This window comes from Dermacentor variabilis, chromosome 2 (genome assembly GCF_050947875.1).
Source record: "Dermacentor variabilis isolate Ectoservices chromosome 2, ASM5094787v1, whole genome shotgun sequence".
Taxonomy (NCBI): domain Eukaryota; kingdom Metazoa; phylum Arthropoda; class Arachnida; order Ixodida; family Ixodidae; genus Dermacentor; species Dermacentor variabilis.
In genome coordinates, this window is record NC_134569.1 from 125424664 (window position 1) to 125496752 (window position 72089).

Consider the following 72089-nt stretch of genomic DNA (forward strand, 5'->3'; position numbering starts at 1 on the left):
TAGCGGCCATGCACGTCTGGAAGAGGGCCGAGCGAGACAAGCTAAATGCCATGATAAGGAGGGGGATCAAGAGCGCACTCTGACTACCAAACTACACACGCTCCGACCGACTCCTGCAGTTGGGTATTCATAATACCCTCGAAGAAATTGCAGAAGCACAAGAAAGGGCACAGATTCTCAGGCTTTCCGGCACCAGGGCAGACAGACGACCCCTAACAGAGATGGGCGTTCCCCCGGCCACTGTCGAAGACGCCTATCAGGGCCTTCCAAAAGAGCAGAAAGATAGAATCATCATATCGCCCGCCCCACGCAATATGCATCCCCAGCGCAACGTAGAAAGAAGGAAGGCCAGGGTGGTGGCGCTCCTACGCCGCGCGACAGAACTCCCTGGCGGCAGCTGCTTCGTTGACGCGGCCCAGTATGGCAACAGCAACAATTTCACGGTAGTGTCGATCAACCACAGGGGTTCGACCGTTAATGCCGCTTCGGTACGAAGCACGTCCTCGCGTGCGGCCGAGCAAGTGGCCATTGCCTTGGCCCTCCTGGACGACAAACATCCCAATATCTTCAGCGACTCCAGGGCAGCCATCCGCTCCTTCAGCGTTGGCGCTGTGTGTAAGGAAGTCTGTCGCATCCTCGACGGCAAAATCATCGCCACCCACACTCTCACGTGGTTCCCCGCTCACATGGGATCCATCATAGGAGGCCCCACAAACCTCAACGAGCTGACCCACTCCAAGGCGCGAGGTCTCGCTTTCCGCGACCACGGAGAACTCCAACGCCGGCCCGCAGTGGGGGAGAACAGAGATCAACCGACCACATACAATGAAATTGCGCAGCACTTCTATCTCGGCAGGAGAGACTTTCCCCTTCCACACAAGAAGTTAAATAGAGCGCAGGCATTGACCCTCAGATTATTGCAAACAGGCTCGTATCCCAGCCCGGCTTTATTCCACAAGATTTATCCCGACACCTATGCCACTAGTTCTTGCAGGCACTGCAATGACATCGCTAGCCTAGACCACATGCTCTGGCTTTGCCCCTCGTTACGAGGCACAGAACAAATCAATGAAGACAAGTGGCTCTCCGCTATCAAGAGCCCCGATGCCGGGGCGCAACTATGGGCTGTCCAGAGGGCCCACGATGCGGCGGTCGGGCATGGCCTGACTGTCCCAACGTGGGAGCGGCCCACAGCGCGCTGAGTCGCGTACCTCAGGACCTTTATTAAAGTTTTGCATCCATCCATCCTAATTCAATTTGATTCTTAGCCATTCCCCTGTTCTGGGTGTGCAGAATCAATGAAGGGAAAATGAAACCAAGCATCTGTGTGCCTGTCCACTGCAACACGTCACAACATGTCAAAATTCGACGAAAGCGTGCATGACGGCAATAAGACAGAGGCCCGGAAGAATTGTTGAGCAGGGAAAGAACATCTTCGCTTCCCCACCAAGCGTGACTCTTCACTAGGTGGCGAGGCCTATGCTGATTCCTAAACGCGAAGCAGAAAAGCCATTTTCGGTGGCAATGAGAAGCGACTACCGTGCTGAACATTACGCTGAAAAACTAAAAGTGAAACGACGTCGCGTGCTTGCCTTGAACCATGAAGAACGCGATGAGTACCGAAATCACAAGCGCCAAACAAAACAGCAACGTTTGGCAGCCATGCGCCGCAAAGGTGTCTAACGACCATCGCTTATCCCTACTACCTTTTGCTTGTCATCTCTACCTATTTATGACGTCGCGCTTAACGATCGCGCCAGCTAACCGTCAAATTTCACCTTACAGAGCTTCAGACGTCACGATATACTGTTCGTGAACCGAAAATATAGGTTCTTCAGTCATAAGGTATTGTTGGGCTAGCTGGTTCAATGGCAGCAGCGGTACCAGTCACCAGGGACAAGCACAAAAAAAAAGGAAACAAGGCGATCAAAGGATGCCTTGTGATCGTCTCAATCTTCCTGTTTGTCCATCGTGTTCTCTGGCGCCGTTTGCTGTCCTGCTCCTCAGAATGCATGTGCCTTCAAGTACATGCAGTGTGCTAGACCATTGGGCAACATGAGAGCTTCAATCAAATTGGTATTGTTAAAATCTTTATGGGAATGCACAGACGGCGATAAATCTTGCCTCTGGCCTCGCAGGAGCCCAACTAAGAAAGTTGAGCATCCAAGCTTGTCTTCCATTGAACGGAGTCTTCATTCATTAACGTTGTCCTCCGCTATCATAGCAGCCGCTTTGCTGCCAATCATCATGGCGGCTGCGTTAGTATTGCCGGTTAGAATTTCGGGCATCACGGAGACGTCAGCCACTCGCAGACCGGTCACGTTTCCTCGGACCCTGAATGCAATGAAATAGCAAATTTATAAATATGCAAAGGAAAATATTGTGCAAGTAGATGAAAAAGTTCACTGCACTAACAAAGAACGAACCTAATCATTCGTTTTTTTTTCTTTGCTTTCCGCCATTCAGTGCTTCACGCTGCAAAAATCACGCCAAGAGCTTATAACTAACTGGGCTAAATGGCTATTCTTATACAATGCAGGTCTAATATGTGTTGCCTAATGAGAGCAGCTTCTTTTCTTTCTTTTTTTTTGTAAGTCAGCCTTACCGAATTACTCTGTCGCTATGCGGTAAAGCTTACAAACACCGCGAATGCAGTTTTGGTATCTTGTCCGATTCCACCACGCAGGCAACTTTCGGCACAATTTCCTGTTTAAAAAAAGACGTGTGTTACAATTGAGTAAGTAACGTAATCAGACATTGTGAACTACGGTTAATTCCTTTAAAATCTTCCTACGGCAGACCTAATTGACGTGTGCTCAATGCATTCGCTGTTCCCTAAGCTCTGCCGAGATGATGATGATAAAAAACTTTATTTATCCCTCTTTAAAGGGAAGGGGGCAATGGAATAGAGGGTGGGGGGAGGAAGTACTTGAAGTAGGCCTCCTGTATCCTCTCAGCCCACTCCAGGATAGCCTCCTGAAGATCGGGCCTCGAGCTGCGCAAGGCAGCCTCCCACTGCTCCTCACCAGATATTAATTGCTTGAGGAAAGGAGGAAGGGGGTGCTTAGGGCACCCCCTTCCTCCTTTCCTACATGACGTGGTTTAAGTCTGCTTTGGGAGAGACACAGGATTTACAAGAGGGAGAAAGGTAACTGGTGGGATGAATGCCGTGGAGGAGGTAAGGGGACGGAAAGGTGCGAATCTGCAGCTATCGCCACAGAATTTCACACCTACGCGGGGATTTGCCCATCAGTGGCGGAAAGGTTAAACGGTCTAATCGGTAGTGTGTGCAGTTGTCGTGGTAGGTAATAAGTTGATCCCGACAGATGCTGCCACTAAAGCGGTTGCTATTGAGATCACCATAGGGGTGAGGCGAGTGGGTGCTAACTGGTCAAGACCAAATTATGTGACGAAGGCCAATTTTAGGATCGAAATAACGAAAGTTGGGCCCATAGAAATGAATGGACGCCGGCCGAGACATCCAACTCGGATCGAATTTACCGAAATATCGAAGTAACTGCCGTGAAATGAACGGAGGTCCACTGTAGTAGGTTCGGTACACTATATTAGTGCCTATGTGCACACGATAAGCCATTTCACTGTTCTCGACAACGGTTTGAAGTCTTATCGTGCTGCTTGCCTCAGAAGTGACTTATGATGTTCTTTGATAACGCAGCTTCGGTACCTTTTAAATACTACGAAGTGTACTGCGCGCTACCAGAAGCTGAACATATATTTCATTAAATGCACTCTAAACGTTACGTACAGTAACTACTTTCTCATTATTGACTACACTAGAAACACGGTTTTGGCCTAATTTAATATACACGCACAAAAGCGCGTGATCATGCGTGCAAAAAAATTGAGCCATGATGGCAGCTTTATAACACTGATGAAAATTCCTTGTACACGCCGTTGGTTTCCTAGTAGCTATAGTGGTAATGTTAGTGGCTATAGTGGTATAGTAGCACGAGGTCGGGGGATTGAATCCAGGCCACGGCGGCCGCATTTCGATGGGGGCGAAATGTGAAATCACCAATGTACATTGCTTTAGGTGCACGTTAACGACCCTTAGGCGGTCAAATTTATTCCGGAGCCCCGCAGTATGGCGTGCCTCATAATCAAACCTTGGTTTTGGCAATTAAAAACCCCTTAATTTATTTTTAATCGTTTAAACATTCCTTTTAATTCAATCTTTTTCTTTTCTTGTCTGATGGGATAATTTCTATACTTGAGTATAGTGAAGAGTGACATACGGGACAAAGTAGGGCGAGACAGGCGATGAAAACCACTATTGACAACTGTGAACGTTTTTCTTTCTTTTTTTGAAAATTTCGCTGCAGCAGGACAATGCGTGCATATGTCCAAGACAACCGCAAACCGGCAACAAAAAGCGCAGGAGCAAACAAAAAAGGAAGAACAAATACATAAGCCAAAATTACATACAGGGCACGCAAAATCTCTTCATGGAACGTGATAATTGGGAAGCATGTGTACGCAATCAACTGCGCTCAACTGACACAAAAGGCATAAAAAACAAAAGAGAACTTAATGAACTAACTTAGCTGTCATCATCATCTTCTTCTTATTCATCATCATCATCATCATCATCATCCTAGTTACGCCCACTGCAGGGCAAAGGCCTCTCCCATACTTCTCCAACTACCCCAGTCATGTACTAATTGTGGCCATGTTGTCCCTGCAAACGTCTTAATGTCATCCGCCCACCTAACTTTCTGCCGCCCCCTGCTACGCTTCCCTTCTCTTGGAATCCAGTCCGTAACCCTTAATGACCATCGGTTATCTTCCCTCCTCATTACATGTCCGGCCCATGCCCATTGCTTTTTCTTGATTTCAACTAAGATGTCATTTACCCGCGTTTGTTCCCTCACCCAGTCTGCTCTTTTCTTATCCCTTAACGTTACACCCATCATTCTTCTTTCCATAGCTCGTTGCGTCGTCCTCAATTTCAGCAGAACCCTTTTCGTAAGCCTCCAGGTTTATGCCCCATATGTGAGTACTGGTAACACACAGCTGTCATAAACTTTCCTTTTGAGGGATAGTGGCAACCTGCTGTTCATGATTTGAGAATGCCTGCCAAACGCACCCCAGCCCACCTTTAATCTTCTGATTATTTCAGTCTCATGATCCGGATCCGTGGTCACTACCTGCCCTAAGTAGATGTATTCCCTTACCACTTCCAGTGCCTCGCTACCTATCGTAAACTGCTGTTCTCTTCCGAGACTGTTCAACATTACTTTAGTTTTCTGCAGATTAATTTTCAGACCCACCCTTCTGCTTTGCCTCTCCAGGTCAGTGAGCATGCATTGCAATTGGTCTCCTGAGTTACGAACCAAGGTAATATCATCAGCGAATCGCAAGTTCGTAAGGTATTCTCCATCAACTTTTATCCCCAATTCTTCCCACTCCAGGTCTCTGAATACCTCCTGTAAACATGCTGTGAATAGCATTGGAGAGATCGTATCTCCCTGCCTGACACCTTCCTTTATTGGGATTTTGTTGCTTTCTTTGTGGAGGACTACGGTGGCTGTGGAGCCGCTATACATATCTTCCAGTATTTTTACATATGGCTCATCTACACCCTGATTCCGTAATGCCTCCATGACTGCTGAGGTTTCGACTGAATCAAGCGCTTTCTCGTAATCAATGAAAGCTATATATAAGGGTTGGTTATATTCTGCACATTTCTCTATTACTTGATTGATAGTGTGAATATGGTCTATTGTTGAGTAGCCTTTACGGAATCCTGCCTGGCCCTTTGGTAGACAGAAGTCTAAGGTGTTCCTAATTCTATTTGCGATTACCTTAGTAAATACTTTGTCGGCAACGGACAGTGGGCTGATCGGTCTATAATTTTTCAAGTCTTTGGCGTCCCCTTTCTTATAGACTAGGATTATGTTAGCGTTCTTCGAAGATTCCGGTACGTTCGAGGTCATGAGGCATTATGTATATAGGGCGGCCAATCTTTCTAGGACAGTGTTCCCACCATCCTTCAACAAATCTGCTGTTACCTGATCCTCCCCAGCTGCCTTCCCCCATTGCATAGCTCCTAAGGCTTTCGTTACTTCTTCTGGCGTTACCTGTGGGATTTCGAATTCCTCTAGGCTATTCTCGCTTCCACTATCGCGGAAGATAGAATTAGAAAACCACTTTCTAATTATGAGGCACGCCGTAGTGGAGGACTCCGGAAATTTCGACCACCTGGGGTTCTTTACCGTGCACCTAATTCTAAGTACACGGGTGTTTTCGCATTTCGCCCCCATCGAAATGCGGCCGCCGTGGCCGGGATCCGATCCCGCGACCTCGTGCTCAGCAGTCTAACACCATAGCCACTGAGCAACCACGGCGGGTCCCGCAGGAGTTGTATACGCCTCTTTTAACCTACAGTGGTGCCTTATTTGATCAGTCAAGGTGGACCAATCTGAGCTCGATTATACCGCACGGATGGCACTCGGCTAGAGAACCTGGTATATATGACCTGCACATGTGTGGCCATACATAATTGAGGATATATATATAATTTCTTTAGGAGGGTTCCCGTACAGTGATAAAATAAAAGAAAAGACATTAAAAAAAGAAAAAAGGGGGAAAAAAGGAAGAGAACAGGTGATTTCAACTCGTGACCCTTCGATGTTGCCCGGAAAGATAGCTCAGTCGGTTGGTTCGTCAGGCCCTAGGTTACTTTGAAGCGCCATACCTCCTGCTCCGAGCCTCATATTTACGTGGAAAGGGACTGATGTTGTCCGCGATAGTCTATTTTTGCTGATTGGTTGGAATTTGGATTGGTTTGATTGTTGGAAGGCATACTTTCTTATAAAAATGGCCGTCCGTGGAGAAGAGCGAACTCGAGCGGCTTTAGAGACTACGAAAAGCTTGATCACGTGCTCGGCGTGGATGCCCATAAATCGGGGTTCTTTTTTTAAAAAGTGGCACCGAATCCACACTAACGCATATATATCAGGTCCATAATTTTCGATTCGCACCGCTTCCAAACGCTCACGCTCTAACTTCGTTTTTCCACGGTCTTGAACTTCCGCATTCTTACCCGCCGTGGTTGCTCAGTGGCTATGGTGTTGGGCTGCTGAGCACGAGGTCGCGGGATCGAATCCCGGCCACGGCGGCCGCATTTCGATGGGGGCGAAATGCGAAAACACCCGTGTGCTTAGATTTAGCTGCACGTTAAAGAACCCCAGGTGGTCAAAATTTCCGGAGTCCTCCACTACGGCGTGCCTCATAATCAGAAAGTAGTTTTGGCACGTAAAACCCCAAATATTATTATTATTATTATTAACTTCCGCATTCTTCAACCGCGGATAGCAACCGCATGGAGCTGCCGCAGTGTAAAGCAAGATTCGACTCTTCTGCTGAATACCAACTCCTCAAGTGCTGTCGCAGCGTGTCGTTCAGGCACTGGCCAGCCTTTCCCAAGTAAACACGACGGCAGCCTACTGAAGGGAATTATGCACACGACATAAGTGTAGCGCGTGTGACATGCTGATATTCGTGTTTCCTAGTGCAGTATTGGCTTACTGGACATTTCGTGACGCATCTGAACCGCTGTGGCAGCTTGCGTGGCGCAATAAATAAAACACAAGATCCACCCTATGCTCCCTTAGACTTTTCTTAAGTTGTGCGTAAGCTTGTGCACGTATGGCACAACCTCAAACAGACGCCTCTTCTGCGGGGTACCTACAACGTCTACCACAGGTTCCTTGCGTGGCCGATTAAGCCGAATTTCCGAGACAACTTGAAGGAGCAGACGCGGGAAGCCAGACTGCGGCAACTTCGCTACTTGGTGACCGAAGCTTTCCGTTATCCTGTGCGGGCAGAACTCGAAAAGAGCCGATCTGAAACATCGTATTGCGATTCCCCTTTTAATCAGTTCCGAATATGAGGAATCCAAAGGTAGAACGGCTTTCTTGGGTCTTGGCATGTAAGCCCACCAGATGTGGTCACTTTCATTAATAGGTATGCGAAGGTCTCAAATCTGAATCGGATGGACTTGCCGGAGCTCAAACATAAACGTCAACAAGGAGGAACACCAGCTAAAAGCTTCTACGACCAATGTGGGTTCGGAAAAGCTTAATAAGGCCCCCAACTTCTCTTATTACTGTTAAGTAAGGGACCACATTTGACTGTTTATTAGGTGACAAACTGCGCAGACACGAAGCTCACTGTATAAATACCGAGGAATTCCGCCTGGGATCATTTGAGGCAAGCCGCAATTACACACACAAGCACAAAGACCTCTTACTTAAATAGGATCCCAAACTACATTAACAAAATCACAGGGGGCAAGGAAACCGACCTATGTAGGCTCTGTTCACAGACAGGGACAGTCACAGACATAATGTGGGAATGCACCTCGCTCCCGTTTTCTCATCCCCCGGTCAGCTGCGAGACTGACTGGACCGCCTGGCTCAGGGCCGGGGTCGTCGACCGACAGCTTGTACTGGTGGACTGGGCGGAGAAGGACAAGCAGGCCCAGGGCCTTACTTGAGGCCAATCCCTCCGCCCCCCTTTCCCCCTCCCCCTTTCAATTAAGTTGATCACCACCACTACAGGATCACGGCCTTTGACACGATAAACTTACTCAGAGCTTTTTGCTAATCTAGTTAGCTTATGTTCAACAAAGCCAGCAGCGCAGACGACGGTACAATTGAACGAACAGTGCGTTTGCTCTGTTCGCACCACTTACTGTAGGCTGCGCCGTTCGCGATGCTATCACGCATTTGTGCGCGCATTAGTCCGCTTGTATTTTCGCTGCTGTGTTCACTCACCTAAGGCGCTCGTCCACGACAGCCGAGTCATGTGAACCCATGGGCACTGAGCAACACACGTGCATTCCGGGGTTCGCCATGTGGTGAAACAGGCATTCGATGTACTCCAGGCTCCACCGCGGTCCCGCATCCGCGCAAGGCGGGAAGGTCACATCCCAGGGCTTTGCACCGATGCTCTTCATGGCATTCGTGGTCAGTATGCGATCGATGAAATTCTTGGTGCCTGCGAGCAGGGGACCAGAGAGCCTTGGCCTTCAGCCTTCTGCTCACCAGCGGTGTATGTATGCACGTGATGGTGCAGCCATGTTTTATATACTTATATGCCAGCTCTTATACCAAACCTTAGTGATGTGGTATAAGAGCGAAATTCCTTCGCCCAATAAAAGAGTTATGCATCTCATAATGGTGACCCAAACAGTAGTGCTAGTGAGCGCACCTGTGCTTCGTGTAATCAAACAATTTATCACATTATAAAATCTGGACAGATAATGTTAGTTCACAAGTACATCTAAAGCACGCGGACTTCTTAGTGGAATAGCGCGGGTTGTTCAATGGCTTCACCGATTTCTTACTTTTTTTAAAAATATTTAGTCTGCATACCCTATTCTTGGGTAACAGGGAATGGGCCAATTATTGACCAATACGCCATGTAAGAGTTGGGGTCGTGCATGCCAAAGGGGGTAGCTGGCCCATGCCATCGTCCGACTCATCCACGCCAAGGACGTTGTTGAGGGAGGAATTTCTTCTCACCGAGAAGAGCAGACCTGCGTTTATTTGCAATATCAACATGAAGAGTGGAGAACGTTACATTTCATCAGTCTGGCATGACTGAAACGAAGCACACCGAGGAGCCGAAAATAGCTGCTTAAAACCGCCGTTGTCCTGCCTAAATCCCTAGGCATGACAAACTGCCGTCCAACCTTCGTCCAGGCGGAGCGTCCAAAGTTGTCGAAAGACCCGCGTTGAGAGCGAGGGTTCACACACTCACTCCCGCACCTTTCTTTCACCGAACACGCAGAAAGGAGGGCTTCGTAGACAGCGGTTGTCACGCTTGACTCAAGTTGGCACGCCTTGATTCCTGGGATGACCCAAAGAGCTGGGGGTGCTTTTCAAACGACCGTGGCGGTTACCGGAGTCCGTGAGGGAACGCCGTAGATCACCCTTTTCCAGGAATTTTCTTGCTCCCATAGGTCCATGAAGGCGACAGTGAACCAGCTAACAATATTGGGTCCGCCAAACGTGTCTCGCCTTACCGGTGCCGCAGGTCTGTCCGAGTGTGACGCATTGTTAGCTTCACAAAGCAATTCGACGCAGTGGGCTAGGAGAGGCTAGAAGAGGCTAGAAGGTCACTAACCCTGCCGGCTGGTCGTAACAGCCATAATGGGTATATGTGACTATGATACAAAGAGTATGAAAGCGTTAAATGTGCTTTAATGAAGAAACACGCCAGGGCGGAAGCTGCAGCATTGCGAACAGCATGGAGTGCCGCAGAGGCTTGAGCTTAGAGACTGTGTTCAGTAAACCGCTCTACCCGTCATCAGCCCTACGTCTAATAAAACATCCGTCATACTTCGCTGGGCATACACTTTTCATCAACATTCCTCGCTCAACGAACGTCGTAGATCATCTCCGTCATCATGACACAGAGACCTTATAGTTACCGGCGACGAGGCTGTACTCGTGTCCTCCGATAATGTTGCTTCCTTGCTCAATCAAATAAGCTCCGCCGCGTTCATGTTCCAACATTGTATTCGGTCTGCTTGCTTTTTGTGTTTAATTTCCAGAAGCTTGCAAATATTCAGTCCCGTTATCGTCAGTGCCCCGATGGTCTGGAAAACGCAGCATCCGGTACAGAAAGCCATGTGAGCTCGCCTCGCGCAGATACGCGCTCGTGTCACTTCTCGCGCGTTCGTCGTCGCCTTCTTCCACATCTGGCTCCGATGCCGCTCATCATGCCAGCGTTCCCATACTGCCCCTCGCGTTCGCGCTATTGCTCTCGCGTTCGTTGTCTTTTTCCACAGCTGGCTCCGATGCCGCTCATCCTGCCAAAAAAAGGCAAAGTTTATAGAGCTCATTCAGGCACTCAAACCCACAACCTTCGGTGGGAGTCGAACCCTCGAGCTTATGTGGAAGTCGAATCCACGACGCTGGATGTTAAGGTGAAGTTAATTAAGACACTGTAATTAAGGCACCCGAACTCACGACCAATGACGTTAATTAGAGAGAAGGTAATTAAGGCACAGTTAAGGTAGTATAAGTTAGGACACTCGAACCCACGACCTTTGGTGGGAGAAACGAAGTAAGAAGTAAGAACGCATTTGAATGAGAATGTCCAGTCTCTTGAGCGCGAAGGCTTTCGTCTTCACCCTCTTTGCCGTATGCTAACGAGACTGTCAATTTATTTCCCGTTGAAAGCACTGCCAACTTCTTACTTTCTGCGGCACCACTATGTACCAACTGCGTGCTCCCAAGCTGCTATTGCAAATTACAAACGCTTGCAGTCTCGCATCGCTTACCAAACTGTGTGTGTGTGTGTGTTTTCTTTTAGTATACCATACGCACTCGCATTCCTACCTGCTATATAACGTGTTGCGCAACACAAGACGAACGCACTACCAGTTTAAGGTAATTTCGTTGGCCGTCTTCGGGATTGGGATAATGAATGCGAAGGCATTAAAGAGTAACAGCCAAGAGTCGAGAATGCTGCCGATCTGGTGCGACGAGGGCTTCCCAACAGCGCCTTCCTCTGTGCGCGTACTTGTGCTCGCCCGATGCAAGACTGACTGAAGTGCACGTTCACGCAGTCTTTTTGCAAGGGCAGTGCAAGAAGATGCATCCTGGTCATAATTCCAATGCATTTAGTTGTTCAGAAACGATGACCGACGTGTATATAATATGTTTGTTTAATTGCATTTTTACATAAAATAAACATATACAGGGTACAAGAGAAAAAGGTTGCAGTGACTTTTCTCTTCTTTGCGCTCCAGCGTGTGGACGCCGCGAACATGCACAGCGAGCACCACGGCGTCGAAGCACAAACGGAAAGGGTGCGAACGCGGCGATTCTCTTCTCCACCTCCAGGTGCCTTCCTTCTCCGGCGTTCGCTTCCCTCATCTCTCCGATTTCACAGGCTGGCCATCTACGCGTATGCGTAAAAAGTGGTCATATTCCTTCTTCCCAGGATCCCTGCTCCCTCTAAGGAAGTCACAACTGGTACAGCCACAGGTTGACAAAATAGGCGGCATCAATCACAGAATACATTTTTTTGGCTAGGGCTCACTCTGGGTGTCAGACTCACAAAAATTATATTCGACCAGGCTCACTCGGACTCAGACTCACCAAAATTCTACTCAATCAGGCTCAGTCAGAGTCAGACTCACGGGTCTGTCCGATTCTGAGTGAGCCTGAGTGAGTTGACTCATCTGTTGGTTGACCAACCCAATGGTACAGCGCGTGAAAATAAATGAAAATTTAAAAAAGGACATAGAAAACAGAAAGAGCAATGCAGTGACTATATCGGACGGCGAGACACCTTTGTTGTCAGCTTTCATGAAATACAGACCTGAATGTGTGCGTCTGCGTCGAACACTGCATTCCGGCGCACAGGTCTTGCTTCACAACCGCTACTTCTTTCAGATAGGTCAAGCCAGACGCCAAGTGCTGTCAAAACGGCCATGTCGGAAATAATGGCATCGCCGGTGAGGAGGCTCACCTGAAGGAAACTCCTGTATCTCTATCATATTTGCGTAGGATCAACGAAAAACTCCCATTTTGCAGAATGCTGGCAATATATTTACTTAATGGCTGTTTCCTTTAAAATATTATTTCGCCTTACCAGGTCTTTTTTTACTTGTTCTAGCCTTCTCGTGCCCGCCCCAAATTAATTGATCACATATGTCATGTTTGTGCGAGTTATTTTAACGTGCGTAGGGAAGTAAAGCCATAAAGTGTGTTTCGGTAATATAGTAAAGTTCGCAGTATATAACTAATACTGCTATAAACATTGTAGGCGCCCGGCAAATGCGTGATCATGATCATTCGCGGACATGTCACTCCGGAAGTCACTGGAGGTCGTACTTTTAAGCGTGTTTGTATTCGCAAAGAATCCCGAGAAGCAGGAGAGAAGGCGCATCCAGTGAACGTTTGCACGTCTATGGTGAGTACACGTAATCTGGCTATACTACTCGCAATGAGACCAGCGACATCGACATGAAATGAACATGGAAAGACTCGAAAAAAGCTTCTTGATATTGACGCAGATGCTGGTTCCCTGGCCTTGCCCATCAAAACAGCGCAAAGCCTTGGACTTCCTGTTTTTGTGTATTGAGTCGATTGGTTCGCTGTCTAAACTACGACTCACGCACGTCGTCTCCTCAAAACTGGAATTTTGTTTTCTTTTGCATTTACCGTTTGCCTTCATCGCATCAGATACTTACTGTACTGCTGATGACATCACAGGACCTTAATTTTTTTTCTTTCTTTTCTTGCGCCAACCTTTTTCTAGGGCCTTTCTTCTCCTTCGTCACATTCCTTGGGAAGTAGTATGTAGGCAAAAATACTCTGTCTAAAGCTCTGCATTTTAACCAAAAAGCTTTCTCTCCCTCTATTCGAAATCAAATTTAAATTGTCGTTTATAACCTATCCGGAGGCAGAGCTTGCTGCCCTGCGTGGTGGTATGCAACATGTCCTACAAGACCGACCACGCAAATGGATCATATTCTACGACTCAAAGGCAGCCCTTCAGAGATTGCAGATTGCCTCACGCCACAGCACTCGCGCGAGCATTTGCTACAGAAGATAACAAATGATCACCATCAAGCTTGTGAGAAAGGACACGACGTAACATTTCTGTGGCTGCCATGACATACCGGTATTGCTGGTAATGACTTCGCCGACGAGGCGGCCCAGTCCACCCATGTAGGAATCCGAGTGATTCGGATTCCACTAACAAGAGTCGACGTGACGGCAAGTAAATTTTATGTCCTAGTACAGACGGGTACACAAACTTATTGGTCGTTTCCTAGTTTCCCGAGATGTCAACTACATAAACTTCGTCCTTCTTTGAATCTGTGATTGCCATCACGAATTCCCCGCGCCATTACAACATTGTTAAGCCACCTCTTGAGCGGGGTTGCATTCATCAAAGCATACTCGTTCCAGATTGGAGTGGTCGACACACCTTCATGCGGCCCCTGCGGGAGGGAAGAAACTACTGGACTCGTCCTGTGTTTTTGTTCTATTTGTGACCCTAAGTGTCGTCCACTATGGACTGCATTAAAACGGCTGGACTCCTGACTGTTTTCAGAAGCCAAGGCCCTTGGACGTACGCGTCGCTGGCGCAGAAGGCAACGAAGGCGTTACTGCAGTAGTTGAAGTCGACAGGTCTCTGCAGACGTTTGCAGACTACAAATGTGGGCGCGACCAGTGTTCTCTATCTTCCCTTCTTTGTGGCTTTTCACCCCTTCCCCCAGCTCAAGGTATCAAATCGGACTGGTCTCTGGGTAACCTTTCTTTCTTTCCTTGCTTCTCTCTTTTTCTCCCTTTAGAGATTGTTTGGCAAAACCCTGAGCCTTACTATTACATATTCTGCAGAGTTACAAGCGCCCTTCGTGGAACGCGTGAGCACTGCGGCTTCTTCATCTCTTTCTTTCTTTCTTTCTTTCTTTTTTGTTCCGTCAGTATAGGCATGTTATGGGAAATTTGGCAACTTAAAGGACGCTGCGACAGCCAGCCAGTGTATTCAAATTTTTTCACGTTCTTTATGCAAAAATCTGCACAATTCAGTGGTCTCTGTGAAAATTCCAGAATCAGAAAATGATTACGTTTGCAAATAGCTGTGGACATTCGTCGTTTCGCTTTCAGTTGACACTGCAATTCATGTATGCTTATCGAAAGCTCCCCTATATCGGCTAAGAGTTTATTTTTATGCCGTAGTCACGATGCTACCGTTAATTACGGTTTAGCAGTTGGAGTGAACGGAGCTTTCAGTTCGTTCCAAGCTAGCTGTTCTTGGTGACTACCGAATAGTCCTCAGAGAGCTTCCCATGTACTTAGATTCAGATGCAGGTTAAAGAACTGTAGGTGTTCAAAATTAATTAGGAGACCCTCACTACGGCATGCCTCATCATCAGATCGTGCGTTTGGCACGTAATATCCCAAAATTTAATTAGTTTTAATCCTATACCCTGCACAACAGTTTATTTTCAAATGTAATGAATGCATCCGACATTCTGCCAGCCTCGTGCATGAGCAGCATACCTTCAGCGGCCGCTTTGGCGTCATCTGGGTGTTCCAGCATGTGAAGGTCGATCTCGGGATAGTCAGTGGGGTCAGAGGAATGCAGCGTGATGCGACCACGTGACTTCGGTCGGTTGTGCATAACTGCTACCCTGAAGCCAGGCACATTGTCCTTCGGCCCCAAATAGTTGTCGTAAGCCTGCATTCAGTAAATGCATGGCGCAAAAGCAGTTATTGGGGAGATGTGTTTACTTGTAGCTTCACTAGTGTGCATGCGACTGCTGCCAGTTGGTGGTACTTGGTGCTGTATAGCATTGTTAAATTCAGGCGCAAATGCAATCGACGAGGACGATACGTAGGACGACGAGTTGTCCTTTTTCAACCCTCAAGAAAATATAAGACAGTGTTCAGCATGTGCGACGATGTTGTTCGCGTAATTCTACGTATTTTATACAGACACCCTGTGAACTTCTCACCTGACATTTCTTGTTGATGAATAACTTTCTGCAGACCAAGCAACCAGTCCGAAAGCGTGAGGTGACATATAGACAGATAGAGCTAAGTGGACTCCTTAAGCACCTCTGTGGAAAGAGTATCGAAAGACGTAAAAGGCAAATAGAAGGGAGTCTACGGGGTGTGTAGACATTCTAATGAACTACCAAGTAATTTTATTGCGATAGCAGTTATATGGGCACTCCAGGAGCATTTCTGCCGTCGGCGTCACCATGAGGTTTCGCAGAAAGTCCAGGGGCGATAAAATTGTCGCCGCGCGCAGTATGCTGCATGTGCGAGTGAAAGCGTGCTGGGGAAAGCCGTCGAACGTGGATCAATCTCGCATGCGCGAGCGAAGAAAGGGGGGGGGGGCGGAAACGCGCCCTCTACTGTTGCGCATGCGGCACCGGGTGGCGTATATACAATTGCTAGTAGGTACAGCGGGGCGTGGCACTTGCGGAGACGACGGACGTTTGCGCGCATGCGCGAGTAAGCGAGTGCGAGAGAGGAAATGTGGGGACTTCTGCTCCTTGAATATACGACTCTGCCTATGCTCGCGGAAAACTTTTCTTGGCTATCAAGCGAAGGCTATGGAAACTAAGCGTGCCTCTGTCACCGCTGCTGGATGCAGCCCCGCAATTTTGCTCCCGTTTTCTTACGGGGGAAATAGGAAACAATACTTTTTTTGTTTTTTACAGCATCCAATTTGAAACAATACGTGACATTCACCAGTCAAATATCGGTATTTTTTGTACATTTAGTTTGCTCTTTCGAGTTTTCGCACACCCGAGACCATCGCACGTTTTGCACATTCACCAAACGCAAAATGACGCCCGTATCTTCTGGAGGGTGTTCGTCGCTTGCTGTCCCACCAATCAACTCTCCTCAGAGGCTGTTGACTAACTTTAGCAACTAGACTGTTGAAGCACATAAAAAAAGTTTTTCCAGTGTCTGCGCGGAAACTAAGCGAGCCCCTCTGGAAATCACAACTATCAGCACGTGCAAACAAGTCAGCGAGCTGACTGCTGCGCCGGCTGTACCGACGGCAACGTCGGTGGCGCGTCGTCATACGGCTGCTGCGGAGCTCCGACACAGGGTGCGATGCTGGCTGTTAAGTACTTGGTACATATCGTATGTGAATAAACATTGATTCACGCCGAGTTATTGTATCTGCCTTGACTAGAGAGGTTGTGCGAGGTTGGCGAAACCGGAACCGGTGCCGAGCGCGCCCGGACTACATTGCGTACGGATACAGTCATGTGCAAAAGCTCCACCCCCGTAGCTTTCGCTTCATAGCCAAAAAAAGCTATTAGCGGCTATAGGCACTACGGAGGAGTTAGCGTGCGTTGTATGCGTTTGTCCCTAGGCGTGCCGGCAGAAGTCGCGGGGCGCGGTAGTGATGAATTAGCATCGCAAGTTGGCGGCTGGACGTAATTATATTTATTCAATCGTGCTTTCTACTAATTTTTACTAATTTTTACTCATTATTTCGCGTTATTGGCAGCGCCTCCAGGACACCAAAGCGGCAACGGTAACATCAAAGCTAGAACCCGGACTGGTCCATGGGTTGGGGCTCGCCGAGGCCTGCGCGTGCCAGGAGAGTATAAGATTGGCTGCCCGCGGAAAGCCAATTTTTTATGCAAATCCCCCTTGGCACGCTTCATCCTCCGCGGCCCCAACCCAGGGGCCGTTTTGCTTCCAGCTTTGATACCCCCCTCAAACTTGGATGCCCTGGAGATCCTGCGCCGCCTGCTTTAATATAACCTCAGGTGCTCTCCTGAGGCCTCCGTTTGCTGGTTACATGTGCCCTCCTGGAGCAGTGCTTGTAAATAATGCAATCTATCATCGCGACTAAAAAAATCGACCCGCCACTTAAACAACACCAGTCATAACCTTGCCCCTTCAGACACAGCAATCACCAAATGGGGGCGTCCGTGCCCACTGCCTCACCGCGCGGGCAGCTGGCGGCGGAGCGTAAACAAACTGGACCGCACTCCGCAACGCCGGCATGTCTAGGGGACAAACGCATACAACAGGCGTTAAGAAACATCCTTCGTTGTGCCTAGGCATAATCACATATTGAAGGAGCAAAGGCCCCAGATTTTCCCTCTCACACCCGTTCTTACTCGCGCATGCGCAGAATCGTCGCGAGCCGTGAGAAGCGCCACGCCCCGCTGTACTTACTAGCAATTGTAAGAACGCCACCGGGTGAGGTGAGGGGGTGATCTCCTCTGCGGCGGCTGGTGCTTACAACCTGGCCGTGTGGGCGCCCTATCTCCAAAGTAGAGTGTACTACAATGAGGTCCGTATTATAGTACACTAAAGACGATCTGCGACGTGGCACATGTGCACGCCCGCGCGGGGCTCATCTTCAAAAAAACTATCTGCGATGTTCGCAGAGTGCGCGTAATGGCGGTAGCTTCGTATGCGCTGTGCTTTCGTTTCGTTTGCGTTGAAGCGAGAGATACACGAAGGTTAATTCGCTCGCTGCTGCTGCCGCGATTCCTCCCTCCAGCGTTCTGAAAGCGAGCTTCCGCGGTCATCGAGCGAGATGCGTTGATGTTTACTTCTGCGCGCGTGACACCGTGCTTGTTAATTTAGTTAGTAAGGGATTCTATAGAAGTTTATACGGTCGATGAAACTACTATCCTTGCTTTGTAAAGATGTCTACTAATTTTCTTTTTCAATGAGTGCTTCGCCTTTCGGGCGAAACTGCGGCCTTTCTTCAGGGATTTTCATTCTCATCTTGTATATCCGCGCTGTAATTTGATCATGTAGTTGCGACAAGCGCTCTGTCAAGAATAATTAACAGTGCGAGCGCATGATGTGCTCTCCGGTTGCTGACTTAAGAGAATGGTTAAGACGGTAATGGTATAGTGGCTGCCGTTATGCCACGTGGTCTCCCGGCAACCTTCCGTGATTAACAGAAATAAGCGGCTTCCGGTGAAACACGCAACAACGCCGTCCATATCGTTGTTTCAAGTGAGGGTCGGTTTCACCACTTGATTTGTTCCTCCTGACCGGGCGGTCGAGGTCACACAAATAATTGTTTTAGCCAGCGTACCCTCACAGAAATAGCGGTAGATTAGAAACATCCACTTAAACGTAGGGGTAACCATGGGGCACATGACCTTACCTGTCGCGGTATTCCAGTGGCTGCATGCGGCATTGTGCCTCTGACCTCAAGGTCGCAGCTTTGGTCCCGGTCGTCGCAGCGGCTTTCTATAGGGTCAAAATGCAAGCACTTTGGTATCCGTGGATTTAGGATTTTGGGGAAAGTTAAAGAACCCCAGGTAGTCATAATGATTCCGGAGTCCCACACTGTGGATGGGCTTAAATCAGAAGCTGGTTCTGGCATGTAAAACCCCAGAATTTTTATGAGTACACTAGCGTAGGCGCCGGCAACTGGCCAATAAATCCTCACATGCCACCTCGTGGCAACAAAGCTGCCAAAGTCGACGTCGCCGCTATGTAATCAGCAAGAAGCGTATCCGCGTGGCTAGATTTTTTTTAGTAAGTCAAAATCGCGCACCTCGAATTCATTTTCATACGAAGGGCGCTTGGCTCTCACCTCTGGCAACATGCCTATTTTGAGGACCTCGGCTCTTGCAAGTTGACTAGCTGGTTGAGACGAAATGATGCCCAGCTCGATGTCAGTAGAATCGGGACCCACTGCGTACTGGGTACCGAAAAACTGGACCGCTTCGATAGCCGACGGTATAGTGACTATCCCTGGTGTAAATAATTATGCCAAAACAGGAAGAAAGCAAGAAAAAAGGTGATTAGTGTTAACGTCCGCTTGCTGCACACAAATAAGACATCACCATCTGTGGATCTATGGTCCGCGCCGTAGATCCACAGACACTTGGTCGAACACAACTTATACATGTACATATAACATGCGTGCGGCACACTTTTTCATGCCGCAGGGCAAACTTCAATATTCACAAATGGATCGTGTTTTTGTTCTCAAGGACCAAGTTTCACCTCATTTTGTTGGACCGAAGCTTCGTATTTGTGAACCAGGCTCATACATACGTGCATTTTCCGCCATCGTGAACTACCACAGAGGGCGTCGCTTGCGATATCCACCACCCCATCGAAACCTAAAGACAGAAGATGCCGCTGCCTGGCGTAGGCTACAGACAGGCACTTACACGAACCTACACATATTACATCGGATACACCCCACAGCCTACAGGGACGAATGCCCATGGTGTGGGGCCACACCAACCCTATACCACATTACGTGGGAGTGCACACTACACAACATAGAACACCCAGATACGAACATAACGAGGAAGCAATGGGAGGCACTGCTGTCCAGCTCGGCCCTCGACGACCACCTCAAGCTGATTAAGAGAGCTGAGAAGATGGCAAGAGCCAGCGGAGCCCTGGACCAAGGGCCCCGACCATTAGCGGTTTTTCTGATTATTCTTTTAATAAAGTTTATCTATCTATCTATCTATCTATCCCGGCAGGCTTTGTATTCGTCCCTATTTTTCTTTTTGTCATGACATGACAATTCGATGCAGTGAATAAATTAGCCTTATTCATCGGAACCGCTTCAAAAGTGACTTACCGCTTCTGTTGCTCTCATATTGCGCAATATCTTCTAAGCTGAACGGCGATATCCCCACTTGCCAGTCGGTTATGACAGGCACTCCTATATACAGGAACGAGTGGTCCTGTATGCTGCGCCCTACAGGAAGATCGGCTACCACGGGGATCTGCACAGTAAATCCATAACGCTTCACTGTCGCGACGACATACAATGTAAAGTGCCTATAAATGCACCGGAATGGGACACTCACTGATACTGCCACAGCGTATTTCAGCGCACAATCTTCAGAAGAAATTCATAGGGAGTATTGGCTTGCTTTCATCACAAAATTAGTTGTTGCAGCTGTTGTTGTTGGTTCGTTTTCAAAGCACTATCGTTAAACAATCAATGCCACCACCAGGCGTCAGTTTCATCAAAGGGCCACGAAGGGAAAGAGATCGCGTGTTGCTACCACATGGGGCCTAAAAACAAAAGGGCGACGTTCTCGACGTTGTCGTTAAAATTAGTTTTCCTCCCACGACAAAGTTGAACGAAGAACATCCTTTTATTGTGATAACAATTATGTGAACATTCCAAGCGCATTTCTTGCAGTCACCATCGGCGTCGCCGCGCGTCGCTTGCTGTAAGTATGCGAGTGAAATTCAATTCAGTCCAATTCACTTGATTTCAACACCAAGATGTTGACGACCGAGAACAAAAAGCCTTTTTATGGCTTGACGAGGTCCGCAGCCCTTTTTAACAGGCAGTGACACAGCATAAGGTGAGGTGTTACATATTCAGCTAGAATCGGCTATGTCCCAATTACACGAGTTACAGACATAATGCCTATATATATATATATATATATATATATATATATATATATATATATATATATATATATATATATATATATATATATAGACAGATAGATATATATATGCCAAATGAGATCAAGTGAAACAGAATGTATATATAGTACATATAGCACTCACGTACAATTGAAACCGAGAGAAAAAGCAAAAGAATTAACGCTACTTATTAATGCACATTATATATATATATATATATATATATATATATATATGGAATCGACAAATGTGTCACACAGTACATGCTGCAATGCGCAATTCGGCAAATACGCTGTCACCAACAACACAATTTAAAGAACACAAGGGAAGCCGAAGATCGTGGCTCAGTCTGGCGCGCGTGCGAGCGACGAAATCGGAAGGCAAATGCGAAGCGTTTTCCGTCGCCTGAAAGGCCGTATAGGGGGGGGGGGGAGGTGGAAGGGAGTGAGGGAGAGGGGAATGCGTCGTTTTGCTCCGGCAGCAATTGCGCATTTCGCGACCGGGCTCAAGGGGAACTGACGATCGGGGCTCTATTTCGCGCGCCATATATGGAAGAAAGCGGGGAAGCAACGCTGGAGGGAAGGCAAATCAGTTCTACGGTAGCCGGCCGGGTGGAGGAAAGTGCATGAAAGGGAAAAATTAGCATCCACCCGAATTGTAGCACGTAGCTACTAAGGAAACCCCTATGGGTTTGTCAGAAAGAAAGCCATGGTTTCCTTTCTAGCTTCGTGCAACATTTCGGGTGGATCCTAATTTTTTTCCCTTTTAACTCCGTACGTTCTACGGCCGCGCTCGGCCGTAGAATGGCCGTAGAATTGAAAATGATCTGAAGACGGCTCGTACCTTTGTGCGCGCTGTGTGCCCGCCACACTTAATGTTGAAGCGGTAGGCCGCACGAAGGTCACTTCGCTCGTTGCTGCTGCCGCATTGCTCAGACCAGCGCTTTGACAGCGAGTGGCCGCGCCCATCGAGTGTGTATGTTCAAATTTGCTCGTGCGTGCTGACATCATGTGCTTGCTAATTTAGTTGGTAAGCGAATGTTTCCAATTGAACGCGGCCGATAAAACTACTATCCTTACTTCGTATAGATGTGCACTAATTTGCTATCGCAATCGATGCTTTGTATTGCAGGTGAAACTGCGACTTTCTTTTTTCGTCCTTACAGTATGCGTGAGCGATAAAAATAAAATTACTTATTTCGCTAAATTAAGAAGATAGAAGCGCAAAATTCGCTTTAACGACAGCTCTTTCTTCTTCGCTGAATTAAGTGACCGGTTCGCTCTCAGCACAACGAATAGGTAATGCGACACCAGCTATTGACTCAATCACCAATATATTTTATCGGAAAAACGTTGATTCCAGTTCAAGTTGAGGAGAAACGCCATTATATATTTTATCGGAAACATATCATTGCGTTGCTGCTCATCCTCAACTGGAATCAGGACGCTCAGAAATTCTGCGATACCGAAAGAAAATGAAGTACATTTGTTTCCATTATAACGATTGAGTTTATTAAAGTATCTGCTAAACATCCGTACAAAACATTTGCTTGCTCCACCCACCACCCATCCTGAACGCTCAGCAACGCCCACTAGCATTGCCTACATGAAAACATCTCGACCACCCTTGAACGTAGGTTGTTTGAAACTGGTGGTTTTTGTCATATAATGTGGTTTGAAATAAGTATTCAACACGCGAAACCATTCCACAGTGAAACCTCGCTGGCTTAGCAAAGTACGTCTTCAAGGTCACCGTGAAATGTTGTCAAAAATGGTGCAGGAGAGCCCAACCTGTAGCCGTTCCAGATCCTCTCTTGGTCCCACACCGGACAGCAGCAGTAGCTGGGCAGATCCTATGGTACCAGCAGAGAGGATCACCTCTCGTCTGGCAGACACGTTCTGCGGCTTGCCGTACCTTGTGAACGTCGCGCCCACCGCAAGGCTGCCTTCGAAATTTATCTGCGTCCCCGGAAAACAGAATGCATTGCTTTAGGGCTTTAGGTATACTTACGGAAAAGGTTGTTTGTGGAATATTTACAGCACACACTGTTCTCTAGTTCCGTTCAAATTCCGACTTTAAAATCATGCACGACATGAAAACATCACGACAGCTAGTAGACCGGACCTCTGTTTGTTTGGAAAGCATCGGAAACTTAAATAAGGGCTCAGCGTGCAAATAAAAAAATCAATCCCAATCGTCGGAACAGTCATCTAATCAAAAGCTAAACAAGGAAAGCCTCAGACAATGTTTCCACAGGAGCCATTGCTTTCGCCATACGAAGACACGCCACATTGCCTGAAAGCTAGCTAAAAAGACTTGCGCTACCGATGGGGCGAACACGTATAGTTCGTACACCCGAAGAACAACATACGTACGAGGAGCGCCGGAGGGAACAGCAACAAGCATGTAAACGGCGCCGGTGCGGAACGACCACCGACGAAGAGCGTTCCCGCGATGCGGAACGAACAGATGACAAGCATTTCACTCTGTGGAGATGGAATGGCAACGAAAGTACTTTGCTTTTCGTTTGAGATTCACTGTCGTCAGCTTTCGCTGCCATTCCATCTTCCCAGAGGGAAACAGTTGTCATTTTTGGGGGGGTGTTATTGTGAGTGCGTGCGCGTATTTGAGTATACTTGCACTGTGAACCAGTTACCAAGATGTATTACCACGGAAATAGCCCAGCTACAAGTTATACGCTTATACAAGTTGTTTCAGCTAAGTTTACCTAGCATGTAAAAATGTGCCGGTGGACTCTAAGACGACGCGACCAAATGCATGTTGCTCACTTTTATATTTAATGCGTCACGCAATTATTTTCGTATTCTAGTTAATTATATAATTACTCAAAACTAATTAATCAAGTTCTAAAGTAATGAAGTTGGGCGAAAAATTCCAATTAAAAAGTTGTAGAGCGCTTTGAAGAACGTCCGGTTAGGCAGTTTCTAACTTTCTATCTATTAAGTATTAGTGTTTTTCCGCTTACTGTGGATGCCAGTGAAAATTTTAAAAAATATGCCACGTGGCATGTCCGCTATCGCGCCGTGATTGCAGCGCTCCCAAACTGTCAGAGTACAAACGAACATAGCGTCTAGCAGGGCGTGCTGCCGCTTAAAAGGCGACAGGGATATGACGAAGGGCTGCGCGATATACGCCAGCAATGTGCTTCCCTCGCGGCGGTTCATGATAGCGATAAGGAGACGCAGCGGAAGGGTCCGAATACCTTTTTCGAAATTCAAATCTCCCGCCACCCAACCGGGGAAGTGGTGACGTTGCATACGCCATTACCACCCTTTGCTTCCGTCGGTGTGTAAAACGGCGCCAGAAAGACGGCGTTACTGGGCGAAGACAGAGCAGTGGGTTCGCCGTTGCAGCTGCTTTTTGGTCAAGTGGCGTAGACCGTTCGGGCATGCCGCGACATCCCACGGAAGTTGAATTCTCTGCTACTTGCAGTTCTCGCGAGTTTCGCGAGACAGAAAAACCAGCCCAGCAGTACGCGATAACGAAACTACTGAAGCGTGAAATCGTCGGTGGCCAAACTGGAGCTAAGACGAGACCTTTCGACCGCTTGCATCGTTGTCAAGGGTAATTTCAATGAGTTCCTTCAATGAGTGACAGAATTTAACTTAAGAGTGCTTTGGTCATCGGATAAGTGCTTGAATTTCCCCGGCGTGCCTCTAATCATGTCCTGCATTTACCCCAAATTCTCAATTATTAAGGCTCTGTTCGTGATAATTTTTACGCTGTAGATATTCTCGAGCACTAATCTGTCACTTTAGCTTGACTTAGTATTTGCCTTTAGTGTCCCTTTCAAGTCTCGTAGCTACTGATAGGAGAAAGTGCGGCGCCCGGCTCTTAGAGAAACACGATGTCCGGCAGTTATGACGCTGCGGCAACTTACTGTTGCGGCGAGCCCTGTATAAATCGGTACCACCTGGTGTTCCATTGCCAAAGCGCCAGTCCTGCCGTTCTATTGTGCATTTGTATTAGAGGAGCCATCATACTATGGTTGGGCTGGGCGAACGTATGGCTGAGCGTGCTCGCTTGTCGTTAGTGACGGCGCTGACGTAGGTGTAGCGCGTGCGACTAGTGAGGAGGACGAGGAGGAGGGGGCTTTAGAGGGACGGAAATGTGCTGTGAGCTCTCGCACAAGTTCATGTAGCATTGGTTTCAGCACCGTTGTTTGAAAATCGACGAAGCCGGCTCTGATCATTTCTTTGACCTCCGCGAGGACCCTTTCTCGCAGCTCCTGAATAGCTCGGTGAAATTTTTGTCGATGCTCATGCTGGTTGTCGTGGCACATTGCAGTTATGTACTAGCTATATGTTCGGTCCGAGGCGCCTGTGGTTGGAATTGTTGGGACTGTTGTTGTGGTATGAACTGGGGTTCGTATGAGAGTGACGAAATTTTTCGAAGTCAAGGTGGCGTGTCCTCCGGCCAACTTAACCCCTTAGGTCCGGCTGGCCTTCTGGACGCTGCTCATGGCAGATGTTGACGCAGTGGCGGCGGCTACTTGTTCGATGGTGGTAACGATGGTGGTGATGCGGATGAATATGAGGAAGATGATGGTGGCCCCACTCCTGGCTCTTGGAACTGTCGGCAGAGCCTTGGCTCATTGATCGCGACCGGGATCGGGACTAGTATTGGCTTCGTAGCTTTCTGGATCGTACACGAGGACGGGGATGTGGCCTTTTTTGTTTCTCGATTTCTCGGCACACTCATGCGCGTTTCTTGTTCCCGGCTTGGGAAGCTGGGATCAGTGCTCGGATGATCCCCTTTGCGCGTCAGGCACCCGTGCTGGCGCAGGTCAGGCTCGGTGTTGGATGGTTTTTCAGTCGCACATGTGGTGCAGCGCTTGATGTTTGGTGTGGCGCAGACGTCCGCACGGTGACTTACTGTGAGGATGTTGCCGTAGACCTGGACTCTCAGAGTGAGCATGTAGCGCCTGTATTCGACCCCATAATACCTGCCTTAGCACGGTAGTTGGAGGCCAGCATATGTATTGATGACCGTGGGTGCTCGTCCCATCATGCAAGCATGAAAGATCAACCCCCACCCCCCACCGTGTGCCACAGGTAGTCCAAAAGTTCAGTTCGTGTAGACCATGCGACGGGACCCGTGATGATTCTCTCGTAGGAATTGTCGCGGTATGCGATGTATGTTGAGATGGGATAGCGATGTGGACCAGGTATTTTATTAAGGCTGGTCGTAATCTTATCGTTTCGCGTGCTGAGTAGGGTGATATTTTGGGAAGCTCTGACAAACAGGCGAAGAGATCGTCAACCTCTTGTCCCTTGAGGCCCACCTCGATGCCGATGCATGAGTCATGACTCATGCCATCTGAGCTCTGAACTCATGCCATCTCAGTGGCCTCGAGGCTCTCTGCAGAGAGCCTCGAGGCCACTCAGATGGCCACTCAACTAACGCGAGACCGCCTCTTGGGCGCAGGATGAACTTATCGATGGGGAGGGGTGGGGACCGCTTGGGTGGTCGTGGTACGTGCAATTTGTTTGAAGTGCTGGGTCTCTTGCCAGCCGGCTGCCAGGTCCGGCCTAGCGCCGGCACGGCTGTCCCACCGAGCGTGGGCGCTGAGCCATGATCCATCCGCCGCGTCATATGGATATCCTTCTGTTGCTAGATGGTCGCATTTGGTGGCTTCCATCTATATGGTGGCGTTCAAGGGGTGTTTGCGGTGGTGCTCAAATCGGCTTCCCTGGAATTCAAGCCTGACCACGCTTACTCTTAGCTCAAGCCCTGAGAACGTGGTGCTCACACTCACTAGCGTTCCTCTTGAGCAGCCATGCGCATACGACACTGTAATAAACGTGAAGAGAAATTTATATCATCGTTTCTATAAACGCTGACCAATACCCACAGTTTTTCTTCAGTCTCATCTCGTGTACTATCGAGACGGGACGCCTGCAACATCGCTGGTACGCTCTGTATCGCACCAGTGTTCTGAGAAGCCCTGATGGCAAGGCCGAAGCTCGCTATTTTATACCGTAAAAGAAAACAGTAGTTACCTAGTTAATAACGAAGCGTTCGATGTCGAGCGAACGACGGAATTATGTTTGGCCGGAAAGCATGTTGAAAAGAAAATGAAGTGCAACCAGATACACTGCAACAAAGCGCTAATGTGTGCTCTGTAGATGTCGCGCCTATTGCTTCATTTTGTGCAATGAACGAATAACCTGAGCAGAATTATAGGCGGTATAATAAAAGTGCGACAATTCCAAGCATGGTTGGCGCGACGCCGTCGTCGCACACACCTTTGTGACTTGGCTGAATAGCGCCACATCGAGGTTTCTCCGCGTTCTCAGGACTGGCTGGATGAACGCCTTGCTGGAGCTAAACCGCTCGCCATTCGCCATGTTCACCTGCAAACGAGAGCAACCTGCACATTAAAAAGAAAATTCATGAGCGACAGGAATTAACAAGCAAAGAGTGTTCAGGAAATACATTTGTCCGTTATTATGGTTCTTAAGTCGTTGTACGCTCGGCCGAAATAAGGTCGATGGATCTTCCTGTTACTAATTTTCTAGGACATACATAGCACGTTGTGCTTCTTACGCTTTTTACTGCAAAACAAGCGGAGGAGCTTTCTCGACACGGCGATCACAACGTCCGGCTTAATAATAATATTTGGAGCTTTACGTGCCAAAACCACTTTCTGATTATGAGGCACGCCGTAGTGGAGGACTCCGGAAATTTTGACCACCTGGGGTTCTTTAACGTGCACCTAAATCTAAGCACAGGGGTGTTTTCGCCCCCATTGAAATGCGGCCGCCGTGGCCGGGATTCGATCCCGCGACCTCGTGCTCAGCAGCCCAACACCATAGCCACTGAGCAACCACGGCGGGTAACGTCCGGCTTACCTGACTGTGTTGCACCATTGTAGTCAACGAGGGAGTAGCCGGACTCCTGGCACGCATCTAAGAAGAGCTTGCTCAAATGTGTGCTGCCATTTGGATGTCCCACTGGTACCTCGCCGGCACTCCCATGGAAGCCTGGTCATGGAAAGTAAAAAGACGTCTGCTGTCAAATGCGCTCTCTCAGGCTAAACAAAGGCTAAACGCCCCTCCCCTTCAACTCCGAAAACGCCTTTCCCTGGAAAGTTCACAGAGAGAAGTGGTGAAGCTGCGTGTAAAATACACAAATTCCATTTGTGGGAGTCAAGCGCGCGCCAGTCGTGCCAACCAAAAAACGCTCAAATGGGCGTATGGAGGAGGAAAAGTTTCATTAAGTTCATCACTTGGCACTGAACCCTGATAAAGATGTCCCACAAAAGGTTTCCCCGCTAGGCTTAATATGTATAAGGATTCTTTTGTGTCGATGGTTTTCGGTCGATCTCGGTGACTGCGTAAGTTCGGCTTCGGGCGATCACACCACGACGGACACGAACGACGGAAAATAATTTAAGCATGTTATTGCATAATACTGACCAAGCGTACTTTCCTAACATCGCGAAACATTTATATTTCGATAGTAATTATAGGTATCACTTTAAGGAACTCCCCAAGTTGTCAAAACTAATCCGCAGAAGTCCCCCACTACGGCGTGCCTCCTAATCATATCCTGGCTTCGGCACGTGACACCCTGGAATTCCTATTATACGGACGCTTAAGGTAGCCGTTGGCGTCACCGCCGCTGTGATGTCACTGTGTCGACGCGCTTGCTGGGTCCGCGCGTAGCTTTTGGAGGGTCTTCAGATAGGCGCAGTGCGATCGTCTCTAAGAGCGACGAAGCCAAGTGGATGCACCATCTAACGCCATCACATTCCGCTTAGTAGGCTCTGCCGGAGAGCGGGCAGCGTTCGGGCTTCCGCTGCTGTACTCGCAGGCAAATTTCTGTGGCTATGAAGGGAAAGCTACGGAGGTAAAGCGCGCACAAGTGAGAGCGTTTCTGAAAGGAGTCCCACATTTTAAGCCACGTTGGGTTAGGCTGAGGAAGAGAAAACTGAAGGGGGCACCCTATTATAGCAGTTAAATAAGATAGAATACAAAACTGAGTATAAAAGTTGTCTTATTTTGCGGCGTTTCCCTTCCATGTCAGGCCAAACGCGAAACCGTCGCACGTGGAAACTGCGTCGATCCAGCGTCTGTTCCGAGCAACCAAAAGCCCTTTCAAACGCTGCCAAACTACTTGGCGTGATAAAACATGTGCACCAGCCACGTGCCCGTAGCTTTCCTTTCATAGCCACAGAAAGTTGACTATAGCGCGAGCTCTGTGCGCAGACACAATAGAGACATTTAGCATAGCGGGATTACGTTTCGCTCCGCTCGCGGTCTCCACCGTTGCGCCAGCGGAGCGGCGCGCGAAAAGAAGAGCTTCAGCCCGACGGATCACTCACCCGCTCGAGCGGGGCGCTCTGCTGCGCCAGCTAGTGTTCAGAATAGGAGTTACTCCGAAATGAATTTGAATTACGCTTGTTTTTATAATGCAAGAGACGTTGAATAAAGGTGTATTACATGTTCTCAGTACATTATTTGTTAACAATGTACTGTGTACTAATGTACGGGTCAGCGCCGCAGTCGCCGTCGTCGATGCAGAACTGCCGGTGCTCATGTTCGCGGCTGCCATATTGCATTTCCCATACACGCCCGCGCGCGCATACGCACGCTCGCGCGCTGCGTATACCCTCCGCTGGGGAGTGCTTTCCAGCGGGCGTAAACGCTGCTCCGTAAAACCGCTGGCCGCCTCAGCGTTGTGCGCATGCGCAGTCGCGTCTCCGCTCGTCCGCTCCGCTCCGCGGGCCGTAAGCCTGCTGGGCTAAAACTCTCTAATAGCGTTCCCGCTGAGCAGCTGTGTGCATGCTACATTCCGGAGGCGCATTCATTTGTCTGAGCGCAATGAAGAGTAATCGTCAAGCTAAATTTAGCAGATTTTATTGCGAAAGCAATACTCCTCGCACGTTCGGCCCATCGGTGGTCGTGGCGCCTCCTTACACAGCTGCGTGTCACGTGACCATGTGACGTCACGCCAGACCGAGAGACGGGGCCCCAGCTCGCGGCATCGATGGTGGAGGCGAAGCCTTGCGCGCCGCAGCTGCGGCGCTACCGAGGGAGGGCGCTCGCTGGTGTGACGTCACGCTAGACCGAGAGACGGGACCCCAGCTCGCGGCATCGATGGTGGAGGCCACGGAGGAAGGAAACTAAGGAGAGGCCCTGACGTCACTCTTTGTGAAGCTAAAGCAAAGCCGGAAGCTGGCGTTGCTCATGGCGTTGCTCCGCCTATCGGGCCAGCTCTCCTGTCTTGTTCATATTTCTTGCGAAACCACGCCGCGCTGCGCGCAACCGTGCTGCTCGGACCCGTGCGCTCCGCAGCAATACTAAGCAATCGTTAGCACGTTAGCATGATTCCACGAAAGAGGGCAAAATTTCCCGCGAATATTCCTTCGTCCGTAGCCATTGCCGTGGCGCGGTACATTGCGTACAGCGTTGCATGCGCGTTCATTTCACGAACTTTAGCTCGTCCTGTCCCACCTGGCCACTGCAACATCCTGTAGAGCACGGTTTAGATAACACAGCGCAACAAAACACGGAGACCAACGCAAAGCTGCCGGCACGGCGCCTTTGCCACAGTACGAAACCTACGGAGCTACACGTGTGAGCGCACAGAACAATAACAAAGCCGCCATTGTGGCCCGAAAGGCGGGGCCACTACAGCAAAGAAATAAAAAAAACAGCAAGAAAGGGGAGAACCTACTACGTCATTTCCTCCACACTTTTCTCCTAGCGCGCGGAGGCGGTAGGGCCTCTCCTCAGTTTCCTTCCTCCGTGGTGGTGGCGAAGACTAGCGCGCCGCTGCTGCGGCGCTACCGAGAGAGGGCGCTTGCTGGTGTGACGTCACGCTAGGAGGATAAATGGGGCTACAGCTCGGCTCCTCGCAGTGGTCGCCGCGCTGCCTTGCGCTATGTCGGATGATGTATAGCCATAAGTTTAACAAAGGGCAACCATGCCCACATCATCAGCCGAACCAAGGCGCAGCCAACGGTATTGCTTTCGCAATCTTCCAGGCTTAACCAAGCTAAGCCTTCAGCCAATTTTTTTATTTGGAGGCTAACATACGCCGACAATTTTCCATCGGTCTCATCTCATGCACCATCGAAGTGCTACGCGTTCAACATAACTGGAGACTCGCCTCATCATTCCAGCGTTGTGAGACGCCTGGTTCGTGTCAGGGCACTGTTCTTGCGGCGCAACATGAAATTTTCTCGCGTGCTTCGACGTGCCATGACGCCTCCGCGTGTTGTTTAGCGTGCGTGGAGCTCACGAGCACCACGCTAAGCTATGCTATCGCATTCAATGCTTCGCTATCGGGCGTAGCGTTGTTTTAAAGCGACAGCTTTACTTGCCGCGAACTGGCCATTTGGCCATAGAGAAAGGAATACAACAAGAGCGGACACTTCCATAGAGCCCAGCGGCCGAATTCGCTGCAGCGCACCAAGCCGTGGCGTTAATACCTGAAGCACACTTCCGGTTTCGGTTTTGTGCGCGCGCGTTTTGAATACTAGCTGGTGCGCGTCACGCCGGTCCATTGTTTTCTTTTGCAGCAAATACTAATATATTTATTTTTTATTTATTAAATACTTATTTGCAAATCATTTTATTAATAAGTAAAATTGATTGCGAACGGTCTTCACAAGCCTCCATTGAATATGTGCCGCGTGCAAGTTCATAAAGACTCAAGACACCTTGTGAAATGAGGAAATGTTTATTTTATTCTTTATAAATGCTCGTCGCGGGCTTTTTGTGCATTCATCCAACGTTGTGGCACCAGGTAAGCAGCAGTAGTTTCCGCAGGAAGCTCCACCAGACGACGTGAGCTGAAAAAATTACAAGCAAGTGTTATTTTGGTATTAACATGTAAGAATAGTGCCTGTAGAGGCGAAGCGTGCGAAAGGGGTGAATGGGCGGCATTACAAACAAAAGCAGTTCGTATTTACACACATGGCGTAGAAAATACCCGACTCATCCCAAGCAATACCGTACATACCACAAACACATTCTAATTCCGAGTATTCCCCTCTTCCCAAGACTTATTTCCTGCACTTTAATAGCAAGAATGCACGGGCTACGGCGCGTTTCGCGAACTTGGCTACAACCGACGCCGTAGTACACTACGAATACACAGAGGTGGCCACAACACAGGCTCTCAACAAGAGCATGCTGGACGCTGGCAGAATTCCTTCTACTCGCACTCTAGACAGATGCGTGGGTGCCGTTCAGAAGACAGAATTTTCTAGTTACTAGTTCCTGGCGTTTGAGCTCCTTGGATTATCTCTTGTGCGTTCTGCAAGCGCAAGCAACGCACTCCCGTGTTATCACTCTTGACGATTGCTCGTCGCGTTTTCGACAAGCGTGGGTACCGAAAGAAGGCTTAAATTGTTGCGGGGACACAAAAATTGCCACAGACTTGTCGCAGTAAGATTCTGTACGCGCCAAACTAACTTTGTCACCACGGCCGAGCTGCTTTTCGCTGCGTCAAAACAGGCGCGGCGAGCGGGCCTCATAACATAAAAGTACCGAAAATAATTTTCAACAATGTTGGGCGTCAGAGAAAGCGCCATGAACTTGTCAGTGCATTAAAGCGCGAAATCGCGCACCAGGGCCGAGCTGATTTTCGCTAACCGCGTCACAGCGCCAGGCGCGCCCACTGCGCTCGAAAGGTACTCCAAAAAGTAATGAAATTAGTTTCAATAATGTTGGCAGTCAGAGAACGCGCCAAAACTTGTCGCAGTAAAATTCAGTACACGCGAAACTGCGTCACAGCACCCTCTGCGACTAGCGTGCCCAAAAACTACCGAAACTAGTTAAAATAATATTGGGGCTCATAGAATGCGTCGCAAACATCACCCAGTACGATTCAATATTTCAAATTAACTGCTCCACGACGGCTACGCTGTTTTTCGTTAACGGCGTCACAAGACTAGCCTAGGTGCCGGGCAGTAAGCCTAATTGCTTGAAGTGCGTCGCAGACTGTCGAACAAAGTTTCTCACCTTGCCGTAGTCCAATAGTGCAGTGGTTTCATGTCGAAGTTCCGAAGGAACGCAATAATTCACCGGGAGGCCACCAAACCAGGCTAAATCCCAAAATAGAAAAAACAGGCAGACGGGTGCCCGAACAGTCCAACGCTCACATGCGCGGCCGGTCTCGCTCGCTTCGGCGGTGTGTCTGGCGAATGACGCAAACATCTGGCTCGTCATTCGCCGGTTCGCCTGTCGCTAGGCAACGGAAGTAAGCCGATTTATAAGCAGATATCTTTACTTTTTCCGGGAAAGAATAAAAATAATAAAACAATTTCTGTTAATCTCATTTCACATTCTTTCTTTTTTCGATGCTCGCGGCCCCAATTCGTCGGCGTTAATACTATAGCGTGACGTGTTTCCCGAGTGTCCGCTCTTGTTTCGCCGAGATTTTCGCCGAGTGTCCGCTCTTGTTCTATTCGTTTCTCTATGATTTCGCCTTGGCGGTGCTCCGAGGAGGCACATGACGTCACAACGCACGCCTCGCCACGGACATTTCTCCCTCTGCCGCTCCCTAGTCACTACTGCGCATGAGCCACTAGTAGCACCGAGCCACAGGTGTTCCGACGCTGCGCAGCGCTGCACCTTTCCGCCACGGCCGGTCGGTAGACGTCACACCGCGTTCCTAGTCGTTGCGCTCGCCTCCGCTCGCTTGGCCAGCTGCGTCGCATGCCTGATAACATGTCGGAGGATTGAAAAGGAGAGCTCGCATGCGCCGCAACCACAGTTGAGGTGGCAGTATGGACGGCGACAATTCTGATAAGCAGGAGGTGGCCTGGAATCGACATCGGAACGAGGTGAAGAGGAAACGAATCGCCCAGGAAACACGAACAGCGCGCCGAACGACTGGCTAAACGCCGCGACATAGCTAGACAACCGGACTAACCTGGACTTGCAATCAAGATTAACCAAGGCTAACTATGCGCCTTAGCTTTCGCTATGTATATCCTGGCATAACCGAGCTAAGCCACTGCCAATTTCTTTTTTTTCTCTTTCTTTCTTGACATATTGCGGAGAGCCGTACGATCTTCGATTTCATTTCTCACGTTTCAGCGCTCCTGCACACAGCTTTGTACTCGTTCTTAATATACTTGCTAATTTTTGTAGTAAAAAATCAAACGTAATTTTCCTTCGCAAATGTTACCCTACTCTCTCTCGATCTCTCTATTTTCTACGAAATAAGAGGGTTAGCAGCACACATCCACTTTATTGCATCAGCCACACGAAAAAAAATATAAATGTTGCTATGAAACTGTCTTCTATTTCGTTGAATAGTCTAGATGTTTCCGACGCAGTGTAAATGCAGATATATATATATATATGAACTGCACACTACCCATTCGCGTACTGAGGTCAAAACAACGGCAAGAATCGTTCCAGTTTGTATATTTTTTCGCGCTTATTTCGCGAATATTGCGGAGCGGATGTGGATACATACAGTGAATGAGCACAGGTAGGCAGGCACTCTTGCGAGGGGTCACGGCTTCCTATGAATATGCATTCTGAACAAAAACACCACCTGCCGCATGCTGCTTTCGTAAATGTTTTTAGACGTATTTTATTTCAGCAGACAAAGATTAACATTTCAGGTTAGATTCGCATACCAGTATTCGACGAGCCCATATAGTAGGTTTCCACTTATTGTGAACTGCGTGCAGTTCACAGGAATTCTAGCCTCCGTGCGATCACTTTGTCGTAATGATAATAGCCGAAGAAATTCAGAGATGTCGCATGTCAATGGCGTAAGCTCCTACCCGGGGTCATTTGAACGAGTGCTGACGAATATTTGCAGCCACAGCAATGCGAAGCTACTTAGAAGGCCCACGTATATCTTTGGAGCGCAGATATTCGACGCTCCTCGGAAGAACCGCTGATGGGCTCAGGTTAATTCGTGGCGTTTTCCTTCTATGCTATCTTACCAGAGCTATACGACGACCAATTTTCGTTGTTCTCACTCCTCTACCGCTATCGTCAGAGAACAAATAGCACAGCCGCGTTATTGCAGTTGCGCGCTGCAACTGCAATAACTGCAATTTTCTCTCATCCTGTGGTGAAATTAAGGAGGATGAAGTAAAGCAGCAATGAACAGGAACGGCGAAACGCTCAGACGAGCGTGTTTTCTTTGGGTATGTTCTGCATGGCGCAGGAACGAGTAGATGAACTGTTCCCATTTGCTGGCACTATGGTTTCGGCGTTGCAGTACGTGTCAGCTAAACGCGCATTCTACCTTTCCCGGCCTTCCGAACTGTCAATCACTGATTAACTCCTGCTTTATCCTCCTAACATAAATGACGTTAATATCTATAGCTCGTAAAATTTCATCGCATCTTGCTTTTTTGCAAACACTTCAGCTTGTTACGCCGGAAACTGTACATATCGGATCTTTTATTTTACTTCCCTTATTAGCAATAACGTTCGCAATGCTATTAGGTTATTTACCCTCGTAAACTAAACCACTCAAACACCGACTATTCCAACATCATCACTCATAAACCCGAATGGCTATAAAATGTAAGAAACAATAACACAAGTACAAAAGAGAACCAAAGAAATAGAATGTCGCTCGAATACTTCTCAAGCTACGAATACTAAAATTTGGACAGAAGCTTATAACCAAGGGCATGCTATTCGATCGAATATCTGAAATCTCTCTCTCTCTCTCTCTCTCTCTCTATATATATATATATATATATATAGAGTCGTCGCACCTTGCTCACTCCACCCCCGCCCACTACCACCCCTCCCCCCCAAGAAAAAAGAGTTCCGTGATGTTTTATTACCCGACTGCTTGCCTGTACCTACACGTCATACGCGTCCCACCGAGACCCCAGAATGGCTTGTCAATGAGACTCGCTGTAATGCATGACCTTGCTTCGGGACAACAGTGGTCATCACCAAAAAGGGAACGCTTTGAGCCCGCTGTGCAGTAGGGTTCACAATGCTCACCGTCAACGGGTCCCACATGAAAGTCCTCGATGTCTTTGAAATGCGGTAGCACATCCTCATACGACCATCCCGCTGCTCCGTATTTTCCGGCCCAGTTGTCGTAATCGTGGCGATTTCCTCGTACGTACATCATAAAATTCAAAACACTGGAGCCACCTAGAACCTTGCCTCGTGACATAGGGCATCGCTGTGACAGGGAACAAGTGCGGAAGCTGAGACATACAACTTGAGGTGTAAAAAAAGAAAAGGAAAAGGAACACCTATGGCGTTCCTCTAAGTACACCAACGGTGTCACGAGTACACAGACCACAGAACCAGACGAAAGGTCAATTTACGAGAAGTTTGTCGCCGGAGTCCGTAAAACTGCACAGTACTACGCTCCGGGCTCTTCCTGTGTCCTTCTAACTCTATATCTTCCGTTGTTTTCGCGCTGATTAATAAGTATGCATCCTTTCCAACTCGCCCATCTTTCTTTCTTACAGCACAACGTTGTTCAGGTTTACTCTGCTACAGTTTGAAACTACTAATACCAGAGCCTACGTTGTGCGCAGGCAGGAAAAATATTCAGCTTTTTCTCAGACCCAGTTGTCGCCAAACGACTTGCGCTCACTGCCCCCCCCCCTCCTCCCTGCCACTTCCCTGGCGATGTTCCGAAGTAAAATAAATAAAATAAGTAGTATATTCTTGAAAATCTAGGCTTATCAGAGCACGTTTGCAATAAGAATGAAATTACTGTTCCTGTGGATGTAGGCATGAAGGTGCAGGGATACCCATAGAGGTTCCTCCAGAAAGAAAGCTTCGCAGTTGAATAATAAGTCCTGGTCTGAGGATCGAAAATTTTCTTTTCACTTCTTAACCGTTTGTATCTTTCGCCTGTCTTTACATTGGCAGTTTAATGGGATCGCGGAAACCGGGCGGTTTGCTTGCCTCTGAACTCACCTCCCAATTGAAGAAAACACGCACAAAAAAGAACAAGCAACAACGATCTTCGTCAGACACCGGAGAGAAAAAAAAAAGAACTCAGTCTGCAAGCAGCAGCCGGAACTCGAAGAGAAAGGAGACTTCACGATCGCAAGCAGCAACGCGCCGGACCGCCAGCCATGCATATAGCCTGAAGAAGGTGGCAGCGCACTGAAGCGGTTTGCCGCTCAGTTAGAGTGAATTCGGGAGTACAGGCACCAGCTCCACGCCGAAGACACGGACGAGCACCGGGTGGTCCGTCAGTTTAAAGCTGCGTTACAAGTGGGGGATTTCTGCCTGTCAATTAACTACCTTTCGTATACGTACGGCAATGGTGCAACTTCAGTGGCGGATGTGGTACTTGCTGGCGTGTCGATCAGCCAGTTTCGAATGCCACTTGTATCACCATCAATCTTGCCTTCCCGCATCATCTAGGGCACTACTGCCAACGATTGCAGCAATTTAGTGTCGCAAGTGACTGCGCTAGGCGAATGGCAGCAGAGCGGCGCTTGAGTGTCGTTACGTAGCTTCAATGCTAATCGAATTAACGTCGGCAGCCGTCGCGAGATGGGTTTTACGTTAATTTTTTGTTAAGCCGCAGCAAGGCTTCCAGTTGGTAATAGTCAGAAAACTAGTTACTAACAATTATTTACCACACTCCTTCCCTTTTAAGCCAAAATATTTTTTTCTTTTACGAAAGTGTGTTCTCTTCATGATCAGAAGTAAATGTGAGCAAGTTCTTTTCATTTTCTTTGATGTGGAATGTTTTATGGGGTTAATAAATCCGTGGTTCAAGAAGCGCTTCAATCAACATCCTGGACAGTAGGCTCACCTGTTCATGGAAAGAAAGGCATGCGTTTCTCTGTGGCACAGTCCGGTAGGCCCAATCGTCATGGCCATCGATGTTGTAGGGTGCAGTCAGAGGGATCTGACGCGAGGCATCTTCCAGTCCACCCGCTTCCAGCAGAAGCACAGTGATGTTCGGATCCGCAGACAAGCGGTTGGCAATCACGCAGCCAGCAGAGCCACCACCGACTGTACGCATCGGCACACTCTATAAGCAATCGCGCGAGCTAAAGAGGCAAACTGCCAAAGTGAATCAGTAAACATCATGACATCTGCGGTCATTTTTATGGTCTATACTGACAGTTGATTGATACAGCAGGCCAGTTCTGTATGCGTCTTTTCCTTTCACTGCTATCTCCGCAAATTTTGTGTTGTTGTTGTACTCGAAGTCCGCATAGAACCTATCGCAAATACATTTCTCGCGTACCTGGAACCAAATTCAAACGGTTTGCTTTGCGTATTCTTCGCTACGTATTCTGTTAATAATCTACAAAAGTAAAATGTGTAGAGGAGAATAACGAAATTGAACATTCTTCATTTTTCACGTCAAGCATGCTCAATCCATACGTACACTGCCTGCCATGGCGCAGTTCCTTGGATTGATGCGTGTTTAGTTACTGAACGCCTTATTGGTACCTGATATCGTTACTGCTACTCTTAGTCGCGGATTCTCCGACACAGATAGTGGAGGACAAAAAAAAAGCAACCTCGCGAAAGTGCCTCTTCGACAACTGTTCTTAATTTTTCGGTACAATTCTCACGTGATCTGCTGCGGTGGTCCAGTGGCAATGGCGTCGCGCTGCTGAGCTAGAGGACGCGAATTCAATCCGGGCAGCGGCGGCCGCATTCCGATGCAGAATTTAATTTAATTGATATGGCATTGTTCTGCCTCCCCCAAGACCATAATATGTGTTTCTATTCCTGATATATTCGAAATGAGCGAATGTGGGACAGCGCCAAATAGCGAACTCTGAAATTCATTAAGAATCAAATAGCAGAGCCTAACTGATTCGTACTCGTAAGTTCGGATAGCGCCATACAGGTTGCTTCATATTTAAGCGAAGAAGAGCTGGCGAAGCGACTGATTAAGTAAACGGCAAGGCAGACACTGAAACTTCAAGAACGCTGAGTGACACAACGAGGGAGGCGCCCAGCTCGGTGTCCTGACACTATATAGGCGACATGATTTCCCGCTGCGGCTGGCACTGGCGTTCAACGCGACTCTCTTTCTTTCGCCGAAAGCAGACTGCCCTCCTCCTGCGGCCGACATCTCTGCCCTCTCCCGCTAAAGCGTGAACCTCTCCCTCAAGCAAGGTATCGCGTCTTTGAAAACTCGCACGGTGGCGGCAAAAAACTCTTGGATTCAACAGAAGCGTAATTTTGTGAAGCGGTGCCTACACTGCGCAGATAAACAGTCAGCTGCATAGCATGGTGAGCACAAAGATGACCGTGAAAATAGACGTCGCGTCCGAGCTCGTACTATTCTGCAGTTACTATATGCAGCACCTGCCGTCTCCTACTCATGCACGGGAAATGTCGGAGTGGGTCATTTACCCGGCCATAAATATACTGTTCACTGTACAAAGCTCTTTAAGCTGCGGGGTCCTGGCCAGGGCACGCACTATGCGGGTTCCAAGCGCTTTGATTTAGTGCCCCAATTTGAACAGACGCCACAAATATGCCAGTTTTGCGGCTTATACGCTCGTACGGTGCAAGAAGTTCATAGGGACGGCACTATCAGTTCGCATTTCTGGAGCAGCAAGTTTCTTAAGTGAGTCTTGTTTATGACTTTGTTGCAGTGTTTCTCAAACTGGGGGTCACACACACAGAGATAATATCTTACTCTCGGTGTGTGTGTGTGTGTGTGTGCGTGCGTGTGTGTGTGTGCGCGTGCGCGCGTGTGCGTGCGTGTGTGTGTGTGCGCGTGTGTGTGTGTGCGCGCGTGCGTGCGTGTGTGTGTGTGTGTGTGTGCGCGCGCGCGTGTGCGTGTGTGTGTGTGTGTGTGTGGGCGCGTGTGCGTGTGCGTGTGTGTGTGAAGGAAGTAGTAATTCTTCGGATCCGGCCGAAATGTCACATTAAATGCGTACGTACTTGTGTTTGGTGTCTGTGTGTGAAGGAAGTAGTAATTCTTCGGATCCGGCCGAAACGTCAAATTAAATGCTTGTTTTTGCTTTTCTACGCGCGCCTGCACTTTCTCAAATTGGTCCGCGACTACAGGAAAAACTGCCGTGCGACTAGCCGCTAGGGGCTGCGGTTTTCAGCGCAAGAGGGCTGTCCTCCAGCAGTTCGTTAGAACCCATCCGGAGAAGCCACGCGCTATTCTACTTCAAGAAACACTTTCCTACGCGGTCACATTACCGGGTTACAAATCGCAAGTCATTTACAGTGAAGGGAAGATGGGCACCTGTACGTTCGTCTTTAAAGCATACACTTCCGTTGCGCATGATCTTTTTTTAGACTCCAGCAAGGTTGAGCACTCCTTTGTTGAAATCATTCCAAGTGGTCAGCTTAAATGTAGCATCTTTAAACTCCACATCTACAGTTCACCTAGGGATCTAGAACAGAGGTTCGCAGTGCTCTTTAGCAGGGCAGCTGGTAAAGCCGGTTGTTCCCCGCTCATCGTTGCCGCTGACTTGAACGTCCCGCACCGGGCGTGGGGTTACTAGCGAACGATGCGAAGGGGAGACAACCTGTCGCACGGGGCGGATAATCACGACCTCACGCTGGTCACGGGCCCCGAGTTCCTAACCAGGATCGGCGGTTCAATGTTCGAGGGACGCCACACCACACTTGACCTTTCTCAAGAACGTCGGGGCTGCGTCTTGGCACAACCTGAACGAGGATTTAGGCGGTGATCCCAACATACTCGCGACTTGCATCAACGTGAAGAGTAAACCGCTTAGGAAATTCCCCATCACGGACTGGGATCAGTTTTGCAAGATCAGAAAGGAGCGGGTGAAGACCCAGGACACGTATATCGACCTCGAGCTCTGGGTGACGCAGTTCAAAGAAGGCGTCAAATCGGCGACAAAGAAGGTCCAGACGGACCTGGACATTGCTAGAATGGACAGACGCCTCGCACACCTTTTGGAGGCCAAAAAGGCGCTTCTCGACAGATGGGAGGTACAGCGACTCAACCGCAGGCTCCGCAAGAAGATTGCGGCGTTCAACCGAACCATCGAAGACCACTGCCAATTCCTCGCCAGGTAAAAATGGGATGAAGTGTGTAACTCGGTCGACGGCCAAATGCGAGTCGGCGGCAAGTGAAATCTACTCAAGCACCTGTTGAATGAGTCTAGCTCCAAATCCAGAGTCAGGCCATTAGCAGAGTATTCCACGAGGCCAGGCAGTCTGAGACAGAAGACGCCGTCTTGGACGCGCTGACGAACAAGTACCTACCGATCGGTACCTCGAGCCCGGCGGATTGCCCGTCCTATAAGGCGCCCCCCTGCCTGGAGCTCGGCGAGCCTTTCAATGTCAACGAAGTAAAGGAAGTTCTGCAGAACCTTAACGGCAGATCGGCTCCGGGCCCCGATGACCTCTCCAACAGGGTGCTTCGAAACCTGGATGACTGCTCTATCAAATCGCTCACTGAAGAAAGCAACCGCATCTGGGAGCAGGGCTCCGTCCCAGAGCACTGGAAGACGGTGCAGGTCGTCATCATCCCGAAGCAGGGTCGGCCTCTGGGGCTCGCTAACCTCAGACTCATCTCCCTCACGTCATGCGTGAGCAATGCGGCAGAGCACGTTATACACAACCGAATCTCAAGGCACATCGAGGGGAACAATCTCTTCCCCTAGAACATTATTGGTTTCTGCCCGTCCCTGTGGATGCAGGACGCGATCAAGCTACTCAAGCACCAAGCTATTAACAAGAACAGGAGGGATGTCAGGGCCATCCTGGGATTCTACTTAGAAAAGGCCTTCGACGACATTACCCACGCGCACATCCTGGACTCCATTTCGCAGCTCGGGCTGGGCGAGAACTTTCAAAAGTTTGTCAGTTCGTTTCTACGATCCAAGAAAGTCACGCTCCAGATTGGCGATCTGAAGTCCTACTCCTTGGAGTTGGGCCCGAAAGCTACGCCGCAGGATGCGGCAATCTCCCCGCTTTTATTCAACATTGTCAAGTGCAAGCTACCCAAATCACTTTCCACGCTCTACGCCGACGACATCATCATTTGGTGTGCTGACGGCAGCGAGGGCGAGGTCGAAACTGCGCTTCACGAAGCCCTTGACTAAAGAGAACGTTTTCTCACCAACAGACGCCTTAAGTGCTAGCAAGTCGGAGTTTCTCCTATAAAGGCCCGTCAGGAGGGGGCCCAAACCCAAAGGTAATCTCAGTAACTCCAAGCGACGAAAAAAAAACATTTCCTTGGCTACACGTGGCGTTTGCATATCTTTATGTTTGGCTCAAGTTACATGGTACACGCGGTATACCATTACTAATCGCGACTTCTCTTTGGCGACGAAGCCCGCTTTGCTGTTGTCGCTAAGCCTGTGTAGAACTGTAGTAAGGTAGCAGTGGCTTCTGACCGACCAATGTACTATGCTTTTTTGCTGACTTGCACTTGAATTCGTTGCACCTAAACTAAGCGAATCACTCGGCAAAGGAGGATGGAAGCTTCACGGTGATTTGTCATGTTTGTATGTGTGTGAATGTACTAATTGTACACATGGCTCTACTTTGGGGACGCAGAAGTAGTAGCATCACCGGTGTGTTCATAACGCGTATAGTCTTGTCATAAGACGGGCGGCAAATAACGCGTCCTCTGAGAAACGCAAAATAATTATCCGCAAGACACTTCGCCTTGCTACTCGTAATGCCTCTGGAATTATCAGTTTCTAAATGCAACCTTCGTAGAATCCAAGAAAAGGGAGAGCGTACATCAGTGATTCACGGCCTATTCCGTACTCAGTATTCAAAGAAATATGGTATGCCTCCAGTGACGTTAGAGTGAACACCTTGAGTATCTCAAGTTGTTCACATTAGAGTACCTTGAGACCTCGGTGAAGGTAGTTGTGTAAAGAAAGCGCTATACGGACTTTGTTATCTCACCGATGACGTAGTCGTACTGCTGCCGCAGCTCACCAAGCTCGTAGTCCCGGAGCACGGGCAGGTCGGTGAAGGGCAAGTGTACCAATAGGTTAACCATAGCGATCACCAGGCCTACAAAGTTTTGCGGTGGAGCGCCGGGCCCCCACAGGCCACAGGCCATGGAGTCGATGTCACCGCTCATGTTCCGGACTCCACTGATGCTGTCGCAAGTCTGGACCAACAGAGCTAACTATGCTTGTGGCGTTATTACTAGTTCCCGCTTAAAGAGAGCGACACAACTATGCCGACAGTAACGGGGGCATTATCGCAAATTGCAGCTGCATGGAACTATCCCCTCGTCATCCTGTAATAAAAACGGTGCACTAACGTGTACATTTCACAACTCCACGCACTGCAGCATCTGTATAGCGACAAACACTAGGTCTAATGTGAAGTGGAGGCTCGATTTTTTTTCTATTTTATTAAGTTGTCACTCTTTTTTTTTCTCGGAAAGGAATACCCGGAGTACTGAACGTTTTTAATGTCACGCTATGTAAATATAACCCAAACGCAATTTAGCGCATACGAACCGTACAGGGTTACTCTTAACTAATTCTCTGCTTGGCAGTTACAATCCCTAGCGATAGATGAATGGTGGCTCCATATTCTCCCCATCCCTTTACTCAGTTTGTCTTTAACGCTTCCAAGGATATGTTTCAATACTCACCGTAAACGGCTAAGTAGACAGTTAAGCGGACAGCAGCCATCTTGAGTCTCGTTCCAATTCTGACGAAGCAGTAAAAAAAACACCTTTGTGAAAGCAGCGTCGAAATCAGAGACTGAGCAGGCTACTTTGCCGTCCAAACTAAGCACGCTTGGCAACTGGACAATAAGGTCGTCTGCGCACAAGAAAACTTAGCCACGCTCTACTAACTGCTTAATATAATTTTCGCTGTGTTTTCCGTAGGTCCACCCCGAAAAGAAGCTATATGATGTGGTTTTCCTTAGCTTTTTTCATACCGATACCAGGTGGCGTCAAGTTGCAGAGACGATTTCCAGAAGCGTTTCGTTACTTGAGCTCGAGACTGTCGTCGCAACTGTTAACGCAGACTATCTCTAATGCTGGCCAGAATTTGAAACACACCCCAACTCTTACCATGTGTTGCCGGAGCCCTGTCATGAGCTGCAGTTGCTGGGACGACATCGTCCGGCGTGTCCGCCGTCAGCACACTACCAGTGTGAATCCTGAGCGCGTAGCCAGCAGTACCTCGCCGACAGTGGCGATTGCTTTTGAACTCCCGGCCTCTCGAGTTAGCAGCTTCCTTTCGTAAGGTCTATACATTGCGATGATGGCTTCCCAACATGCTGCTTTGGCCGTGTGTGCATTTCGAAGTTATGGCGTCGGTGTTTCGAGCGATTTGCGCCAGCTTAATCTTCCGAGGTGTTGGCATTTTGCGGGAGTTATCGGCAGGCCTTTTCACCTCTAGAGCACATGAGACATTTTCGTCAGACGTGCTCTAAAGAAAAAAAGGAACACCGACTAAGAACGCTGCAGATAAGACAACACAAGGACGAACGCGTAAAAAAACGTACCACGTATGGTAATCCAGTGGCTCTGGCGTTGCTCTGCTGAGCTCCACGTCGTGGGTTCGAACCTTGCCGCTGAGGCCGCATTGCGATGGGCTCGGTTAGCGTGCAAAAACACTGTTTAGCGTGTATGTGCACGCTAAACACATGTGTATTTAGCGTGTGCGGTGCAAGACAAAAAATCACAAGTGATAAAAATCAGTATGAAGTGCCCCACGGTGACATGCCTCTTAATAATATTGTGGTTTTCGCACGGAAAAGAAATACATCAGAATACAGCTGAAGTAATTTAAACCGGCAAAGCAAAACATCAGCGGCAATTTTGCGTTAAATGCGAGTGAAGTGCGTTAGAATTACGTCGCACCTCCTTGAGGTGCCAGATCCATGATTTCACGCACTTTCATCACATTGGAAAGTGTCGTTCAGGAGCTCCCTCGACGCACATCCTGCCTTTTCGAGCAACCAAGTGCATTTCACAATGGTCCGGAACAGACTACCGTCAGTTGTACTATACGTATATATGTATACACCACGTTATCGGCTTCCCACAGTGCACACACATGCAGTTCTTTCGACTTTGACACTCCTAATGCTAACGCATTAGACATTGTGCAGATCCCCTGCACTGTATGAATCAATGCTTTGCGAAGTACTTTGTAGGTACCTGGCTATCCAGCGTTGTTTGGGATTCCGCAAAGCTTTACCAGGTGGACGGACACGTCTATATAGATGGAGTAGTTGTGTGTGTGTGATGCGCGCGTACGTTTGTGCGGCGACAACAGCAAGATGAGCACGTTGATAACGATCGTATGACGGCAAAGGAATTATTTCTACTGCGGCCGCTCGATGCGAATTTATTCATGGCGATAGTTGGGTTCGGCATAGGTACAGAATGGTCCTTATACTTAGATAAACAACTGGCAGTGACTTGATCTTGATCTTGTTTATGTCAAATGGTCCATGTTAAAACTACAATGGTATTTGTGCTTAGTCGAAGAAGAGATAAAACGGGATCATCCTGGACTTATGAGGAAAGCGATGCAACCCTGCACACTTTCTGAGCAGCGTTGCCTACGACGAAGAAAACACGGTGGAATGTATAGGCCGATCCCGAAGACAGTGCATTCTAACAGAGCGCCCATAGCATGACTTGTCACGAGGCAACAAGACAAAAGAGTGGCATGGGAAGTAGGTATGCGCCAGACCTCTCAAAGAGCTAGTCGGCTTTGGCATGAGAGGAATATGCTTGCGATCGATGACTAGTGGTAAGAGCAAAACGTAAAACTACTCAAATGTGTTTATATTCCAAATCCGCCATAAGCCTTCCGTGATAAGTCAAAATGGCTCGGGCCCCGCCAACATGGGCACGTTGCAAGACCAACCGACCGGCCGACCGACGGACCGAGCGAGCGAGCAAAGTGCCACAAAGTGCCTGAAATAAGGCAAAGATTGATTCCCAATAAGAACTCAGGGCATTATAACAATGTATTAACATTATGTAATATTATGTATTACAACAACAAAAAGACGCCCAGAAAGAATCCATTTAACGAACAAGCTCAGAGGGAATCTAGACTCCTCGTACAGTAGAGAACACTAGCTTGACGGCAACAATGCTCTAACTGGCAGCAATTTTCGTTAAAGCATCCGAAGCGCCAAGGCCATATTTTAGCGAAGGCGTGACCCCTGCGTCTCTTTTAGGTCAGTTAGGATGATACACAGACAAACTTTATGTGAATGCCCTTAGCACTTTCACGAGTGAAGAACTCGGACTTGCAATCTCTAGAGTAGATCTGCATTGGCGGAGTCTTTGGCAGAGACCGCCAATATTTGTTAATTGTAAAGAAATTGAGAAATTACACTTTTAAAGAAGAATTTAAGGTGCCGGCTTATACGCGCACTTTCTTTACAACAAGGATGCAAATCAGAAAGGAAGACTGCGATGTAGGTCACGTCATGTAATCTGGTTGGCAGTGTACCAGATTTAGATGGAGGGAGATAAACGTGGGAAAATGAACATTCTCATAGCAGGGAGAGGAGGAAGAGTATGGCGCTAGCTTGTCTTGTATCCCAGACAGTGGCGCATACCCACTATGGGGGATAGGCCAAGACGCATGCGGTTTTCCGTATGCTTAGAAGTCAAGCGAAACTCGATTTAAATAGCGGAGCGTCCGACTATACAAATATAATTTGGAAGTGTAATGAAAACATTGTCAAGAATTTTGATAAAGTAAGTTAACGTAAAGACCTGAAATAATACAAATGTTGATAATTTTAGAATTTCAGCAAGGTACTCTTTTTGTTTCTCTAATAAAATTGTAAACCGCAAGAAAAGCATCCCTGTGACTGTATCCCAGGGAAGTCGCCCCAAAAGAAATAATGGTTGGCGAGGTAAGCGATCGCCCAAGTTTGGTAAATGAGCATCCTAATAGTTTTCTTTATCTTAGAAAGCGGCGGCACGAGAGAAAATAATGTGCGATAGTTTCAGGTGCACTGCAAAAGGAACATAGAAGCGACATAGCGAGACCAGACCTGTGTAAGTAAAAATTTAGAGGAGGTATACAACATCTCAGTTTTGTAAAAGAAACTTCCAATTGCCTTGAAGGACGCCAATTATTATTCCATGGGAAGCCAAGATGATAGAATTCTGATAATGGTGTTAACATGGATATTGCAGAGTTTTGAGATATAGAGAAATTTCTGTACCTAGCCGCGGTGAGATAAGCTGATGTCGGCAAAACAAATATGATAGGGCCGTTGAGGAATGCTCGTGCGAGCGAATCAGCCATTTCATTCAAGTACAACCCACGATGTCCCGGTACCCAAAGCAAACATACTTTCTGTAAGTACGGAGGTACCATCGAACGAAATGTTCTTTGAATTCTTGAATTTAAAGATGTAGTAAGTGCTATACGTACATATAGTGAGTCGGTCACAATAACAACTAATGGGTAATTTTGGGGGAATTTTCGTAATGCTAATATGATCACTAATAATTCTGCCTGAAGTATGGGTGTGAAGTCGGGAAGGCGAAGGGAGTAAGACCATTGAAGAGGTTCAGAGAAGATCCCCACTTCTGCCTTTTCATTGCACAGAGAAGCGTAAGTAGCTATTACATTGTCAGTAGCTAGCTGGTGTAGGTGGCCGTGTGAGATATGAATTAAATCTCGCCTTGGTAATAGTTTAGCATGATTTGTAGATATGTCCTCGAACTCAATTTTGAGGTCTGTTAAGGCATCATTTGAATGTCAAGCTTGGCGTATGGACACATGCAATTTTTGTAACTGTGCTGGCACAAATAGTATCTGAGGACTGTGGAATCTCTACCACGATACCTAGATACAAATCTAGGTAGCCAGAGGCATGATCATAGACCTTCTCTTTCTAATAGAATGAGAGGTGTAATTTTGTAGGCGGGGCCACCAGAAAATATTACGCAGCCGAATTCTTGTATGGGCCGAAGATACATATTATATATCAACAGTAAGGTATCCCTGCGTACTCCAGAGCGACAGTGGCTGAGCCGGCGGAGCATAGCTACGGCACGTTCTGCCTTTGTTTTAATATGTTCAATGTGACTGCGCCAGGTGAGCTTGTCGTCGTAAATTGCACCAAGGTACTTGACTTCGTCAACTTGAGGAATAATTTCCTGTCGGTATTGTAAAGATTTATGCATCTGTGCAGGTAATGGAAATATTAATACCGTACTTTTTCTGATATCTAATGATAAACATAACCCCTCTAGCCATGTCTCCAGCATTCCTAAGTAATTATGCAACGACTGTTGTAGTGAATGTATATTATTTGTGGATGTAAAAAATGCCATATCGTCCGCATAAACATAAACATGTATTTCCAGGGACAATGGAATTGTGCTTAGCAAAGTGTTAAATAATATAGGGGAAAGAACGGAACTCTGTGATACACCTCTTGTCTGCTTGTGTTCGGACGTCAAAATACGGTGTTGGGAACAATAAAACTCTCTACCCCTTATAAATTCATAGATCCAAGCGCTTACATATTTTGTGAAATTCGTAGACTGAAGCTCATCGAATAGAATACAATGTTCTATAGAGTCGTATACTTTTGATACATCTAGCATCTCCAAAGCTGCGTACTCTCGTTTGCGGCGAGCAAGTTTTATGTGGCTCTCTAAATCTACATGGGCGCACCATATGGAGTGTCCGGGACAAAATCCAATCTGACAAGGACTAGGAAGGGCATCATCCTGTATAAAATTTGTTATACGGCCGTGAACAACCCTTTCTAATAATTTGACGACATTGGAAGTAAGAGAAATTGGTCTTATGTTGTCTAGGTCAAGTCCAGCTGAGTTTTTCTTCAATAGTGGAATATTTTTAGCTACTCTCCACTCTCTTGGAACCCATGAATTCTTGAGAGATAAATTTATTATATTTAGCAGGTCCTGAGGCGCATAATCAAACAAAACTTTTAGCATTCCTGTTGTAATTCCATCTGGACCTAGGGCTGACGCCGGTGACGAACTAATAATGCCTTCAAGCTCTATCGCTGTTACTTTTACAAAATCGTCTCCGAAGAGAGGTTTCATTAGTCCTATCGGCAATTTATCTTTGAAACGTCGCGCAAGTCCTTGGGCAGTTCTCTCACGTGATTCTGATAATTCTTTTGTTGATAGAACGAAAGAGTAGACATTGACGTGCGCCAGTATAACTTTACGACATCGAAGAAATTTAAACAGAGTTTTTTTATCGCTAGACTTCGAAAGGTATGTGTAATGCTTGGAATCATAATCCTCCTTAGCTTTTGAGACTGTTCTTTAATATGTGATAGCTATATATGCATGATCCGCCCAATTAACAGGACATTGGTTGTATAAAAGTCTTTTCTGCGCAGATTTTCTACGTCTAAAATCTCGCTCGCGGTCAGAATTCCACCAGGGACAATATGATCAACTCTTAGTAGATTGCACAACAAATTGAGCTTTTTTTTGACCATTGTTTTAGAATTGAAAATAGGCTCATTGCCTTAATATCCCTCTCCATGCACTCCTGAGCACGTAAAGCTCATTTTAACGCATTTAAAAATTTTTCGTAATTAACAAAAGTGGGCAAATTACTGTCTAGACTAGTTAACGGGGTAAGCAGTTCAAAAATTATAGGGAGTTCATCACTGTTAGTTCCGGAATCTACAGTCTTCCAGGAGGTGACAGACTTGCTCGGGGTACCAAACGGGAGATCTAGAGCAGATCAAGACTGACCCCGAACGAAAGTATATGCTGTCGAATTTAAGCAAGGGAAATGATTCGTTAAGACCCAATTCCACAAGCGTTTGCCACAATTGTCCGTTCGCAAACCCCACAATACACGACGAGAAAGAACATCTCCCACTAGTATGATGTTCTTCTGACTGCAAGAAATAGAGTTATCTAGATAAAGGGTATCTTGCACTCCAGCGGGGAAGTACGTGTTAACTATAAAAAAGGTGTGCAACCAGGAAGTGTTAAATCCAGTGCTAAGATTTCACAGTCTGGGGCATTATCTGGTGTGCTATAGTAGTTCTATGGTTTTTGATCAGGCAAACAAAACTAATCCACTGCATCGGGATAGGCGATCCAATCGAAAACATCGGAAATTTTTTCGATAAGTCTTACGAGCAGCAAGCCAAGCTTCTTGTAAAATAATAATATCTGGAGAATACTTAAACATAAGATATAATAAATCTGTTGCAAGGGAAAGTATGGAGCGACAGTTCCACTCAATTACTGTTAAAGTTCCTATGGTGAACGAATCCGAGCAGCAGAGACTGCTTGGTCTAAAACGCTCTCTTTTAAGAAGTCCTTCTTAGTCGGAACTCTCTAACGTTGTATTTTGCCTCGGAGTTGGTGGGAGAGCTAGTTTATTTTCCCTGTCTGTGACCTCGTTCATTTAAGAGATCGGGGGTCCATATCTACATCTTGATTTTCCATCCCATCTGTGTCGGAGAGACAGATTTGGTCGACTTTCTCAGAAGTAGATGGTTTTGATGCGTTATTCGTGAGTGGCTGCACGGTCGATATTTCATTTGGTAGAGTCCGTGGTAGACCCGACACCGGATCCTCAATATCGGCTTTATTAGTGAGTTGAAGCCACGAAGCAAGTTGTGAGGACAGCACCTGAACAAGGGAGTCGGTGAGATTTGTCACAATGCACTCCACTGCTTTCTCCACCACTTTTTCCACGGAAGCTGCCACAGCCTGAGAGATTGAGTTTTCCATACACAGAGTTTGACGGGTCGTTATACCAGCATACCCTTGAATCCTACTCTAAATTTCTCCAAAGGCCTCTACGACGAGAGCATCGACGCCTATAAATTATTTCGAGGTTTTGCACTTCTTTTGACCTTGCAGGGCAATTAGGCTCATCTGCAGGGTGGGGACCACTGCAAACGCAGCAGGACTCATTTCGCGAAGAACAGACATTTGAATTATGGCCTTCTCCACAAATTTGGCATCTTGTGTTTGACCTGCAATGTTTTATGGAGTGCCTAAACCGCCAGCACTTTAGACACTGAAGGACACCAGGCGATAGAGGCTCAACTCGGTATATAAGTGGCCACGCCTTGATTTCCTATGGGCGGTTCATTCCAGCAAAAGTAGCAATGACTGTTTCTGTGGGCGTGTGCTTATTATCAACGACACGGCTGCAACGATATACAGAAATCGCGCCTGCCGCTGAAAACATTTCCAAAATTTCTGCCGGGCATAGACTTATGTCGACACCGCGGACTAGGCCTTTGGTCCATGGAAGGTGATGAGGAATGAAACTGCTCACCGGATGTGTCGCAAAAACATCGCACTTCAGTAAATCTTGAACACATCCCTGGTCTGAGGAGCAGCAAAGAATTCCTCTTCGGTCAAACTTTCGAACCTCGGTGATTTGTTAAAAATTGGCAGAGGCCATCCGGAGTTCGGTTGGAATTGGCTTGGGATTGTTCATGCGAATCACTCCGCCATCAATCGGAACCAAAGCTGCAGGTACGCTGCTCGCCCCACTGCGTAAGAAAAGCTCGACCAGCAAATCAAAGTTAAGAACCGAAACCGACCAGGTGAAAGCCTTCTGGCCTGGCGATGAGAGGGACATTTCAGAGAAATAGGAAATCACTCTGGCAAGCTAACAGATATTGAAACAAAAGGTCAAAAACAATTACCTAAAGACATAGATTAAAAGAAACCCTCCAGCTACTTGACCAGAACCAGTGTTGGGGAGGTCAGGCACAGGCGCGCTTTTTCTTGTTACGGATGGATCTTGCCTTGCAAAAGCATGCCGGCAATCATTCCACGCGAGCGTCTTCTTCTAAAGTGTACGGATAAACATATGACAGAGCTAAATGCAGCATGAGCAGGTCTGAGGCTCTCACGAAAATCCATGGTGATTAGGAATGCAAATGGTAGAATGTCCTAATTCCACCAATTTTATCGCGCACTTTATAAAGATGTTTGCTACATCAATTGGCTGGTGGCATTTGGCGTTACTTGCTAAACGTCATTACTCGCTGAATAGGCCTGTATTCGTAGGAAACTTCAAAAGGAGGCGAAACACCTACGAGTTCTGAAAATCTATGGCCCCCTTGGGAAGTTAGAGTCCTCCGCGGCAGCGCCACTCTGTTTCAGTTCAGGACAGTCTTGCGCTCTTCGACTAATTCGGCACAAAGAGCGAATTGGTTGTAGTAACAGGCCTATAGCTTATACCACCGAGCCGCCATTAACGCTGACTGATCACGAATGCGGCTTAGTAAAGATGCTTCTGATCAGCTGTTAGCCCCTTAAGCACAGAGAGCTGGTACGCTGGGGACCACAATAAGTTAGAATGGTCCACGATACAGGTCTATACGCTGTAGGTGCTTTGAGGTAATCGCACCATCGGCTGGCACCTTAGTGCTTGGTGCGCAAGTCTGTCAGCTGTTTGATTTCCAGACCCGATAATATGTTGTCGGAGCCGCAGGAAATTCAGATGGTATCCTAAACTTCACCGCTGCTTGAGGCTGGATAAGCGCCTGCAGTAGGTAAATGTGCACAAATCCGCGCTTGAATACCTCCAGCGCCGGCTTTCAGTCCGATACTATCACTACCCGTTCTACTTGGTAAGATTTAAATTTCCGCAAGGCAATTTCAATTCCGCTGTTTTTGCTTACCGTCGTAGAAACAATCCATTCGAATCAGGCGCCTCATGATGCTCCCAGGAAGAAAGCTAAAGCTGCAACCCTTTATTTTCCACATCAAGAAAGCCATTATTGATTAACGTGTAGGTGGTGTCCCTTAGTCTTACCTAATATGTCGCCGACTAAGGACTTTTGGTGCTATACCGCAAAGCTATACAAACCTGTTCTACTCTATTTTTGTCATTAACCCCCAACGATTAGTGAAAACATTTTGCGCCATGCACACTTTGTCTGTCACCCGACGTCTCGAAAACTCGTGTAATATGGCGTGTGCACGCTCATTATGCGTGATTAGCCCGAACAAAAGGACAAAAGCTTCTTTCCAATTGGACACCTTTTTCCCATTAGTGCACTGCTATTGGTCAAGGTTTTTTTCGAGCTGCCCCCATTTCAGCTGTCTGTTACGCGACGTCACAAAATCGCAATAACTCACTACGTCAAAATGGCGCGTAAGCATTAAAGATGCATTAATATGCCGCACAAAACTTAATTTTTTGTGGAACAGCGGAAAAGTGTCCGGTTTCCAAAGAAATAGAAAATAGGGTAGCCCGCTGGTCGCTCTAGCACTGGCTACTTGGAGCTGCCGGCAAGAATATATTTCTTGCCTATAAAAATAAATTTTTGCGTGGCAGTATAGCGTTGTGCCCTTTCGGCACGTATACACCATAACTCTGACAACTCTTCTTCGACAAGTACCCGGTTGAACAGCATTTTTAACTTTCCGTTGCACGCCTACGCAATTTTCAACCAGCCTCCGCAAGCTGAGCAAGGGGAAGTGGACCAAGCGCAGACGCAGGTACCACTCTCCTCACCCAGTTATCTGTTTTCACTGCGCCATCTTGGCCCAGTTGAAAACCTCTCCACTCCTTCTGGCTCCTCTCCGCTTGGTAGCCAATTGAATAAAAGAAACTGTCAAGGTAGGCAATGGTATTCGCTTTTAAGGCAAACAAAAGCGATGTTCTATAAACGACGAAAGTGTTTCATTGGACTGTTCAAGCAGCACTTCGGGTCATATACCAATGCCTGCATCGGTGGTTACGTAACTCTGGCGTCAGGAGTTTGGAATAAGATGAAAATTAAATAGCTCTACGTTATAGGGCCCCTCGTCTGTGTCGAAAACGTATTGCACTTAGTGTCGTACTACAACACGAAACTTTGGATCACAGTCCATAGGCTCAAATGACCGCGGTGGCTTCGGTGACTCTCTTTTGAGTGACAACTGAGGAATAAGGGCTTTGAAAGTATTGAGAGCAACGAAAGTACGAGGGTCAGTTCTTCCGAGGCGTCCGTGTAGCACTTTTGCGATATCAGACTCGCTCCTGTGGCAGAGCTGCGCCAGCAGTATTTGAGAAGAAAGCAAGCGCACAGTGGGGTGACCGGGACGAATAAACTATTTTTTTTCACTCGCTGTTACCTCTGGAACTCCCAGAGCAATTTTAAAACCCTCCCTGTGTAGTGATTTCAATACGTTGTACTGAGTTACAGATGGCGAGAGCACAGGGAGTTGCTAAATTGCTAGGTTGATCACCGTTGCTGTAGGCTTCTCCATTGCTGACGTTGGACGGCATCCCCAACCTGCAACCGCGTATCACCAAACCACGTTGAGGCGCGGGTCAAGTGATGAGACGATGCCATCGGCGGTGGACCGCCATGGCACGCTGTAGTGAAGCATGATATCAAGAAAACAGACTTGCCTTGTCTTCTTGGTACATAAACCTCCGATGCTGATTGCCAAGCTAATTACTTCATAATCCAAGGAAAAGAATGAAGCACAATTTGTCGATTGATATTTCCAATCCGACTGTTGTCAGGTGAGCCTGGTTAGCCAGGAATGCTTTCTCGAGCATTGTTCGCAGAAGTTCCTATGTTCTGCACGCGGGACCAAATAGATATGTCATCGGCGTATGTGGACAAGTGTACGTATTCTTTCCCACTTAAAATTGCAATGTTCTATTATATACCACATTTTGTGTTTTCATTTAGTGCCCCTCAGCTAGTAACCATTAAACCAAAATAAAATTCCGTCACCCTATATCGAGACGCTCACATTTTCTTTTTATTCTGAAATTAACAATCCCAAACTAAAAAATCATATTTCGCGTTCCCGTTGAGTGTCCCTTTTTTACGCGTGACAAAAATTTTCCTCCCCTTCAAGTACGGGACGCGCGTGATACTGCGATATGCGTTGCTTTTGTTTCCAAGTGCAGACGAATCGATCGTGCGAAACTGCCTCTGGCACCGCCTCAACCTGTTCTCACAGCATTCGCTGCCACTAGCACGTGTGTCCTTTCTGCAACTCCAAGAGAGCGGTGCGCCTTCCCCCACCGTATAGGCCAGATGGGGAACACGTCAGGCGTAAAGCCTGCCTCGTCAAGGAAGCCCGGCTACACCAGCGCGATTTCCCCCTACTCTGACCCACGCTTCCTCGCCAACTTACCGACACTCTGAATGCTTATCTCGCGCACCAGAAGTGCGCACTCGTTGGGACGCCGACAGGAGCGGCCTGGCGTGCGCTCCTACAGCACGCGGGCGAGTGTGGTCACTGCCTGAGCCAATAACATTCGGCTCTTCCTTACCGTGGAAACTAGCGCGTAGGACCGAGCGCCATTCCGTCGGTTCGTGAAACTCGCCGTGCATGGCATGCGCAACTTCTACGACGTCTCTTGATTCACGTGTGTTCGCATCGTGCTAATAAGGAATAACTTGGTTCGGGAAAGAGGATAACGTTCTGGTGAGAACCGTTGTGTTATTAGGCATTTTCAACTGGCTAAAGAGAAAGAAAAATGAGAAGTTGGACACAAGAAAAGGGGACGCAAAGAGAAGTTATGGAGAATTCATAGAAAATAGTAGCGCGTACAAAAACGCATCATACAGCGATGCACCTATATACAGCGAGCCTATGGTGTAGCTTCGATAAATGCATGTACAACATTTGTGAACTCCAAAACTTTCTACACTGATTTCACGTACACATTCTTAAGACAACGTGAAGTGGTGCTTGCGTGCTAATAACCTGTCTGAAATATCTTTGTGAAAGTCTTACGCAGTGGTGGATGAGAAACCACTATAATAATTCGTAAGAAGTGAACCTTAGCTGAAGCTTCAACGAGATTCACAGTTAAAGTGGCGTTCGCGTGACTCTCATTCTCATCTATGCAATGCTCACGCGATTGTAGGATCATTATTCGAATATTATGTTAAAATATTTCATAAGAATAATATGCGTATACGTCTAACTCTTACTCTCTCTCTCTCTCTCTCTGTGTGTGTGCGTGTGCGTGCGTGTGCGTGCGTGTGCGTGTGTGTGCGCGCGTGTGCGCGCGCGCGCGCGCGCGTGTGTGTGTGTGTGTGTGTGTGTGTGTGTGTGTGTGTGTGTGTGTGTGTGTGTGTGTGTGTGTGTGTGTGTGTGTGTGTGTGTGTGTGTGTGTGTGTGTGTGTGTGTGTGTGTGTGTGTGTGTGTGTGTGTGTGTGTGTGTGTGTGTGTGTGTGTGTGTGTGTGTGTGTGTGTGTGTGTGTGTGTGTGTGTGTGTGTGTGTGTGTGTGTGTGTGTGTGTGTGTGTTTCTGTGTGTGTGTGTGTTTCTGTGGACACGAGCTCTTGTATGTTCATTTATGAATACAATTTCAAGCAGTCTTTTCTCGAGCGCTCCTGCGCTTTGCTGCTAGGAGGCCATCTCCGTTCTCCGTAAATGCCCACACATAGGGGACTTCTATTGGCAGACTAAGTACTGGATCTTCTTAATTATCATCACTTGATTGATGTCCCTTGCCAACCGAATGCCTCTCTCATCGATGCCTTGCGTCAGCCGACTCGAGACATCCTACGCTTGCAAATTTACTCCTCCGTTCTTTCCGCCTAACGATTATCTGCCTTCCTCGACTACTTTTACCTTTACATCCATTGTGGTGCTCTAATGGAACCCAAGATACTTATTATAAGCACTACATGACTTACCAAGCTATACTTCTTAATCTCAACCTACTTTCCTTTGTCCGTGTCTCTGTCATTTGTTTATTTCCTATTTTCTTTCCTACTTTTTCTTTCCTATCTTCTCCTCTTTTCATTCCCTCCTCCCGATAGAGTAGGCAGGCGTTGTGCCCTTCCCCGTGGCAGTTGTCAGCTTTCTCCCTCCCTGTTTCCTTTGTGTGTTTGTATGTTTCCATATATAATAATAATAATAATAATAATAATAATAATAATAATAATAATAATAATAATAATAATAATAATAATAATAATAATAATCTCAACTATACAACACCTACTACCCGCGTTTCCTGTCTAAAATGCACTGCCGTTTTCCTGTCGCTTAAACATAGGCCTATACACCTCTTTTGAGTCCGTTGCTCGTTATGCGGTCCCTAGCTTCCGAACGTGGTTATCCCTCAAGTTCCTACTAGAGATGGTAGTACTTTAACAGCATCGGCCAGCTGCTCTTCACCACTTGACAGTGCCTTCACCATGTCCATTCAAACCTGTTTTTTATTGTTCCGGGGATTTATATTTGCGTGATCCGTGTCACCTGCAATACTTGCAACTGATTAAGATGCTCCTTAAGCACTTCAACACGCTGAATACCAATCACCAAGTTGAATTCGTTTGGGAAGCTATGGAGACCTTACGGCGATAAGTTTATGCCTCTCAGAAGGCTCACGGTGTTCCCGCGAGTCTTCCCAGATGAGCTATTCTTTTCGCTTAAAAATGAGTAATAATTAGCAGGAAAGGTTTTGACAGAACGCACACATTTCAAGAACGGGCGCGGCTCGCACCTACAGTGACACTGTACGACGGAAATAGCCACTTCTTCTCAGCCGCGATTCGCCTGCTAAGAACAGTATCCCACGCAGGTATCCGCCCCCAAACGTTCTAGGAAGTGACACTCAGTGCAAAGTGTACCTCGTGTTCGATTGTAAGTGCATATGAATTGAAGTCGTGAAATTATCCGATACTTTCAATAAATTTCCTTCGCAACACCAATTTCCATTTCTCTATTTATTCTGTTCCGGCTTTGGTTTTTGTAGCCTATCCATCTGCCATTCGATAAAAAGTGTGTACTTAAACTTTCTCACTGACATGCCGGTAAAAACGACATCGTACCAAGGACGTACCACACTTGCAATGTCACGCCGTTTTAGGGGTCAGTTCTTCACAGAAATATTATTTGAGAGAACGGTTCCGAGAAGGCGCAAGAGTGGACGCGCAAACGTGCGGTTTGCTGTCACTGCGAGGCTTGTTTTTAAACGCGCGTTCTGTGCATAAGAGGCGTGAGATGACATCTGCCGCAAAAGAGAATTCTCCGAAGAAAAAGTGCTCGGAAAGAAACGGCGGTGCGCTGCAGCAGGCTAATGACTCGTTCGTTTTGGACATTTGACGTCCAAAGTGGCACGGAATCTTTTGCCGCTGAAATGCCGCGTCTTCATCATTGCTCGCCCTTCGCACAGTCAGAGCTGCTGCTTCTAGTTTCTCAAATACCGCAAAAACATGGAAGGCGTACAATATTTAATATTGGCGCCTCGGGGCGAGTATGCACTAATTACGCTTGTATTCTCTGCTCACTTATTTGTAGCTTTGTCTGCAAGCGTAAAGTTCTTATGCTTTGATATTATACGCGTTTTTATTAAGAAATAAAACGAGAACTGCTCGTCCGCTGAAGTTTTATGCGTACCATGCATGCCTTGTGGCTGCCTTCTTGCATTAACGCTCCCATCTGTCGCCATGTTTCGCTTCATCGCTTCAAAGGCAATTCAAACTAATGTTATCACTCCCGAACATCTGGTACGCGCCCTTTGCAGCCTCTAGGCCTAAAGACCGACAGTCACGTAAGCAGGCGCTAATGCAAACTGGCAATTTCCGCTTTTAGAATGCCCGGAGGCAAGGCACAGGAGAAGAGAGGGTCTAGAGAAAACAACAAACCCAAACTATGCAACCGAATCGGGCTCCAAGCACGTTTCTCCGCCTACGTGCGCCAGGAGTAACAAAGAGAAGCTTTCTTCGTGCGCCTAATGATACGCAACTCGAATCCTCAATCAAGTTGTTATGCTTACTTTTCTGCTGCGTTTATGATTGTTCTGTCGCCATGCAGAGCACTATGGCCGGGCTCGTGTGTTTACAGATATACGCCTGCTGTTTACTGGAGGCACCATTTCTATGCATTTTGCATCCTGCAATACGAAGCAATGTAAACTACAGCAAGTCGTAATAAACTTCCCTTTTAGTATTTGCTTTTCCACACAATTAGGGTAGCACAGTACGTGCGTCGTTGAGGCTGCGCCATATCGGCGTGACTGGGTATCGACAGCGCCTGCGCGGCCCGCGTGTGGAATGATTGAATCCCTACAGAGAGGCGACACAATGCGTCCAAGAGTGCTTCTCTCTGAAAAAAAAAAGAGGACGAAGCCAAGTTGACGCACCATCACGCTCCGCTCAATCGCCTCTGACGACGATACAGGACAATGTTCTGGGCTCCGCTGCTGTAATTAGCGCAGTGCACAAGAATACTAGCATCCCTGCTGTGCAGCTATGCGCCTGCCACACCATGGTGCACAAAGTGGTCTGAGCTGAATGGACAGTAAACTTCAAGCTGCAAACGCTGGCAGCTTTCCTTCAGTCTTATCTCGTGCACCATCGATGTGCGACGCCTGTGACGCCGCTGGTGGCGCTCCTGATCACGCCGTCGTCCTGAGACGCCTGGTAGCTACCAAGGCGCTATCTCTGCTGCACAGCAGCATCGTGCCGCACCGCACCAACATGTCGGCCCCCCATATCATTAAAACGCCGTCTGAGGCGCTCAAGCGCAGCCCTACACCTTGCTATCGCTTTCAATGACCCGCCCTTCTAACAAAACAGCCAGGTTTTTGTTGAGGGAATTTTCTTTGCCACGTATTCCCCTCTTATTGTTTGCCGAGCATCCAATGCCAGCAGAGCTTCCAGCTCCGAGCACTTCCTTCCTTCCTGTGTCGGTCATCTTTCAGTCCTTTTACCTCCTTTTCTACGCTGCTGACCGATTTGCAGGTGTAGTTGCGTGCTAGGCATATATAATGTGACCAGCAGGTCTTAAAGCTAGCGCTTTTGTTTAGATCTTTGCTCAATTTTGCGCCATTGGCACCATCCGATACCAGAGGAGCGTGAGAAATGTGCGCGAGAGAGCACGCAACGCCACGTTGCTTAGTTTCGCAGTCCTACCAGGGGACGCCACCTTCTCCTTCTAACCCTTCTGTAGTTCTTCTGTCTTGTTTCTTCCCACTGTCAACAAATACTGAGACATGCTACCATTGCGGCTGTAGAAGTGTGTGTCTCTTCGCCTCCATTGCCCCCCCCCCACCTCCTCCTCCCCATGTTTCGCACCGTTGATGCCAATATCAGGCGCAGACCTCGGCAGCGGGCCAAGAGGAACCTTGTCAGCGTGCCAGAGGGTATTCCGATTAATGGGCACGCACGCGTCACATCGTCACACTGTCGACTTTATTACCTTCGTGATCATTTCATACTCGTCATCCCATTGTCGCCATGCCGTTGTCGTTGCGATGCCTTCGTCGTGGAGGAAAGTTGCAGATTAAATGAGAATGCTGTAGAAGAGTCTTTCCACTATGTGTGTCATGGCGGAAGAAGGACCTTCAGACCCCCGAGCGGTTCGGTGAGCTCGAGATAGAGTCACAATGAGGGGATGAGGTAGGTGCACAGATCGTGTACACATATCACAAGCGTGCACTCTACGCTACTATCGCCATCCGGACTCCTTCTCTCTCCTTCTCGTTTGCCTTCTCTATTTTCCCTGCGTTGAGTGGCAGGCCGGCAACAAAGCTCGTCGGTCCGACCTCTCTGCTCTTCTCATACTAAAAGGTTCCCTCTTTCTCGGCTACCCGCCTTGGTGGCTCAGCGGCTATGGCGTTGCGCTCCTAATCACGAGGTCGCGAGATCAAACGCCGGCCGCGATGGCCGCATTTCGATGGGGGCGACATGCAAAAACGCCCGTGTTCCGCGCCGCGCATTAGGGTCGCGTCAGGGATCCCCCGCAGGTCAGATTTAATCTGGAGTCCCGCACTACGGCGTGCTTCTTAATAAAATCGTGGTTCTGGCACGTAAAACACCGGAATTCAATTCTCTCTCTCGAGATCGCGTGAACTAACGCTTTTGCTGCACCACGGCTAACGGTTAAACATTGGCGTTGCACACTCGTGAGTTTTCTTCTTTTTTTTCTTCCCTCTCGACAAATACAAACCTCTTCCCTCTCCGCGTCCCTTCTTCTAACTTTGTGCCCGTTCACAGGCTAGAGGGAGTAACTCATAACTATACTTGGAGCACACCATTGCGCACTGCCGATTCTTCAATTCGAAAGGAAAAAGTCAATTTGGCTAAATGGAAACTAGATTTCCACGCGTTTGTATGCAATATTTTGTGTACCCGGAAGAGTAAGGCTAAGTTCAAACAGAGGTGTCGCGTTTTCTTCTCGTATTTTAAAGCAACAGCAATCCCCTAGTAGTTACTCCCTTAGTTTTCGCCCCACTATTTACAAAGTGTTTTGTAAATTTATAAAAATTTCAAGAAAATAATAAGCAGGGTCCCGAGTGGATTCTAACCCCGATGCCACAGAGCAGCAGCCAAAGGTTTTGCCCCTCAGCAACCTCTTTCTTTCCTTTAATAGATGGAAACAAAACTAAGAACATAATACTACAGGGATAACATAGCTACATACCCACTTAAAAGCCAGGTAGACACAAACACACGTCAAGTGCACCCAGTCCGGCGGAAGCTCCTGCGCAGCCATACACACTTCTCGCATAAGCTTCATTTTCACGAAAAAAGGATCAGATCGCGCGCTTTGGGCATGTCGATATCATAGTCTATATCTCCCGAGGCTGTATAGACTTGTCATTATCAACGTGTTATCTGAAAGATGGGCGGTATTTCAAAACGGCGGAACGATAATTGTGTACGGCCTGATGCTTGTTTTTTGTACGCGTTCGGAGTATTTTCCAGAAATTTGTGGAATCTTCCAATTTTACAACAGGGATTTATTTATTTATTTATTTATTTATTTATTTATTTATTTATTTATTAACATCACTACAGCCACACAGAGGGCGTTATTGTAGCGGGCGGTGCATTAAAAGATTTTTTCTTAATACTGTGAAAGTTATAAAAGCAAAACAAAGATGGAATATCAGTGATAGTCACAAGACATGTGTCAGCCAGAGTATAAAAACAGCAGATAAGAGATGTACTTGATTTACTTTACCACTTCTGCCTTTTATGCACACGTCGCTTGAGTAAGGCAGAAAACGACTCACTGGACGGGGTAGCAACAGTGTTAGATAATTTGCGCCACCCACCAGAGGCGTAGCCCCAGAGGGGGGGCGCTTATAGGGCTTCAGCCCCCCCCCCCCACCCCTAAATTTTTTCGTGTTGTCGTGCGCCGCCGACCAAAACAACCCACGGCGCCAGAAATCATGCTGGATTTAGTCTAGAATGTCCTTTTCACGCTCGAAAAGACATTTCACCGCGCACATTTCTAAATCGGGCTGAATTTCGCGGCAACGCCCATGCACCGGCAGTGACATATCGTAACGCAAGGAGCCGCATCCGAGCACGAAGTTTCAAGGGCGTTTCGATGGCGACGGGCTCGTCATGGCACATCGCGAAGGCCGCGGAATGGAGTGAGCGCATGGATTTCAATTATGAAACTTCATGGGTATAAAATTATCATAAACTTTTGAAGCGCCAGATGCATTGACATTTCCAAAGTCGTGCTTTAGATTTACATCATCGGAACTTTTTGGGTTTAATGTTGTTACAAGCATTTGGCGCCAAAGGTGCAATGACTTTTCTAAAGTCGTACATCGATCGGACCATACAACGAGACAAGCCAAATCAACACACTATCAGTCAAGTTGACAAAGCACGCATCGAGGTGCGATGAGACGAAGCATTGGGGTGATTCATTTGTGCCGTTATGTCAAAGAAAGGAATATCAACATTTTTTTCACCTGCGCTAAAGCATCCATGTCAAGACGCTAAAACCACCAAAGGTAACTACGCTCTTATTTATTGTGCTACTTTACTTTTATTCGCGAGGACCGCATTGAGCCTCTTCAATTTTTTTTCTCGCTACCCGCGGGTTGCCGGAACCAGCCAGACTGCATGCGTTTTTCTCGTGTTACCCCGACTACCGTGCCGTCCACTTCTATGCGCGTTCGATCGTTTTTTCACTGGCCTAGTGGATTTTCGCCTGGCATAGTGTTGGAAGCTTTCTGGCTGGCAGATGAGAAAAAGAAACAATGCATGGTCGCGCGCCGCCATCACTGCGGGGACTCGATTGCAACCCGTTTGCTTGAGCACAACCGCTCAGGAAAATTTTGTCTCGCCGGTGTAGAATACCGAGCAGTATGCCTATAGGTCTTTGTGGACGAAGCGTCTCATGTTTTCTTCGATATACCTTCGGCAGGCACATTAGGTGCCCAAAGTAGGCATTCGATTCTGGCCAACATGCTCTCCTTGCCTTTTCTTTTTCATTTCCGTGCCTCAGCTCCACAAAAGAAAAAAAAATACATTGCTACAGCGAAGCGAATTGTCGCGTTGTGAAAGCTTAATTTTCTTACTTCTTTTGCAGAAAGTAATGGGCCACGGGAGGCTTCAGTTGCCGGATACTCTTAGTATATTATTGCGATAGCAATTATATGGACACTCCAGGCGCTTTCTCGCCGTCAACCGCATGTTCCGTATAAAGTGCACGGGCGATAACATCATGACCACGTGCAGCATGCTGTATGTGCGAGTGAAAGCGCAAGTGGGCAGCGGTGGCATGGGTGAGCCGATCATGGTGGCTTAGTTTTCTGTGCGCAAGGGAGAAAGCGGGAAGGAAGCACGCCACCTCCTGTCGCACGCGATACATCACGGGGAGAGGAGGGAGGGGGGTGGGGGGCTGTGATCTGTGAATCTGTTGTTGCGCAAAATGTTTATTTGCCTTGTTTTACGAATTATATACCGTGACTTTTTCTTAGATACGTAGGTTTATCGGAGACTTATATGTATAAGTAAATATTTTGTTGCGAGGTTTAGTGTATACGTGCAGTGAGCTTTGTTTACAGTGACACTTTTTGCCCTTCATCAAGCTGTATCTTCGTATTTGCGTATTCCATTGTACCTTCGTATTTCTACTGTACGAGGGTGAGTCAAATGAAAGTGAGCCAACCAACCCCGTGCAATAATGGTTCGGTTCATTATCTGCGAGGCATGCACGTCGCACACAGGCATCTCTCATTTACAAAAGGTACACGCAGGTGTGAGGATAAAGGTTCTTTAATGCTCTCGTACACTGTGTTGAACTTGGTTTCGTGTCATAATGGACACTGCAAAAGTTTAACAGCGTGGTGTCGTGAGGTTTTTGACAGCTGAAAATGTTTCCCAAGAAGAAATTAGTCGCCGTATCGCTGCCGTGTACGTTGAACATTGTATTTCATTGGTCACCGTGAAACGTCGGAGAAAACGGTTCAAAGGACGTGAACGTTGCAAAGAAGATCCAAGACCGGGTCAAAGCCGCCGTGCAATCACCCCAACACAACTGCAAAGGTTAATTAGACAAAAACGGAGGATAAGCGTCGACGAATTAGCAGGGCCTGTGAACATCAGTAACGGTTCGGGTCACACTATAATTCATGAACACCTCGGTTATCGGCTCTTCTGTGCACAATAGATGCCCGAGATTTTGAATCACCGCCAGAACACGGAGAGGTTCGGCACTGTCTTGACTCATCTAATCTGGTATCACAATGAGGGTGACGACATTTTGTCTGTAATTGTGACCGGGGACGAATCATTGTGACACTACTACGAGCCTGAAGCACGACGGCAAATCTTACAGTGGAAACATCTGAATTCACCACCCCCAAGGAAAGCAAAGGCCGTCATTCTCGCCGGAAAGGTGTTGTTGACTTTTTTTTTCGGTTGTTAGCGGCCATGACTGATCGAATTTTGTAAACCCGGAGAGACTATGAATCGTTTCTGATATTGTAAAACGTCGGATTGGCTGCGTGTCCCAATCAAGAACAAATGACGTGGAAAGTTGAGGAATGGGGTCATCTTGCCCCACGACAATGCCTCTCCCGGCGTCGCTGATGTGGTTAACACAAAACTGGCAAACTTCAAGTGGGAAACGCTGCAACATCCGTCATACACCCCAGACCTGTCGCCTTCTGACTTCCACATTTTGGAGCATTTGAAAAGAAAGCTGATCAAGGGAACCAGATTGGTGTCGAACGATGACGTGAAAGAGTCCGTTACGGACTTTTTGAAGCAGCAACGCAAGGACTTTCATCGAACGGGAAACACGCGATTCGTTAATTAGTGGGACAAATATCTAAATGCTCAAGGATACTACATTTAAGTAAAGTACGCCGTTAGTCATATATTCGCATTGGCTCACTTTCATTTCACTCGCCCTGGCATATTTTGCAGAACTCCTGGTTTTTATGTGTGCTCTCTGTTGCGGCTATAATTTTCGTGCAATTGCCCACGATACGCGACCGATGACAGCATGATCCTGCGCATTGCATTCTAACAAAGAATAGCGTCATTGAGATTTCTCCCTGGTCGTTGCATATGCACAAAAATGTAAACAAGTTTCTTGAATGACACTGAGAGAGAAATGCAAATGTGAGAAAGGCAGGGAGGTTAACAAAATTTCATCAATATATTTGTTCTCAACTTGTTCATTTCCTGGCCTTTCAATTTTACATATCAGCGGCATGCACTGCTTTGCTGGTTTCAAACTCTTATAGTTCTAATGCTCCTGTGATATTTTCATTACGTAATATACAGAAAACATGGAAGCATTAATATAAGTTATTTCGAGCACACTTTTCGAGACATACGAGTATATTCTTTTATGAAAAAAATACATATTTTACTTGTCCTGGCGCGTAGCGTTCAATAATTCGTTTGCAGCATCTTTGGCAATAGCAATCCAGTTATTGATATTGTATGTGATCCCTCGAAAAATTCTCTGAGGAGGAGGCCGAGTCTCAACGTGCTACGGAATGAGCGACTTCGTTGACCTTGGTGAGGTGCGGATGCAGGCCGCCCGCGTGCGCTGGGAACCAGAAGAGATTGATTTGGTTTTCGGGTGAGTGAGGGGCTTGGTGTAGGATGCGTAGTGCTTGTTGTTAAATACGACCTTTGGTGTAATTGCTGATTGCTGCGCAGGAATCGCTCACGATGGTGTGGCAGTCCGGATCGAAAGTGGCCAGGGCGATGTCCACTTCTTCAGCCGTCTCGGCGTTTTGGGTTACGATGCTGGCGGCATGTTTGAGCGAGCTGCCTACTGTGGTAGCCACCGCTAAGCGGTGCCCGTCTTGATACTCAGCTGTACGTCCCGTGGAATTGGGTATTTTTCTCCATGTTGACGGTAACAAGTGATGCCGATTTCAGTTAAAATGTGCTGGCCGGTTTCTATGAGGGTGAGACGCTCCAGACGAGACCGACGCTGTGCTTCGATTAATTCGTGGAGGGTGTTACGAAGTCCTAATTTGGTGTAGAAGTTCCTGGCTGGTGTTGTTTGGCAGTCCTACGGCTAGCTTGTAGGCGCCGCACATAATGATATCCAATTTAGTCTTTTCTGCTTTGTACCAGTTATGGAAGGCGGTGACGTACGTGGTGTGATAGATGACGAACGAGTGAACAAGGCGGATGAGGCTTTCTTCCTTCGTGCCCTGTCACCGGTTGGTCACCCGTTTCAGCAGCCGCGACATATTGGCCGTCTGTCGCAGGAACTTGGATATAACCATTGAGTTGGCGCCGTTGGCTTCGATGGTCATGCCGAGGACTCGGATGGTAGTAGAGACCATGGGTATGGTTCCACCATTCCTCATGAGGAGTTGGATTTCCTCGTAGTGGCGTTTGTGCGTAGATCCTAGTGGTGGGTGTCCACGGAGCGCGGGGTGGTATAAGAGGAGCTATGACTTTTCGGGAGAACATCGAAGCTTGAATATTTTTTTTAGTTACACCAATTTATTGGAGACGGGGCATTTAGGCTGCGCACAATATTGCCCGTTGCGCTGCGCATATAAAAATGGATGCACTAAAACGAACTTAGGACTTGGGGTCACTTTTTCGCAGTTCAGAAGGTGACCATTACATCACAGATGTAGTGTTGACGTTCACGGTGCATATTCGGGGCACATATTCACAGCACAAATCACGACACATATTCACGGCCCAGTTCACGGCAAATTTCACAAGCAGATAGAGCACACCTGTCTTGAATTAAGGAATTAAATCCTGCGGCTTTATGCGTGCCAAAGCTATGATCTCATTATGAGGCGCACCGTATAGCAGGGGATTCCGGATTAGCCTTGACCACGCATCTGGGATTCTTCAAGGCACAGCTAATGCACGGTACACGGACACTTTTGCATTTCGCGTCATCGAGATGCAGCCTTCACAGCCAAATATTTGATCTCTCAACCTCGCGTTTAGCAGCGCAACGCCATATGGCCACTAAGCCACCACGGCGGGTCGCTGTCTTAAAGCGCCGGTGCACAAAATGAATTTTAGCTTTAGATGGATACGGTATTCAAAACATGGACGCACGTAAACATGCTAACGTAACATCGTTAGCGTGCATGTCCAGGCATAACGAAGCTTGCGTGTAACCTGTACAATACATGGCCACGGGTGCAGTGAATTTGCTAGCAGACCAAGGTATTGATGTTTCCCAAAACGACTTTTCCTTTGTCAAAAAAATGAGAAAATGCAGGCAGCACTTCTTGTGATGACTCTAAAAATTGCCACTTTTCTCACACAACTTTTTGCCAGGCGTCCACTCCGGGGTAAGTCATTTTCGACGCCTCGTGATCGGTGTGGCAAAGCTCCTGAGCTCCGCAGAAGCAAGCGCACACGCGAGAGCCTGTTGACATTCTACTGATTTACCCTGTCAACAGAGCCGAAACTGAACGCCAGCATTACTTCCGCTTCGTGCTAAAAGCCGACAGAATGCACGTTTTGTTGAAGTCTGTTCCCGAACTTTAGAACACGGCAGTAAGCACAGTTACCTGCTTCGTTTGCCTTCCAAAAGGGGAGCGTGGGGCGAAATCGAACATTGTGATATTTTCACTAAAGCCGATAGCACACGGCCAACGCGTGCAAGGTAGTTCTATGTTCGTAAACAGGAAAATCTGGGCAGCCCGTCATACGTCGTTCATAGAAAAAGTAATGTAAACACAATGCTCTTCGTGTGCAGCACAGAAAACGAAAGAGATGTTTTCTATCGCTTGTGTCACGAGCGTGTCAATCGATAGAAAAGTATAGCGAGATGCAGCGTGCACCAAACTTTGATGTCTCGAATCCGTCTGTATTCCCGAAGCAAACATATGTTGTTGATAAAAAAAAGGGCTACGACCATAGGCGATTTCCTGCCCAGGATGAAGCATGACAACCCGTTACTTCGCACTCCTAGAGCTGGAAATAGTTTGTCGATAGCGCCTTGTGAAGGCATTGTTGTCACCTTTCTTTCCTTCGTATTTTCTGTCGTTGTTTACAAGCCATGACGAACGAACTATCCAACAATATGTATTCGCCGATAGCTCTGCCGCGCAAAAAAAAGAAGAAAAAAGGATAGTGTGCAGAACAAGATCACTCGCGTGTCTCCTATCACGTTATGGCACCGAAACGAAATTTCGGCGCGCTTTGTCTTGTTCACGCCACTGTCACTTTCTACAAGCACATGACACTCGCGCCTAAAGTGTCCCTAATTAAAGATTCCTTCATTTCCTCACTGGGATCCCTAGCCCCATTCCACCTCTGAATTTCAATACCAGCTCCACGCGCTTTTGTTTTGTACCTGCATTGGCTGTATCATGTTTTCTTGTTTTTTTTTGGGGGGGGGGGGGTGATAAGTAGATAAGAAGCGGCGGTCAATACGGGAAGTGTTTCCTTGCTGTTCGCTGCACACCTTGAACGGTGTTTTCAACACCTTCTTTTCTTGTCTCTCTCTTAGGGCGCGTGCTTTCTTTCACTGTTGTGCCTTTCCATCTCTCTGTCTTCATCACACCTTCCCCAGTATATACGGTAGCAAATAGCATTTCGTCTCCCGAATGGCCTCTTCCGTCCTCATCTCAATTAATTCTTCCCGCTCTCTTTCAATGTGCTCACTCGCATAAAAGGCTCGCAGGCGAAGAATAAAATATAACAAGGACGCAGTCAGTACCTATCAGATACGCCGTGTAGTGGAGGGCCCAATGTTGACACTAGGCACATGTAAAATGGTAGCGAATCGTCCACGTAAACTCACATGTCTATAAATTGGCAGTGCGTTGAAACCGTCATCTGTGGGTGTCTCATGCAGACAACTTCTGTCAAGAAAAAAAGAAATAAAAAAGTATGACATCACAACCAGTATTAGAAGCGACGTCGATATATTTTCGAACAGAAACAAGTAAAACAAAAGGGTCGCGCACCACCTGTTTTGTGTCGGTGTAACTTATTTCACTTGTAAAAGCTTATTGGGCAGAAAGAGATTTTTTTGCCCAATACTCTGTTTAAAGTATCGCGCTGTTGTGTTGGGGAGCTGGAAATTTTGGTCCATTCCTAAGGCGCTCAAAAAGAAGCACTTTAAATTAAAATTTTAAGTTTAAGGCCAATGTCCTGTCTTCTTTTTCTTCTTTTCTTTCGATTTTCCCGCACATTTCAGTATCGCATATGTTCCTATCCTCTTTCGTGGGCTGATCCCAGAGATTGTGCGGTCTAAAAATGTGCTCCAATTGCGAATATATATCTGGCACCGGTAGTAAGGGGAGCGTTCTCGCATTCTTCCCTCGTGACGCCTAGCGCCTTGAGACGCTGCGGATCTCAGGATAAATTCTGCGGTTCACACACATTCTCAACCCCAACTCGCTCAGAAAAACATTCTTTCATCGCCGTCACCCACAGGTTGTAGCGACTAAGAACGTCCTTGGTTTTGTTTTTTCATCACGGTGTAACAGATTTTTTCTTGAGCTGTGAAGCAAAAATGCACTATTTTTCGCCGCAGCGTTTTCTAAAAATGCGTCTTCATGGCTCACTTATTGGAGGTGTAAAAAGGCAACAGATAACCCTTCTAAAATTGCGTCTTCATGGCTCACTTATTGGAGGTGTAAAAAGGCAACAGAAAATTTATTTTCAAATGAACCCCTCTTGGCGTTGTTGACTACGTGTTCGCGCCGGCAATCAAACTCATGCAGAAAGTATGATTATCTCCGCAACGATCGAGAAGCGACGGGAGAGATTTATTGCAGCCGGTGTCGGGAAAAGGGGGAGGTGGGCGGCCGCACCAGAATGGGAACCCTTTATTGGCCCTCCGGGCGCCGTACGTACACCGCCAGTCGGATCGGCTCTGTTGTTAAAAATATTCAGAACCATAAACTGCCTACAACGTCATGCCCACGCTATGAAAAAAGAAATAGTGTGCCAAAAAAATAAAATGAACAAGTCTGTCTGAAGGGGCGTACTCACGACTCACATGCTCGGGGGAGCAAGCATGCAGTTAAAGTGTATTGTGTTTGTGAGGACGACAAGAAAGAAAGAAAATATAAACTTTAGTATTTTCTTTTCTTTTTTTTTCTTTTTCGTGGATAGGCCGGAGGAATGGCTTCCCTGCTCATGCTTCAGTAGACTACTGTGATTTCCGGTGCAGATTTCTGTCTATTCTTTATTATATTACAGCGACGCGGTTAGCGCTACTAGAAGAGTTCAGAAACGTTACATGCCAGTTTTGGTTTGTTTTGGTTTATTTGACCGCATCGGTACATCTGTAACACAACAGAATGTACCATTTGTGGTGAGGATAGCAGAGTAAAAGCTGCATGTCTGCAGCTTGACTAGTCCCACCGTCGCCTTGGCACAAAGGCAGCAACATGCGGTACATACTAGCTTTCTGAAAAAAATGTAAAAAAAAAGAACAAGTGCACTCTAGAGTTTATACTTCGAGGAATTGTGAGCAATGCTATGGTATACGTGATATGGTGGGCAAATCTTGAAATGTGCGGCCTAATTAGAAGCGTAATGAAAATTGCTAGACCATCGTTTTGAGTTTGCTTACGCACGTCATATTGTTACGTAGGAAGACGCAGACGAAAAGCTATGTACAAGTATATTTACAAGGGAATACGCCGCACTTGGCCAAGAGGCAACAGCCCGCGCTAGCCTCCAATCGTCGTCGTCGTCTTCTGACTGCTCGCCTCTTCGTCATTGCAAATACTGTTCCGTAGCACTACCCTCGGTTGCAAAAGCGCTGTCTCGGAGCGACTAAAGGCCGGACTCGGAAGCAGTGTAGTAGGCCTTGAGCCATCTGACGTGCACGACATCACTAGATCCCAGAGTAGAGGGCGAGGTTGAACTCACAGGAGCAATTTCGTACGTCACAGGCGTCACCTGGCGCAGCACGGGGTACGGCCCTGTATATCGCGAAAGGAGCTTTTCTGAAAGTCCGACGTGACGAGAGGGCGACCACAGGAGCACGAGCGCACCAGGCGAAAACTGTACGTCACGGTGGCCGGGCGTTGTACTGACGCTGCTGAGTGGTTTCCGAGGCCGTCGGTGGAGTACGAGCAAGCTGGCGTGCACGGTCGGCTAAGGGCGATGGCGTCGCGCGCATACTTGCTTGTTGAGATCGCAGCAGGAGGAAGTGCCGTGTCAAGGGGCAAGGTCGGTTCGCGACCGTACAGTAGATAAAATGGAGCAAATCCGGCGGTGTCGTGCCGGGAAGAATTATACGCAAACGTGACGTAAGGAAGGGCAATGTCCCAGTCGTGGTGGTCCTTGGAAACGTACTTGGACAGCATATTGGTAAGAGTATGGTTTAACCGCTCTGTCAGGCCATTGGTTTGAGGAACGCACAATGTCAGCGATAACTTTCGAGAGGAAGTTACGACCACGGTCAGTAAGCAGCTGTCGCGGGGTGCCATGAAGTAAGATAATGTCACGCAAGAGAAAGTCCACGACTTCAGTGGCGCAACTGGTAGGGAGAGCCCGCGTGATAGCGTATCAGGTGGCGTAATCAGTTGCGACGGCTACCCATTTGTTCCCAGAGGATGACGTGGGAAAGGGACCGATGAGGTCTAATCCAACACGAAAGAACGGCTCCACAGGGACAGTGATCGGCTGGAGATCACAGGCAGGTAGCACCTGAGGTGTTTTCTGACGCTGGCAGGGATCACAGGCAGCAACAGCGTCGGACGGAGCGAGCGAGACCAGTCCAATAGAAGCGGCGACGGACGCGGTCGTACGTATGGGTTACCCCAAGATGTCCTGCAGTGGGTGCGTCATGCATCTCAAAGAGCACAGTCTGTCGTAGATGTTTTGGCACGACAAGAAGAAGATCAGGGCCATCAGGGAGGAAGTTCCTTCGGTACAGAATGCCGCCCTGGAGGACATATCGGCGAACGGATGCGTCGGTAGGTGTAGAGAGCAGACGCTCGATGAGTACTCGCAGCGATAGGTCTCGGTACTGCTCATCAGCGATGTTAGCGAAGGCAGACACAGAGAAAATGCCGTCGGCGGTACTACTGTCAGCGTCGTCAGGCTCGTCTACCGGGTAGCGAGACAGGCAGTCAGTGTCC

General features: G+C 47.7%; 1 protein-coding gene across 1 annotated transcript; it reads right to left on the minus strand.

The window, feature by feature from the left end:
* Positions 1-2192: 2192 nt before the first annotated feature.
* LOC142570438 (glucose dehydrogenase [FAD, quinone]-like) lies at positions 2193-42941 on the minus strand. Its single transcript, XM_075678823.1, has 11 exons — positions 42761-42941; positions 37689-37891; positions 35897-36083; positions 27800-27931; positions 27194-27318; positions 22715-22882; positions 20113-20260; positions 19102-19262; positions 15060-15237; positions 8802-9024; positions 2193-2334 (listed from the first exon to the last, which is right to left on the minus strand). The coding sequence occupies exons 1-11, from the start codon at positions 42939-42941 to the stop codon at positions 2193-2195; spliced, it is 1848 nt and encodes a 615-aa protein (XP_075534938.1).
* Between the last annotated feature and the right edge of the window lie 29148 nt (positions 42942-72089).

Excerpts from the sequence above, each read along its gene's own strand:
- LOC142570438 (XM_075678823.1), bottom strand. The coding sequence starts at position 42,941 with ATGAGCGGTGACATCGACTCCATGGCCTGTGGCCTGTGGGGGCCCGGC. Across the intron at positions 37,892-42,760 it reads GCAGTACGACTACGTCATCG|TCGGTGGTGGCTCTGCTGGC; the intron begins GTGAGATAACAA and ends CGATGCGTACAG. Across the intron at positions 19,263-20,112 it reads ATATGAGAGCAACAGAAGCG|GGATAGTCACTATACCGTCG; the intron begins GTAAGTCACTTT and ends TATTTACACCAG.